The sequence below is a fragment of the Anser cygnoides genome, chromosome 6 (assembly GCF_040182565.1).
Source record: "Anser cygnoides isolate HZ-2024a breed goose chromosome 6, Taihu_goose_T2T_genome, whole genome shotgun sequence".
NCBI classification, from domain to species: Eukaryota; Metazoa; Chordata; class Aves; order Anseriformes; family Anatidae; genus Anser; species Anser cygnoides.
This window is the reverse complement of record NC_089878.1, coordinates 41,196,529-41,268,617: the sequence shown is the minus strand read 5'-3', so window position 1 is coordinate 41,268,617 and position 72,089 is coordinate 41,196,529. Positions and strand designations below refer to the sequence as shown.

Below are 72,089 nucleotides of genomic sequence, written 5' to 3'. Positions count from 1 at the left end.
GGAGGAGGACGAGGCCTGTCTCCAGGCCACTTCCATGGGGCGAGGTGCTGCCGTGTGCACCTGGCTGGCTCGTGGCGAGGCTGGAGCAGCAGGGCCGTGTGGAGCCCAGGCCTAATTGTCTGTTTTCGGGGAGTTAGCGTTATTGGCAGCTGCCATTCCTGCACCCGGCCTGCTGTCACCGGCACGGCCGACCCGCCTGCGCTAATTGCGGTGGCCTTTTCATCACGCAAGCTCGCCCGGCTAACCACAAAGAGCTGTCTCGCCGTTAGCGCTCGGTGGGCCGGGCGGCGCGGGTGTGATTGGGCTGTCACATCGCCGCGGCCCGCTCGTGGCCGGCGCGGTTAGCGGAGACCCCGTGCGCCTGGCTTTGCCCCCGCACCCCGTAACCTGGCCGCCCCCCTCGTTTCCGAGGGCGCCGCGGCCTTGCGAAGTTGAGCGGCGCAGCATGGCGGGCAGCCCCTGACAAGAGATCAATACTGTCCTCCCCGCGCGCCGGGCGGCTGGTCTGTCAGGGGGATGTGCGCCGTAATTGGATCGGGTGCGGGAGCCATCCCAGCCCGCCGTCAGCGCTGTCACAGCTGTCAGATGTCATCCCTCCCTACAGCTGTCACCGCGGGAGGGCCGGGGCGCCTCCTCCCTCCTCACCCCATGCAAATGTCCACTTAGCGGAGGAATATTGAGGGTATTAGACACTTCTCTATGCCTTTATGCAAAATAAAGATCTGTGTCATCTGCGAATTTCATGGAAATAAGTTGCAATTTATTCACTGTGAGAAAAGTGAAGTGAAGCCTGTAAAAATGAGAAATTATTCGGTTCAGGCTATTAAAAAAAAAAAGATTTTTTTTTTGAGAATAAACAAAATATGCAGATTTTCTTCTGAAGAGTAAAAACTACCAGACAAATATATTTTTATGGGAATGAAAGAGCAATTTTGAGCTAGAATGCACTTTTTTGCAAATATGTCTTCATTTCTAGACGCCCTTCCCGAGAGAGAGCAATATGATTGGAGTAAACTTTGATTTTGAAAAAAAAAAAAAATCACTGCAAAATTACTGAGGGATGTGATCTTAATATTTGTTTTTAAGACAAGCAGGTGATGAAGTTTGGGAGGCTTGCTCGTGGTGGAGCCGGGGGCTGCCGGAGGAGGCCAGGCAGACAAGGCTGCATGCACAGACCGCAGAAAGCCCCTGCGTGCGTCCTTGGCTGGAAGGGGAGAGAAGCCCCCGGCCAGGGCAGGGGCTGGCTGCTGCCTGGTGCTCGGCCGTCCGTTGTGCTGGGAAAGTTCTCAGAAGCTGTGCTGGACCAAATGCAAAACACATGCCTGGTTTTGTGTGTCCTCCCCGTCAGTACCCTAACTTGCACACGCAGGTGGCATAAAGCAGACCGCTACGGCTAACCTAAAAACATGATGCAGTGAAATAACAGAGACTGTTTGTGTGCTAGGAGTGAAACATGAGCAGTGCTGCGGGTAGGCTGGGCAACGGTCCTGTTACATCGCTGTCCCATAGAACTGATAGTGGTTCGTGATGGTAGAACAGAATCCAGATCTCACGGTGCTGTTAAAGAGAGGAATGAGCTACTATATGGCCTGTTAGGGAGTGAAAATCCAGTGCCCTACTGGTTTATGCTGCCTGGGCGTAGCCTCGGAGCTGCGGGAAGTTCTGGGGCAGCACGGAGCCAGTGCACGAGCGCTCCCACCCCCTCAAGCCCCTGCCTTGGGAAAGGCGTCAGCCAGGCTTGTGGTTACAGCCCTCACCTGCAACGCAGGAACAGTAACGAAAGAGCAAAGTAGAGAGCAGCTGTGTCCACCAGGGCAAGGGCAGGTCCTCAGGGGAACTTAATGAAGGTGGCCTGAATATTGGCTCTAGAAAGTTGAAATGCAAAATTTCCATCGATTTCCATGGCAGTAATTGTCTTGTTATTTGCACTCTTCGGACAGTTCGGGACTAAGCAGACTTTGCATCACCTTTGCTTTCTTCCAGCGTAGCACTCCTGGAGGCAAGTAGGAGATCCTGGCTGGTGGCGGGGGGAGCCCGCAGCGCTGGCAGGACGGCCCCGTGGAGCGGTTCCCTTCCTGGGGCACTTCGTCCCCACGTGCGGGTGTGCCAGCTTGTGCGCAGCTGTAGTGACAAAGGAAGTGCTTCTTTTTTTTTTTTTCCCTTCTTTTTTTTTTCCCTTCTTTTTTTTTTTTTCCTTTTAAACGTGGTTTATGGCTAATTACATCAGAGATCCAAAACAGTCCTTCTTACATTTGCATTAATAAGGTGTATCACATGATCCATACTGAAGTAGGAGTATACATCAAAGGTAGATTAAAGGTTGGTTAGGCATCAAACTATGTTCTATATGTAAATTTATAGCAATGATGTGCTGTGGAAAGATAGCTTACCCTCTATTTCTGTGCTACTAAATAAAATTAAAAATTCACAACTCTGGTTTATGGGATTTTAAATGAATTTGATCTCTCTTTTGGGCAGGGCAAATAAGTGTTTTGTGATGTATTATTTTACAAAAAAAAAAAAAAAAAAGACCATCGTTCTGGCTCATTTAATTTTGCGAGTGAATGATCTAAGATTAACTACAGACTAGTCAGTGCAGTTTAAAAGCTGAAAGCAATTTTCAGCCATAGATGGTAATGCCACATTTAGTCCACAACCGAATGACTCTAAATGACTAAGCTGCAAGGTCTTTGTATATGACCACAGGGCCTGATAAAGCCATAGGAACACAGTAAAAGCACAAAAATAGTTCCAATTTATTTGGTGCCATCACCTTAATGAGATTAATACAGACGTGTTCATGTGCCTAATTGGTGATTTTGTTTTAACTGGTAATGAAGGATTAAATCTTCAGGCAACAGGCTACTTGCAGGAAAGGGGATTTGAGAAAAAGTTTTTAATTATAAATGGCAGCTAGTGAAATATACCACTACAAAGTTAACAATGCATCTTTAATAAAATATAAATATGTCACAGTTGTCAGTTCACTGTTTGCCTGAATAGTTTTAGAGAGCATTTCTTTGGAAGAAGTGGTAAATACAGTCTTCTGTCATCGGCATCTTTTGGTAACAGCAAATGTAAAAGCCAGGCATGTAGTGTGCTCTGCTTCCAAATCTTGGCATCTGGAAAACCCACAACGCCCATGGATTCAAAGAATTTCTACAGATCCTCTTATATTCCTTAGACCTTACATTTGTGAGCAGAGTTTGGGGAGAAATCAGCGCCCAGGGCTGAATTCCTCTGTGCCCTGCCTGGCCAGGCTCCTCTGACAAACAGCCGCACCAGAGGGTGAACTTCACCCCTCCGCGGCAGCGAGCGCTGCCCTTCGGAGTCCGGTTGTGACCATTTAAATGCTAACACTATTAAATATGCTGCCAAAACACAAACACCCTGCCTAAGTCATTAGAATGTAATTATGAGGGGGCAGCTGAGCCTGTTTTGAGTTTTGACTCAGAGGAATCCTGCAAAAGAAACCAGTGCATAAAAACCCAAACCACCCACCCAAGCCTCCTCCTAGCTCTCAGGCCCACTGGTGGCCTGCTGAAAGAAAATAACTTGTTCTGTCTTTTAAAACGGCTCTTTGCAGTCATTTGATTAAAAGTTGTTTTGTTTTGTACATTTCATGGATGTATAGCGTGGATCAAATCGCGATGCTCTTTTTAAGTTGAACTTGCGATGGAGACAATGACAAAAAGGTCTTTAACATATTTGAGGTAGAGTATCCTTACATTTTTAAAGCGTTTGTTACTTCAGATAGCATTTAATTAAAGTGGCTTGCATCAAGCAAATGGTAAAAAAGCAGATTTGGGATTTGTCCTGGCAAAAGAGCAGGTGTCTCACCATGTTTTATCGCCTCTCCTCTGTTATTTGTGAGAGCAAGAGGCATTGTGTGTTTTCCACAGTTTTGTTTTACCACCGCCGGAGCTGGGGACAAAAGATCCCCCAGCCCAAACCAACCACCACACCACCAAAAAATGCCAAACCCCACCAGCGCAGTGTAGGGCAAAACAAAGCCTGCCCACGTCCTCCACCTGCTTGCAGGCTGCCCGGACTTTGACGGTACGTTACGAAGTGCTTTCAAAGGGCTCTGGGTAGCGGTAGCGCACACTGCGAGGAGCTACCTTCCCGGGGAATGAAGACAGAAATATATTTTACATTTCTTTTCAGATTGAACTTTAAGACATCTCGAGTGCTTTTGCAATAATTCAAACATCACAGCCCAAATGGCAACACGCCTTGCTCGGTTCCAGTTGCGTGGAGCCGCAGCGCGGGGCTGCGCGGGGAGGCGGTGGCACCCACGCGGGCGCCGCTCCGCGCTCTGCCTGCAGCGTGTCAAGCCATTATACCGGGGACCAGAATGTCACACCGGTCTCAATGGTTCGTCAGCTGAAGGATATGGTTAACAAATGTAAAACCAAACTTCAGAGGAGCTGCTTTTCTGTGCTAAGTGATCTGTATTCCCTCTGAATTTACTTTCCCCTAACCCCGTGAAATTAACAGTACTTTCTGACATTCGACCCCCTGACCTCACATATAATAAGAATTTAAAAAGCACCATGCATGAGTGTGTCTGTGTAATGCAAAACTGGAAAAAATGACCATGTCACAGTTTTATTATACAAAACCTTCTCAATCTCCATTGCATGCTTCATATATGAGTGCTCAGTTTAAAGTTATTATAAAGAAAAACACAGTTTTAACAGTAATAATTCACTGCTCGTGACTTTTATAGACAATAAATTGTAGCAAATACATATTGCTGAAAAAAAAAAAGCATTGTACTCCATTAATGCAGATATTTACCAAGATAAGTGTTAAAAATAGTCGGTGGGAAGAGGAGGGTGGTTGAAAGGAAGCTGCTTCTGGGGGGCTGGTTGCCAAGGGTGCAAGTGCATGCACAATGTGTAGGTCTCGGGGTTTAAGAGGCAGAAGCAGAAAAGTGTTATGTGGAAATGATTTTGCAGTTATCAGGCTCAGGGGATGACAGCATACAAGAGTAAGAACAAGGTGCTATGTGGCTTTTTCTTCACTGTGAAGTAAAGATTGGCAGCTGGAAGTAAGGCTTACAGGCAGACCTGCACACAGGACCTCTTCACCCAGGACTCATAATCACTACTCAAAGGAAAACGCATTTACCAGTAAAAAGCGGCTGTAGCCATCAGAAGTGTGCTTAAAACACCACTTAAATATCACTTTATACGCTATTACTTGCAAACTGTGGCTTGGTATTAAATTATACTTGCATAGGCTTTTGCTTAGGTGCTGATAATGCTTTTGAGGTTGCATTGGTGAAGAAGAATTTAGGCTGCTTTACAAGAGACGTGACTTGAATATCCCACGGTGCTGACAGTGACAGGGTGAAAAATTGCAGAACTGTACTTTCTTTCCCCATATAGATTGTAATTTTAATTGTCATTGTGGCCCTTCTGTTTTAATTATGGGACTTCTTTGATATATACCAGGACATCGTATTGAATGAAAATATGGTGCTATAATAGTCTCTTTATAATTAATGACCACATGTAGATCTTGGTGCATAAAAGGAAAGGAATAAATGAACAATTTATTTAACTAGGTTTTGGATTTCTTTCTGTCTTCCAGTGAATATAAAATGATCCTGGGGCTTCTGAGGCTGTTTGATGTAAGAACTGCACTGAATATCTAATAAAATTACATTGGTGTAGATTACAAAACATATTAGGTGGTTTTACTTAAAAATGGTCCCATTACAGATGGTAAATTTCTCCTATTTACTGTGTTAGCCTCCCTCGATTGTAGGTTTTGAAACAAACGATCATTTTTTAGTTCATTTGCAGAGGTGTTTAAAAAAAATTAAAACAGATTTTACTCACGAAGCCAGCAGTTTTGCAGGTGAGAGCTTGTGTGAACTGTAGGTAATATCTCCTCTGGAAGGTGATTTGTATACGTATTGCGCACTGCAAATAGCCGTTCCTCCCCCTAACTTTTGCTTTCAAAATATGATGGATTTATGTTCTATTAATTTCTGGTTGAAGAGCTCATTCTGTGTGTCCAATCCTAAGCAGGAGCAGTTGTAGGAAACACAATAAAAATATAAATGACCGGTAGCTTAGGGTTTTACATAGTCTGGGGAGGAGGAAAAAAAATTCGAAGCGTACAGAGAATGCCATGCCAACCCACAGCTAGCACTTCCAGGTTTTTACCATATAGGAAGACTCAGACTTGCAAATCCAACAGACTGATATACATTTCAGGAGAGTACAAACCTCTATGGATTTCTGAAAAGCAGACATATTTGTCCAGTGTCTGTCACTGTAAAACTAGAAAATATACCCTGACAAGCTTCTGCTAATTTTATTGTGGCGTGGAGTACTGTGCATACATCCTGCGCAGTATGACTGCAGTTCAATTGCAGAGCACGATAAAATTGGATCGGCAGAGACAGGGACTACCCTGGGGTCAGCTGCGACCATGCCACTTCGATGTGATGTCTAGTTGGGGTGATGGTGTGTAAATAAACGTGGAGAATTGCAAATCTTGTCATGGCCACGCAGAACAGCTCAAGCATTTAAAGATGGTTGCCCGCAAACCTAACTGGAAGGTGGTTGCTCTGTGTGGTGGCTGAAGAAAAACTCCATTCTTCGCCGTAGTCTTCTCCTTCTTGACATATCTGAGAGCACTGACCCAGCACTTTATTGCTGAAGGGATTAATCACTAAATTGTTTTTCATTTTAGTGGAAAGCAAAGAAACTAACTAACCGCATTCTAATATTGTTCTTTTAAAGCCGAGCTGCTCTGATGCTGAAAAATGCTCTGTATTTATTTTATCTAACTTGATTTATTTGTTTTTGTTGTTGTTGTTGTTCTTTTTTTTTTTTTTTTTATATGAGGTGAGGAATCTTTATGTCCTACTGTTTAATGAATTTAGGCACATTAAAGTTCCATGAGGTCTTTTCATTATTATGAACTTTACTAATGTTAGAAAATAAAATATTATAGAATTCACATTTTCTGATTATGCATCTAATTTTATTTAAATACTACTTACAATGATCATTAAAATATACTTAAATTTTGCTACCTTCGACCAATAAGATTTATTTTTACCAGTTTTACATTTACACATATCTGTTTTTCTGTTACTTTTCCCACATGACAATTACCTTTCATTACAAATTTATAAAATCATTTACATTTTAGCAGTTTAAATGTTTCTGCTGACATTTTGTAACTATTACCCTCTTCTAGAATGGCATATGTTCAGGCAGTTAATAAAAAATTAAATGGAATAGCACTAGACAAGGTGAAGCTTTGTATCAGAGTGTTCTGCACATTTCTGAAAATACCATCTTTGTGTTGCAAACTGTGAAGTGAGGTTAGGGCTATGCCAATATGTGTATTTGTCATAACTGTCACAGAGTCCATGAACTAGCCAATCATTCCGCTCTTAATTAGACAGTTACATTTTGCTTTTTAGAAAGCATCCTCACGTAAAATGGTGTCTGAGATTCAAGAAAGGTGCTTGGAGCAAAGGGGGCAGAGAATACCAGCATCACAACACTTTTTATCTGCAAGAAGCAGAGTTTTTAACTGCTGCGTGACTTCTAAATGAGGTATATAAATTGTGTACCATTAGAAATCCTCTCTGGCTGCACAGAGGAAATGTCGCCTGGACTTCCTGGAGAAGAAGGCAAAGAGACTGCCTGGGTGTAGGATATTTAGGTGCATGCTGCCTGTGCAGTAAAATAAATCAGAATGTCCACCGGAAAAAAAAAAATAAAGGAAAAAAAGTGTGTCGTTAGCTTACTTAGAGATTGTTAAGCATCTGAAGGCTGCACTTGGGTCATTTGTGCTGGTATTAGGCTAGAAGGGCTTGTTTGCATAAAGCCGTGGCTCTTATCAAGCACAGTTTCTCAGTCTCATAAATCTGTCCTGACTTCGTAAAGATATTTACAGCACATTCCACTAAATATGGGTTCTGCAGCCAGACTTAGGTTAAAGAAAGCAAAAATTATTAGCAGAACTAATGCTGACTGCCTGCTATATTTCTGTCTCCTTTCTTACTTTTCTTTTTTTCTCCTTACCCTATTTCAGTGGGTATTTGGGAATACACACACACATATATATGTATATATATAAACAAGACCAACCCCAAAGAAAACGCAGTTGCAATTCTTCGTGTATGACTGGATATGTTGTTTGCAGCCATATCATACACCTATGTGTGAACACTAAGTTCACAAAGACAAAGATCCTTTTTAAAAACAAACGTTGATTTACGCTGCTAGAAGGCAGGGTTTGTCTGGTAAGTGCTGGCTGTCCAGGAGGGATTATTAGTGTTTGCCACTAAATTTACCTTGGGATATGACTGTGATAAATTCCTGGCTCCTTATTTAAGCAAAGAAGCACTATATGGGATTCAGAATAAAAGAAGGCTCCAAGCAGAAATTCGGTTTCCTCCCTGGTAAGGGCACCTCTGCTTTGTTTTCCAGCACGGGAGCTGCGGCGCTGTATTAAATGCTTCCTGCAGCCCAGGGTCCCCCAGCGTGCCTGGCTCGGGGCAGATTATTCGCTGTGGGATAGCTCGAAATAAGCTGTTGATAGTCGTCAAAACCCTGACAGTTGAGCAGCAAACGCTGTCGATAGCCAGACAAAGAGTTCTTTGTGGAGTTCCCAAAGTGTAACCGAAGTGGGGGATTTTCAGCTTGTGCTCTAACAGTGGAGATTTTGTGATGCATGGCAAAACTTTAAAGAACAGAAGAGATAGAAAACAATTTGGGGTAACTTGCACGGTTCATCCTATTTTAAATCTTTATTCAATAGGCATATCCTAGAAGTTTTAACAGTCATAGCAGATTAACCTTGCCTGTGCTTTTTGAGGCTAGTCATCTGATGAATTTACATGCGGCCGGATGAAAATGCTATTTGGAGAGAGATTGAGAGTTTATTTGATTAAATCCCTTTCTCCAATACCTTGACCTCTTTCTTGTGAAATAATCAGAACTGTTTAGCAAGAATATTCTGGCATTAATAATGAATTGCTTTTGAGCAGGTTTCTCCTGCTCTGCAACATACCCACTGGCGCCTGAGCTTTTGGGGGGACGTGGGGATTGTGCCGAGTGCTCTGTGTGCAGCCAGCGCCGCTCGGAACACGCTGAACCAACACCTTTCAGTTTGCCTTTGGAAACGTGCGATCTGACCGGCAATTTGCAAGTCAGTCTATTTTCGGAGGGTGCGTTCTCGCGGCACGTGTGCCAGTAACTATTGTGTTTGGTGACCGGCTGGGGAAAATGAAGACAGAGCAGCACGGGCTGCGTCCCGTCCGGGTGCCTTGCAGGGCTGCGGGTACAGAAGGCAGCGTGCCCGCAGCATGGCAGGCGGCAGCGCTCGGCACGCGGCACCGCGAGGCGACCCAGTTTGTTGGGTTTAACTCCGCTGCTGACTCCGGCTCTGCACTTTATCCTGCGCCGTGTCTGCAGCAGTTTGAATGTGCCTTCTGCCCAAACTTCGCTCCGAGTGCGCATTATTTGAATACTAATCAGCTTTGTATTTGTTATTTTGAAAAGAGCATTTGTCACTCATGATCACAGAGTGTATTTGAAGCCAAATTGATGACTTTATAGTATTACTTGACTTTAAGGTAATGAGATCACATGCGAGTCTTAAAAGGTACGGTGCTGTTGCCTGTGTACATTTGTGCTGAGATACTTGAGCCGCACACAAGTTGTTATAATAGCTCTATAAGATACCTTCCTACATTGTCAGCCGTGATAAGGCTACACTATCTTGTCTCCCAACTAAATTAAGCTTCATTATAATTTGTTTCTTAATAACATGCACTTCACTGTAATATGTAAAATGCTTGGCTTTCACGAACACCTCTATGGAAAAGCTGTACAGTACCTCATTTGCATTTAGCAATTATATTATATTATAATATATTAAGCTGCAGAAAACCTAATCTAACATCATAATTTAAAATCATAATTTACACTACTTTACAAGGAGCATACAAGGCGGGTTACAATAACACATTGCCTTTCCATATCGGCCAATAAAATTATTTACTCATCTATTATTTAGTTTTCCAAAATGTTCTATATAAATTTTATTCATAAAATTCAGGGAGCCCTTACGGCAGAACTCCATCAGCCTGCCCCAAACCGCCCAAATATACTAACGTACTGTTTACTGAAATTTAATGACTGGTGCTCCTTTTAATAACTGTTTGGGTTGAACGTTTGAATTAAAGGGGGTGTGGTTTAGGAAAAGAAAGGTTGTTTGAGGAAGGTTTATCCAGATAGCCCATGCTGCTAAAATCTGATGAAATGAGGAAGGATCCATTTTTAAAAGACTTTATCCAGGTTGTGACACAGCATTTGATGAATCATTTAATATGCGACACGTGATGCAGAGAGTCAACAAATGGCTCCTGTTGCAGTCTTTGTTTGTAGCGCGGTTCGACTTGGTCTCAGACAAACTTCAGCAAGCATCAGATGTGAGCCCCTCCCCGCACCCCTGGTCGCTCCAGCATTTTGAACAAGCTTTTATCTGATAGGTATTACTGTTTAAATCTCACATTAGGAATCTAGTGCTAAAAGGAATATGGGCTACTCAGCAACTGATTTACCAGTTAGTGGTTTAATTCTAATAAAGCATCTGGCTTAAATTTATTACTTGGGGTACCAATGTTTTTTTATCTGCCTATATATTAAACGCGGCTACTGAGTTGGCACTGCAGATGCAAGCAAGGTGCCTGCCTCGAGTGCATCTGGTCTCCATCTCTTATATTGCAAGGAGTACTGTGCCGATCACCAGCACTGTGACATTACCTCCGTCTCGATTGCCTCTGTGAAATACCACGAGCCCCCGGGACGCTGTGCACGAGGTGGTGCTCCCAGCCCCGAGGAGAAGCTGCTGCACACATGGGTGCATCACATCACGTTGGCCACGCAGGGATTTCCTGTCACCCGTCCCGATTTCTCCATCCGAGAGGAGGGACACCAGGGATATGCCACGTGCTCTCCTGCCGCGCCGCAGGGCTTGGCAGCGGACTGGGGTCTCGCCTGGCCACCGGTCACCCACCGAGGGGGGCTCGTCCAGGCTGCCTGGCCACCAAGGGGCACGGCGTGGCTGTCAGCTCTGCTCTGAAACCAGGTCTTGGTGAAAATGCTAAGTGATGATAGACTGGAAAAAAGGGAAGAGGAAAAGCGGTTTTGCCGTTAATAGTAGAAATTAAACAAATGCTCTCATCCCTCCTTACCCAGGCCCTGCAGACCAGTGTTTTGGCGTGGATGTGTCACGTCAATGTATTAGGTGCAGAGCCCAGAAAATGCCTGAAAATGAGAGAGCCTTAAATCTAACCGTTATTTTTAATTTAAAAACAAACGAGGGCAGTGTTGGTTGGCACTGGTAAGAGATCCCCCCTCCCAGGGGTGCTGATCCACTGATGGTTTATGCTCTTTGCAGGAGTGTCTGCTCACTTCCAGTGCAGAGTTAGGGCTTTGTTATCCAGGATATGAGGGCTTATGATTAATAATAATAATCATAAAATAAAACAAAATAAAACAGTACAAGAGTTTGGGAATAAGCCGTGTGTTAGGAAAAGAGTTTTGGACACAGGTCTCACGTTCAGTAGAAGTGCCTTTGTACCTGTAAGTGCATGGTCCAGACCCAGAGCAGATGGTGGGTACTCTGCCAGTGAATGATGCCTATGGTGTCTGCTGTGCTTTACATAAACAAAAATACTTTGCATACTTTAATTAAACTGTATGCTGAATCATTTTGCGCAGTGATATTAATGCTCCAGTGTATGACATTAGTGTACATTCCTCGTTGAGAATATTAATGATGTCATTGTGCACTTGCAAGGATATTGGCAGTTTATGTGATAATTGTATAATTTTTAAAAATAGAAATTGCCCCAAATAGGTTGGGGTGCAAAAGCTCCAAGATTTATTTCGTAGCTCTGTGAGCAGCATCTTATTTGGTATGACCGTCTCCATAATCGGGGTTTCACTAAAGCATGCATCTTGAATTTTGGGTGACTGGAAGAGGTCACTGCTTCTCCAAGGAATCGCAGAAATCATGGATAGCCTGGGTTGGAAGGGACCTCAAAGGTCATCCAGCTCCAACCCCCAGCCAAATGAAACTAGTAGGTTCTGCCTTCCCAGAAGGCAGATTGTGGAGGATCCAACTACAGAGCTAACGTGGTTTAGATCTTGGTAGAAAAGACCATCATCCTTCTCTGAAGCTTTCCAAATTCGCATTCACATATTTATTTACACTTCAGCTACACAAACTGTGAAGGCAAATCGCTAACTGCAGCTCACCTTATCTTTAGCCCTTTTCTCTGACCTAACTTCTCCAGAATATTCTGGCCCTTCTTATTGTTCAAGGTGGCTGTGACAGACAATATGGGAGAAGGCCCATTGGTTCACTCTCCTCATCCTCCTGTGTACGTTATTCTTTGTACTCTGCTATTCTGATTTTGCATTTTTTTTCCTTGTCGTTCAAATACAATAATTTCTCTTTCTAGTTTTGTCACAGACTTGCCTTTCCTTGTTGGTTGTTTCCTGCTTTCCTTTACCCAAATATTGCTTTTTGAGATTTCTTCTGTGTGTCACCACACAGCCCATTCACATTCCTCTCTTTGGCCTTTCACGTGCTTTTATGCACAGCCTCTGTGCATCCTGGAAACCTGCCTTTCAATTCCCATGAACTCTTGGAGCAAGACCAAAGTTCAGTTTTATCTTCCAAAGGATGAAATGGGGACAAAGTCTGAGACTTTGCTAAATCCTAAGCCAGCTTCTTACCACCTGGCAAGAAGAAATGAGATGCAATTTTTCCACCTCACGCTTCCAAGCTTCATCTTGCACTGAATCCCAATTGCAATCTGCGGTTCGCTCTACATTCTTAGCGAAGGCAGCAAACAACATCATTTCCATAGAAAGCCTATGCTCTGTGATGTCCCAGTGAAGGCTCCAATATAAATGGTGTGTGAACACAAATCAACACCTACTTTTAAAATTTTTAATGGTTTCCACTGTTGCATGTTCAAAATCACAACTGGTGTTAAGCTTTGGCGTGTATTCTGCATTGTTGCTATATTATGATGAAGAATAAGCAATAGATTGGGAAATAAATGTGTGTAAAAATAATAAATCCAGGAATTACACGTGCAACTGATACAGAATATTAACCTTTCAAAAGCAGTGAATGCACAGAGGAAAGTCAGTGCAGTTGTTCAGTTCAGCCTGTGATACTGTGTGATAAGTTAGCCAATGAAGCCAAAGCATGAAAAGATAAGTTACAGTATCTCCTGGCGTGAATATATAATGAACATTTACCCTTGACTTCAAAAATGTTGCAAATCAGGTTGCTTTTCTCAGGCTTATGCCTATATTTTGGAGCATTGTTCCCTGAAATCAAAGGTGTCCTTTGTTCCTGTGCGTGACTCTGAACCCTGGAGCTGACTTGTAGAGTCTATAGACTGCTTCAGACTTCAGTAGGTTGACTTCCAGCCCGAGCAAAGCCCTAGGTGAAAAGTCCTTGAACTTTCTATTCATTGTCTGTCTTCTTCTTTATTACGTTTAAATTGATTGACTCTGCAATCCCATTATAAGTATAATATTTCCCAAGTTATTTAGCTGTGCTCTATTTTTGCTGGAGACCTGTAATATCTTGAGCACTCATTTCTGACAGATCTACTTCTCTGTTGAAGTTTCTTGTCTGAGGTATTTCAGGACATGTGTGTGAAGTTTTCCCTGATAAATGCCTTTGTTTTGGGAAACCTGTTTCACGCATGTACTTACAACATTATAAAAGTCAGCTAAAAATAAATAAATAAATAAATAAATATATAAAGAACGAGATAAGAGGCATCTGAGTAATCCATTGAGGTAAAAAATAACTCTCATGTCTATTTTTTTAAATCGTTGTGATCTCCAGAACAAATGTTTCCTTATATAAAGGTACGGTAACAAAACATAAAAGTGCCCCTTTTGTCTTTCCCTTGGTTCTCTGAGTATATGTTTTAATGCTGACCCTCCAGACAAGACACAGACAATAACCAGGTATGGCAGAGAAACTCTTCCCTTCTGCTGGCTGTGCGGGCATCTCTCCGTTCCTTTCTGTGCAGATCCTCACATCTTGGTGACAGCTGATGTTAACAACACAAAAATGCGCACTCAGAAGTGATTAATCACACTATGCTTTAAAAAGTGGTTGAGGTATTTTAGTTACTTTCTACAAATTCAGCTCTTGCTTGCCTCTCCGAGCTTTCAGCATCCTTCTGGCCCTCGTGCCTCTGGCATTCCCTCCATGTGGGCTGGGGAGGTGCTGCCAGGAGGAAGGGGCGGGTTCACAATCTGGTTTTGATCCCTCACAAAGGAAGGGGAGGGAAATAAATTAAACAGATATGGAATTTCCTTTTACCAGTGTACGGCGCTCTACAGCAAACTGTGGTTTTCTCTGCAGTTACTCCTTTTGATTTGGGGCCATGCTGATGGGTTTAAAGACAATACCATCCCACTTTATTTATTCACATACCTCTGAGCATAGTTAACATATGCATGATATATATTCGGGGCACACATGTAATACGTATGTGTGCACACCTGGCTGTGTAAACAGCAGCACGGGTTGTACGGGAGGGCTGCTCAATGCCCTGGTGTGCACAGAGACATCACTGACCTCTTTGAAGGATACATGCGCTACTATTTCATTTAGCATGGAAATGTACAAAAAAGTTGCTCTTTTTCTGTTGCATATCTTTGTATTTCTGCATGGATGTGTATGTTCCTATAAGTCACCACAACGTAAATACACATCTTTTGGCTATAAGACCAAACTGACGTCTTGATCATTAAAGATTGCATGACATTTTTATAGCAGCACAGGTGTTAACCTTTATGTCTTAACTCGGTGCAAATGTGGGTAATTACAGAGTAAGCGATCCCGATGCTGGCTGAGCACTTGCCCGGCTCCGTGCAGCCATTGGGAGCCAGGTGGCCAACTTCAGCTGGGGGCAAACGAGGGTTTGCTCCAGTTTGGGATCAGCCTAAATTACAGGAGGCAATAATCTCCTATGAGGACAGCCCAGATCAGTAGGGATAAGGCACTCAGCAGTGCTGTGGAGAGGAGTGGAGCTGGTGCCTGTTATCGCAGCCGTGTGCGTACCAGATCATCTTATCACCAGGCAAAGCAGATGAGATAATGCTGATTATCTTAAGTTTCCTGGTTATGTGCATAGTGTTTTTAACACCTTGCAGAGATGGAAAGGACCACGAAAGAATATATATATATATATATATATGTGTGCATAATATCTTTTACCCTTTCTTATGCAGGTACTTTGCAGGAGCTTTAAATGCCACTGCTGGAGCACAAGATTCAGATGGCACGTGGAGGGAAGAGAGAAAAATTAGGAGGATCTTCATTTCAAGCCCATTGGAAGGAGTACAGTAGAGGTAAATTAATTGCCACAACATGGCTATCTGCCCTGGATGAAATGCTGTTGGACTGTAACTTAGGGCATGTAAGCTTCTGGGGGAGCACTGTTAAGGGAATCCACGATAGCTCTTCTAGTTTGGAAGAAGGTCGGAGGATTGGGAAGTGCCACATGCACATCCCCATTTGCTCATGTAGCACTGCATTAATTGAAATGCAATTTAGAAAATTCGAAAGTACCATTTGATCAAGACCCTTTTCCCCACACAGGGTAACCTACCCTGTGACAACACACTTGACTGCTGGCATTAGTGTAATAGTTTAGGCCAATTTTAATACGATTTAAGTGATGGAAGTGTGAGGTTCTGGGCATCACCCTGGCGAGGAGTAGCCTGACAAAGACGGTGAGGAGAAGCCATGCAGGCTCTGGAGTTAACAGCCTTTCCCTACAGCGTTTAAATTGAGATGTTTTTACCCTGTGTTTTCTTTCCCATATTTTATTTTATTCTTCTCTGATAGTTTCCTCATCCATGCAGTGATCAGCCCTGATATACGATAAGGATTTTCACTTGAAGGACTGTGCATCTTTAAAATGTCTTCCCTTTATTCTTCCTAGTTCTTACACATGTAATTTCCCCTTTAATTTGACATCATTTAACGGCACATTACACGTCAATGATGTGATCTGTGAATATTTACAATGTTCGTGTCATTTTTATTTTCTAATCCAATTTAAGTAGCTCTGCTTTTTATGACATCATGAATTCTTCAGTCTTTTTAGTCTTTTTGGAACTAATTATTCCATTAGTTCCTTTGAACTAGCTTAGTGTTGTCAGTCATTTTCTTCCCTTTTGATCATAAGACCTTTGCTGCCCTCCTTTGCATGTGCTGCCGGAGCCCGAGGAGTGTGTGACCACTGCTAATAACTGTGCCGGGCTCCTCGCCCCCTCCCCCAGCCAGGCTCTGCTGCTGAACCAAAATCCTATAGAAAGTCTTCGAATGTAGTTAACTAAGTAACTTTCAACTCATTTGGACTTTTATGTCTTCACGGTAAATGTCTTCACGCGGCACTTCAGGACGCAGGGCTCGGGCTGCAGAGGACACAGCTCCCAGCTCTTTGCCTTTTTGCTTGACATCTAGGAAGAGATGTAACAAAAAACAAAGCAAATGATTTTGAGTGTAAAAGGGAAAGAAAACACGAAATGAATTTCACTTGCTACCATATGGTCCAACTCATATATTGTGACTCATGGTTTGTGCTTATTTTTAATATCTGGGCTTGATACACGGTCGGAGGAAGGTAGGCTTAACTTGTTAAACAGCCCAGGCTGCCTTAACGCTTTGCAAATCCGCTTGGCTGTCAGCATCCAACGGAGGCTGAAATGTGCCATAAACAAACTCAGACCAGCAGAGATTCCCAGTCTGCCTGCAGGACCTGCATCTCCTCGGCTGCCTTGTTTACTGGGAATGTTTAACATTTCCTCTGTAATGCTAAAGAGCTCTGTTGTCTGTTGCTGCCCTCTGTAGTGATGTAGTAGAGACCACAAGACTTCTCTTGTGCAGCAATAATTCTGTTTATTAGCAATTGCAAATGCATTATAAAATTAACTGCAAATCTGTGTTTTTCTCATTCTTTGCTTCTGTGGCTTTTGCTTTTTTAGGATTACGCGATCTTCACAGAATTATCAGATTGACAGGCCTGCGTGTCTTTTTAATTTTTATTTCCATGCAATTAGTGTTTAGAATATGACAGGATAACGCTTTAGAATGTTTTAAGTATGCATCTTAAAACCCATAAAAAAATCAAATAATTTTACACAGATCATAGAAACAGGAAAGGCATTCTTCTAGATTTCATAGCACAGCAACTGCTTTTCTAAAAGAAAAGGGCAAATTCACAGAAAATCCTATGCTCTGCTCATTGTGTCATCTCTTTGAAACTTTAGCTAGATAAAGCAACTTTTTTTTTTTATACAGCTGGATGCAAAATGCGTAGTACTTGGGGAATAAAAAGCAAATATTGACATATGTCTGTTGTCTGGCCTCTTACATCGTTAAACAGATTTCTCCTCAGGACAGTGCTCACTGATAAGCATCAGCATTACATAGTAGCAGTAAGTGCAATGTAAACTCTGATTGCTGAGGAAAGAATGTTACCCAGCAGAGTAATTACCTGGCATCCCTATATTGCCCTAATTATTTTTTTTCTCTTGGTATAAAATTAAAATACATTACATTTGAAAACAAAATAGTTTATAAAACTTTCAGTAAAATTAGGCAATGTATTGTAAACAGAAATCCTCCTATTTTAGGTGATGGAAACAGAAATCTCTCCCTGTTGTTTTAGAGAAGTTTTCAAATAGTGCTGGGTTAGTGCTGGTTGTGGACTCTAATTTTTGTATAGTGGCAAATGTTTTCGTTTTCAAAAGGCAATCTGTAAGCTTGGCAAATGTTTTCGTTTTCAAAAGGCAATCTGTAAGCTGGCCCTAGCCATCTTCTGTGTGATACAACAGGCTTGACGTGATGGAATGATTAATTCTCAAAGTCTGAAGCACGTGGGACGTGACGTTTGGAACACGTGCACTTCGTTTTAGGCTGTGTTCAATGAAACGGTATTTTAATCTGGAGATCAGAATGACTCTTCAAAGACGATCACATATTTGCACCAGCCGTGCATTAAAGTTTTTAGGTGTCTGTGATGTCTCTCTGCTTGGAGTGTCTGAGAAGGTCCTGCAGTGGTTGTGGCTGGTGCAGTTGGAGTGGGGTTCACAGGAGGTGGTTCTCCATCCATCACAGTGGACAGTCTGGACTGACATCACCGAATGAAGGCAAGAAATGGCCTTTAAAGTAAAACTAGAATAGGGGAAAATTAACCTGCGAAATGTAGAGCATCTGTTTTTCTTCTGTGTTTTTATTTCCACAAATCTTAGGTTTCTGAAAGGTTAATTTTTCTCCTGTATCTGTTTTGAAATTTCCATCCTCCTCCTCCTCCGGTTCCCCCTTCTTTTCTCTGATCTGCTCTCACCCCTTCCTTCTCAATCTTATCTCTTTTGTTCCCCTTCTGCTCACACATAAGCTTTTCCTTTTATCTTCCTAAATAAATTCTCACAGTGTCAATAATGGTCACTATTTTTTCCCCTCAAACTTCAGCTTCTGGAGAAAAAGAATAACTTTTCTGGGTACTGGGCATTTAATTTAACATTTTTTTTCTAGTTCTAACTTTAAATGATATTTTTCAGACTTTCACAGAGGTTTATAAAATGATAAAATAGTGCTGCTGCTCCTAATAGTAAGAAGGAAAAGCCCTCTTCCTGAATCCAGCCCAGTCCAATCTGAAACCTGAACAGGAGCCCCTGGACCCTGCCCAGACACCCGAAACAGGCCATACTAGCTCCATGCATTTCCATGCAATGTTTCTTCCAAGACTCATTAATTTAAGCTTTATTATCTTGGATTCAAACCTATAAATATATAACAACTACCTAAAGAGTTCTCCTTGGCAGGGAAGTGTGGACACTGATCAAGCAACCGCTGGAAGTTCTCTTTCCAGCTGCCAGTTGAGCTTCCCCTTATTTTTGTCTGTAGTACACCAGCAGCTAGAACATCTAAGCGTGCTCAGGATCTCCTTGTGGTAGGCAAACAGAATTTGTGTCCTCAAAAGTTCGTAATTAGGCAAGATATAAAATTTTTACCAAAACAATGTTCTTGCCAGACTAAAATTCAATTCTTGCTCTTAGAGTGGTGCTCAGCCAGGAGACCACACAGTCTTACAACTGACTGTGATACATCCAATACTGCTCTCCCATAAACTGAAAGAAGAAGCTATGGGTATTTAAATATGTAAGAGCAAGGCATCAAAAAATTGATCTTGACTATTATCTTCAATCTCCTGTATCATTATTTTAAAAATATTAAAAATGAAGGTCTGCATAGATCTGAAAGATAAAAATATTTTGAGAAGTAAATAGAATTAAAATCTAAAAAAACCCCACACAACCACAAAACAAACAGAAAACAATAAAGTCAGACAAATAACTTTCCATATTAAATAAGAAAAGGAAATAACAAAAGAAATGTAGTCTTTATAGCATAGCTAGGCATTAAATTTATATGCTAATAATTACGTATTTGTTAGAATGAATAGTTCAAATCAGTCTGAGCACGTAGAATGAAAAGCAGTAAAATGCATTGTGGAAAGGATTTTCTTTAATCCCACTTGCCTAGCCTATATGTATGTGTGTGTGTTTTTTCTCTCCTAGAAAGATCTCTAGGGAGGGACTGACACCCCCCACCAGGCAGAAGAGCTTCCTTTTCCTTTCAGGAGGCATCTTTTGAAATATTTCCTGTGTTTGGAAGTTTAAAGGAGAGCCACCAGATACTATTGAATTTGCTAATAAATATGGAGAACAGGGGGGATTTTTTTTTCTCCACAAAATGATCTGCAATGGGAGCTAAAAAAACAACAGCCAAACCAGACTCAAAAAAACTAACCCCAAATAAAAGACAGAACACCTTTTTTAAGCAAGTTACAAGTCAAACCCTTTATTGATGACACATTGCAAAAATAACCCCCCTTTGTTACTCTTTCGTGTGCAAACGGGAAGAAACGCATATTCTTCTTCTGAACTGAGGATATTTAGTTTGTAATCATTTAGGAGCAATGAAGTGGAACTCCATTAGGTCCATGGCTGTTCCGATGCAGCTGCACTGATGCTCAGCGTAGATGGTGCTCAGCGTAGAGGCAGGTTAAATGGAAAAAGAAATGACTGCAACTATCTTATAGAAAAGTCTATCTAGTGTAATTAACGCAGCTCTCGCATTTGTAATAATCACTATAATGGCCATAGGCAAAGCAGGCTGCTTAGTTAATTCTCTGTAAATTTTCCACGTGTTTACATTGTATGTTGAAAAAGTACCAACCAACCCGGTGTATCCAAGTGTTTCCAATGGGATGAAGGGAACTATTCCAACTTAGTTTGGAATAAGACATTTATAATTCAGGAAGTTATTTAATTCATATTCTGTGATATTCTGATGAAAACAGGATACCAGGCCATCCAGAGACAGTAAGACCTACGTGATTTCTGTTAACTTCATGGGAAAGCTTACATGCACAAAATTTCACTTATATAAATTTGGCGTTGAAGCTATCTTTTTATATATGTATATATTTCAAATATAAATAATCTCTAATATTAGAAATCAAATCCTCAGTCTACTGAGCTGCATTTAAATTATCTGAATATCGATTGTTTTGCTAGGAGAATTGCAATTCAGATTTTTCTGTTATTTTTTTTTATTTCTGTCTATATTTTGTTATTTATTGCTTGAGCCCACTGGAAAAATTAGCTGTACTGTTATTTCCCTGTGGTTACCTGAGTTACTCACGGAAAGCAGGCTTTCCCTTGGCTGCCCGTGGCTGGCTGAGGAGCGAAGCTGGGCCAGGGCCGGGCGGCGTTGCCGTGTCTGTGCTCGGCACTGCGGTGCCCGGGGTCCCTGGGGACATGGGGTGGGTGGTGGAGTGGGGTCCTGGCCCCATTGCACCCAGGCGGTGGGAGCCCCCCAGGCTGGGGTGCTGCTGGGGCAGCCCCAGGGCACGGCCAGCCCCCTCGGCATGCTTCGGGCACAAGCCTGGTGTGCAGCAGTTTGGTTGCCGGTGGTAGAGGGCACGCGTTACCTTCTGCCCTAATTAGTAAGTCCCTTCTCACCCCGTCTGCGTGGAGGGCTCAGGGTAATAAACCAGTATCGGAAGTTTTGCGTCCGATTCATTGCAGCTTTCCTCGGCTGCAAAATGCATCAAATAAACAGTTTCGACTCTCTCAGCCTCAGGAAACGCTTGAGTCTCAGAAAAGCATATAATTGAGTGTACCTGTGGTACAGGGCTGTGTCTAATCAGCCGTCTGTGTAGGTGGGTAGTGTCAAGTGCCATTCATCTGCTTCCCCTGAGATCTGTGGAAACAAGGAGGAGGGGTAGTGATAAGACAAAGATATATAACCATGTTGACCACTGAAGTACACGGTTAACAACTTAATTATCTGAGTTCAGCTATCAGTCAGAAACAAACCTGTACAATTTAGACATACTTTATAATTTGCTATAAAAATGGCATAATGATAAGGACAGTGTTGCTGGAATTAGAATCTGCATTAAGTGTGTTTAATTTAATTTTTCTAATTATATTTCTAATAGCTTAAATATGTGCACTGATAAAATGGTTAGCCACCTGCATTTAAATGCCACCTGATGCGTTTATTTTGGAACAGTAGAAGATTGATATAATTTGAGCTTCAGTTCCTCTGAAAATTCCTTTATTAATGGGTGTTAAATTATTCTTTGTGGCTGGGCTGCACATGAAGTTATAGAGCTGCTATCATTGCGGGAATCGCTCTGAAACGCTTTAAATCTGAAAACCTTCTTTTGTATTTTCTGAACTGTGGTCGGGGTCTGTTTAGTTAAGATCTAAAAGTTTCATTGTTTTTTCACAGTTCTTTGGTCTGCCTTTGCTGTGGGATACTTTCTTAATTAAAAAAGTTAAAAAGTTAAAATTTTTGCATAGTAGTATGTGGATTGAGTGTATTGACATATAAAGCATCTTCAAATGGTATGGATTTATCAAATTAATTTAATAGCCAAAAATACAACTGACTATATTGCAGTTTCAAGGAGATCTACCTGTTCTCATATGTTTGAGGTTTTCTAAATAATCCCTCATCAAGCTGAAATTGTACACTTTTGTCTAGATCTCTGTCAAAGTGAGTATTAAAAAAAAAAAAAAAAGATTGGAAAAAGTATTAAAAAACCACAGCTTTTTTCCTTTCATATGAGTAAATGGAAATTGACTCTTTGTTTAATTTTGTGTGGCCGATCCTGCGAGGGGATGTCTCCAGGCTGATTTGAAATGTGTAAGAAATTACAAATAAAATAATGATTAAAAAAGCCCACTATTTAAAAATCAAAATAGCTTAATTTCACGAATTTTACACTGAAGTTATTTCTACGGGGCTATGAATAGAGCGTAAATCCATAAAATCAATTATATTAATTGTTTATTTGTACTTCGACAATACGTTTATTTTTTTTTGAGGTTTGCTACCTAAAGATGAAGTTATTCTGTGATTGCAACCCAGGGAAAACAGGGTAGAGCAGGAGCCCTTCTGCTGGGGCAAATTAGACGCAGAGTCTGGGTGGATGGAGAATGTAGAGGATAAGAAGCTAGGCCAGGTGGAAAGCCTTTCTCGCTGCCTCTCGCTGTTCCGCTCGGGCCTTACGGCCGCACAGCTCCTCTGCGCGCCGCCCCTGGTGCTCGCGGTGCTGCGAGGGTCCCCCCGCGCCTTGCGGAGCGGGCAGGGGGCTGCCGCAGCCCTGCTTTCCTGCAGGCCCGCTGCTCCCCTGCCGTGCTGCCCGTGGAGGCGGCACGTCGTGCTGGGTGCTGGTGGCGATGGAGCGGGAAGCGCGTGGTGCCCCGTGCTGAGGGAGGTGCTGCGGCCACGCAGCGAGGGGCCACGGCACGGCCCCCGGTCTGTCCTGCAAAGTTAAATGCATATTGCTGCTTTCCCCAGAGAACATCGCCGTCTGACACATCCTCAGTAACGTGTCACCCCTGCCTTGTGCTTTCGGGGACTGGCTCCGTCGGGCCTGCTGCCTGCTGGTGCGGTCCTGCCATGCCTCCGCCTTCCTCGTGCTCCCGTGCTTGCCCCGGTGTGGGGTTTTAAAAAAACATCCAAAGACCCTCTTATTTTGATTCAAGAGCCAATGCTGGAAAAAGTCAGTGTGCAAATCTTGTCTTAAGCACTTTAAACAAGAAGAACACTGATTTTTCAAAACAAAACGCAACGAAACTCCGGGCTCCGTCTAAGCCCCTTGAAGTCCATGGGATTCCTTTTATTGACTCCGCTGAGCGCTGGATAAGGCAGCAGACGCGAACGCCACACATACAGAGGGACCCCTACTACTTGGCATATGATTGTTTTCAATTTCATGGCCCTTTGATCTCGTATGGATTCCCTTAACATTTACCTTGATATAAGAAATATTTTCAGTTGCTCGCACCAGAGGCATATTAATCCTTAAATATTTATACCTGGAGCAGGGGCGCGGGGACAAGCTCTGGGGCACGGTGGGACTGGGGCACAGCGGTGCCCGCGCTGTCGTGGCCATGCGTGGCCAGCCCCTGCTTGCTCTGCAGTAATTCGCCCCTTCGCCCACGGCTGTGTTCAGGTTTGCTGTTTTTCCCGTCTATCGACGTATTTTCTTTTCAGATCAATCCCATAGTTGGTTAAAATTGATAAACGCACTAACAAAATAATGCTTTTTTTTCCCCCCAGCACTTAGCCAATCTTAGCTATCACCGAAGCTCTTCCATAAAAGATCGTTTAGGAGCCAATCTTTTGAGTACGATGCCAGAATATAATTGGACATTATTATGCCCACACCTGTGTTTCCTGGGCTGCATGCAACACTCGCCAATGGCTCAGCATAAGAAGAAATACTCGGTTTAGATCATCTGGCAGAGAAGGACGATAAACCGTAACTGGTCTTTATTGTCTTTTTTGATGAATTCTAATGAAATGAATTAATCTCCATAGAAAAGTAGAAGTTTTTATAGCTGTAAACGTGTATCTGAAATGAGCTACAAATTTGCTGAGACTATTTTAGGGCAGGTGCTTTCTTGCACTGAGGGTTTTGTGTACAGCCCTGTTATTGTTCACTTATGTTCCACGCTTTTTTTTGGCAGCAACGCGCTCTGTTTGAAAGACTTTATTATACGACCCTTTATGCCCGTGTAATATGGCCAGCAGCGTATGTCCGAAGCACTTTTTAATGGAGCAGCTTTGAGCCATTGCCAAAATGTTGTTCCCTCCCGTGAGGTGCCGTTGCGGGCAGCACCAGGCTGGTGCCGGCCCCTGCCGGAGAGGGTGCTGGTGTTGGGTGAACACTGCCAGTTGGGGAAAAGCATGGACCGGGGGCAAAGCTTTGGGTTTATGAGGACGCACGATGTTCCCGCTGCACGCTGCTGAGGCACGAGGCGCTTCCCCTGCTGCTGGCTGAACGCTGCCGGCCCCGCACTTCCGTGACAAACACTTTTATAATGCTTCATTACAGCACGCGGCTGAGAGACAAGTGAGAGGTGTGAGTGCAAGAAAATGAAATCAGTATTTAATTACTAAATATTCTACATCTAAAATAAAAAAAAAAGCTTAAATAATTCAGTTTGATTTGGTCTAATTAGCCTGATTTCCTAGTATTTAGCCCTAATTATGTGATACATAAGCCCTAATTATGTGGTACGTATACAGTGTGCTCTCTAAAGTTAAAGATCAGAACGGATACTGACTTAAATGATAAAATATGTTAAATTATTAATTATAATTAATCTTACAAAATAGGCATAATTAGTTTAAGTACTTTAGATATTCTACTTAATAGCATTACGCATTATATGCAAGGTTTGAACATTTTACAAATACTGTCTGAAATGAAAAATGCCGGCAGGTTGTTGGGTTTAACCAAGCTCTCCCGGCAGGGGCTGGGCTGCCCGTCCCTGCCCCAAAGCGCCCGGCTCTCCCTGCCTCGGCTCTCCCTCGGGGCTGGGCTCTTCCCCTGGCAGTTTACCCCCATGGTGCCACATCGCTGACCTGCTGCATAACGTGCAGGCAGTGGGAGAGCTCCAAAGGGGTCAGATTTTGCAGGTGGTAAGATGTGCTTTTGCAACATTAGCCTCTTTGCTTGATAACCAGTAGAACTGCCCCTGATTTGAGGCTGGGAGATAAGGCGAAGCACCCTCGCGAGCAGGGCTGAACACAGCAGGAGCAGGTTTGCTCGAGGCCATTGCAGCTCCGGTCTTGCAGCTGCAGGGCAGCGCAGCCCCCAAGCAGCTCTGCTCACTGGCGGGGACCAGGCTTGCTCCTTCCAGCAGCTGCAAGAGCTGCAGTGAGATGCATTCAATCGGTGCAGGGAAAGATTGGTGAGATATTTACAGTTCTTCTACTTAAAACATGCTTTACAACTCATTTCTCCAATGTAACGTTGGCAAAATTAGGCTGAAATGGCTGTGAAAACTGCCTCTCACCAGATTTCTTTTATAGTTCTGTCTCCTGGTTAGGTCAGAAGTTCGTGAGGTCAGCTTTCCTTGGCCGTTGTGGTGAATATGCAGCAATGTGCAGTAGTGAAAAAAGAATAGATTCCAAAATCCCTTGAAAAGGTGTTTTTCATTTCAAGATTTGTGGAGAAAAGGGGTAGGAAGACATTCAAGGATATTTTCATAAACTGATTCACTCAGTATTAAAACCTATGCCAATGATTTACAACAGTTTCACTGCGTTCCGGCACGAAGCCAAAGTATTAATGTACATAATGAAAGATAGTAATGAGTTCACCTTGAAAACAGTCACGTTATCAATACTACAAAGGCTCTCTATTTCTTATTTTTAAATTCCCTGCTGTAAAAAGTAGACCAAAATAAGCTTGAAAACATTGCTTGAAGATTTTCTTGTTGGGTTTTGATGACAGTTAGAGAATGAAAGCACACCATAATCCATTACTACTTACATTCTTTTACGGCGAATTTTACAAATAGTTTTTTGCTTTTTTGCTTTATATGAGTACTTGTGTATGTGTTCCGGTACAATATGAAATGCATATGCATTGTATCAAAGTGCATGTGCACTGCAAAGTGTGTGTGCATGCACTAAATAATCATCCACAGCATCATATCTTCATCTTGGGTGGGCAGGCAAAGTGGAACACAGACACAAGCCAGGCTTGTAATTGTGAAGATGTACTGTGAAATATAGGGGATTTGATTTGCCATACTTTTTTTTTTTTTCCTATATAACAGCAAACCACATAAAATCACAGTGAAGAAGACTTGAAGAGTGGAAACTAAGTATAGTAACGTTGTATGCGTATATGTTAGAAATCTCTTTAAATAGTTCAAACTATTTATACCGACGCAATGTTTGAGGAATTGGAAGTGCCAAGAGCATGAAACTGAGTGCGGAGAAGATAAAATGTAAGAGAAGTAACCTGGGGTGTGGTTTATAATTAATGTGGTCAAATATACCAGGCCAAGGAACAGCAGAGAGTGGTATGAGAACATCGTGGTGGTAATAGCCAAGCCTTCTGCAGGTGGGGTGCAGGTGGAAGGGTCCCAGCAGGGGTTGGGAGCTGCAGGGCAGCCACCAGCCTGGCCCAGGGCAGCGAGACCTAGGGAGGGCCAGCTGCTGGGAAAACGTCTTCTGCACCTCCTGGGTTGCTAAAGCCATGCGACGTTGCTCATAGCAGGCTGGGCTCCTCCGGCTGCCTTAAATCGGCTGTTGAACATAACTACACCACGCCACGTGTGACTTACACCTGATTTTGTGTTTGCTGTTTCTCATGTCATTCCATGAAGGGCTGATCCTGGAAAGTTACATCACTAGGAGCCAGTAAGAAATTTGCCACGTGAAAGGCAATTTGGAGGAGGGGTACGGCCCGTGGCATCCCCGCAGGCTGCCGGCCAGGGTCTCATTTCGATTGGGGCTGTAGTTCCTGCCCTGCTCCATTAAAATACAGACGGTACGAGCTACGTTTCCAAGAAGTCAGCGTCATGTGCATTCCTTTAGCACCTGTCTTTTCAATGGGATTTAGACCCCTGACTTACTAATGCACTTTCATCCTGCATTATTTCCTGTGTGAGCCAAACCTTATTTTTCTGAAGATGACTTTTTTTCAGGGGGTTTCCCCGCCGTGTGGAGTCCTGCCTGAAGCCTGCTCGTGCCGAGGGGCAGCACCCGCTGCGCTGTGCCGGGGTGGTGGGGGGACAGCTCCGGGCACAGAGTGCCAGGCACCGTGGGCTCTCCTCACTTCTGCTCCATCTAACGAAGGAACCACTTGCAGATACAGTATTAAAGGTATCACATTTAAGGCAAAATGCTTCAAACGTGTGACTAGATGGTTAGTATTGCTTTGGACTCTTTGAAGGGGATTTCAAGAGACAGATAATTGGCTTCAGGTTTCCTCTGCCATGAAAAAAACTTTCAGAAGGAGGGGTCCAACCTACAGTTTTAGTTCAGTGAGATTTTTAAAATCTGTTTAATGACCATCTCTGCTCAAAATCCCTTCCAATATTTGCAACAGAGAGATGAATGTGTTCAGACTGGTGGGCTGGCCGTCCTCCCTTGGCTAATGCTAGCAAAGTGTTTTCCTTTAATTTTCTCTGGCTGTCTTTTAGTGTCTTTCAGTCTCTGAAGTCTCTGCTTCTTTTCAGCCATTACTTTTTATCCTTTTTTTTTTTTTTTTTTTTTTTGTGGTGGTACTGGGGATTGTGAGATAGGTTGTGTGAGATGCAATGCAAGGATGCGGAGGAGACCCTGGGATGTACCTTGTAAGTGTGGGGCTGCAGGCAATCAGCAGATAAAAGGCCTCAAGGACAGCGGTGGGTGATGCTGGTCAGCAGCAAAGCCAGTGTTTGTGGTGTGGGCTTTGCAGCATTTCCTAACTTGAAGTGTTTGAAGTTCCTGAAGAGCAAAAACAAACAAAAAACAAACAAACAAACAAAACCAACAACAACAAAAATCAGATTTTCACCTGAGATACGGGTAGGTTTCTAGATTCTCAGGTTGAGGTCTGAGCTGTGCAAGTGAAGGATGGCAGAGATAACCACTAGTGCTGCGCTGTTTTTTCAGAATCTTGTGTTTCAAAATGTATCTCACAACTTAAGTGGGTTCCCACTCATGCTGCTTTGTCAGACTTTTCCGTGCTTACAGCAGTACTCATTGGAATATATTTGACAAGCCAGTCAAACAGGACATGATTTTCAGAGAGATGGCTCCTGTCTGCAGAATCCAGGCAGCAGGAGATGGGACAAGTCTGAGAAGCAGTGACCAAGACCTTCGTCTGTCCAGAACAAAGTGGAAGGAGGAAGCTGTTGTGTGCTGAGTGGGGAAGGGTGAAGTGCTGCAAAGCAGGGTCAGGTTGTGAGACCCTTGGCTTGGGATGCTTTGGCCCAGAAAAGACGGTCTTGTTCATGAGATTTGACTCCCCTTGTGTGGATCTCTCTTGCGTGATCCACCTCGATGTGGGCCAGAGGATGCCCACGCAGGTGCAGGGACCTCCGCCTCCCCGCCAGCCAGGTGCCCAGGCCATCTGGTGCCTTAGCAGGTCACCAAATCCAACATATTCCCATATGGTATCCTTCTGGGGGCTGCCTTCTCAGACCCACGCAAACCGTTAGCCCCTTCTCCTTCGATTTCGCCAGCATCCTCCTATTTCTGCTCCACGCCGCGTTCGCTGTCTTCTCACCCCGTAGCAATTTATGCATTTGAATAATGGAAGGGACACCTTAAATTATGTTGTCTGCAGATATTACTGGGGAGCAGAGGATTTGCCATGCTGGATCAGAGTGCTGGTCCATCTCGCGGGGCTTCTGCCCTGCAGCAGCTGCCGGTGACCGGGGTGGGGGCCTCGCCTCGCTCCCCACCGCCGCGCCCCACCTGCGCCTCCGGAGCCGTCGCGCTGCACGGGGGATCTGTTCCAAACGCATGCAGAGAGCACCCCAGGCCCTTAAGCAGGGTACCTATACCTTCCTTATGGCCTATTTATCGACACAAAATATCTTTTCTGCCTTAATCGAGCTCAGATTAGGATTTTCAGATCATCAGATGTTGATTATTTGCAAAGAGTTTCTTACGACCTTCCCTTTTTTCCCCATGTATACATTAATTTAATCGTTTGTTTTAACTAAGCCTGATTTTTCAGGTCATCCTTTTACAGCATGAACCATGTTTTCAAGTAGATATGAAGTAAACGTGACAAAGTGATATGGTCCTTTAAATCTGCCTGAATTTTACTGGGAATACTGGTGAGTGAGCCTGCAAAGGCTGAGAGGTCTGAATGTTTCTGCACACTTGGGTGCACAAAAGGGCTTATTGCAATGTTACACTTTAGATCTTTTCTGAATTTTCTCATTGCTATTTTGGTCTCTTTTCATCACCCTTTGCATAACTAAGTCTTTCTCTCCTCTGTCAAACCCATCTCTCCTTACACGTCAGCCCCTCCCAGTGCAGACTGGTCCAACACCGACACAGAGCCCCGCTCGTAGCTGGCTGAGATCGTGGCCCATCGCTTCTGTTCTCTGCCCGTGCAACAGACAGGCAGAGTATACCTTGCTGAGCCAGGTGTGGGAATGAAGTAGTGTAGAAGTGTAGCTTTTTCCTTGGAAAAAAAAAAAAAGGATTTGTTCTGCTGAAGGCTGGCAAGTGATCAGGGGGTTTCCTTACCAGGGTTGGGATGGGCAGGGGCTCCCGTGGCTGGTGCTGGGTCTCTCTTTGTTTTCCCTGGAAGCAGATGGCACCATGCAGAGGGAATCAGTATGGCACAGAGCGTGGGACTCTGGCTAAGACTATGTGTAAACACGAGCATAAGCTGTGCTTCACTGGCGCATTAATCCATGAAGATATTGAAGTTGTTACCTGCGGCACGTCTCCCAGCACACCACAGAGGTCTAACTGCAAACTGGTCGCTCTCTACTCTGCAGGGCTGGTGCAAAGTTTCTCAGCCAGTGGTTGCCTACAGCAGGGATTGAGCTTGGCTCACTTGGCTTTGTGCTGGGGCTTGTGCTGCCATTGCTGCAGGGAGCAAACATCCCTCTCAGCATGGTGCGTTCTCAGGACACAGTGGGAGATAAGGGAGCGAGAGCCTGTCCCTGACCCGTTGCCTCCTATGCTCGCGTGGGTCTCCGTGTCTGTGTGGGGGCCAGGGCAGCTGCCCGCTGGGGACGTGCTCTGAAGAGGTCTGGAGCATCTGCGAAATTTTTTTCTCTAGAAAAAATATGCTAGACCATTTTTTGACATAGGGTGGCATAACATATACAGAGCTGCAGAGGTACAAGTCATGCAAGCATTAAATGAGGGCACTAAGGGATTCACATAGATTCAAAATGATAGATCCCATCCTCTCTTGTCTGTCCACCTTGCCATTTACATACATTTGTTATTTTCTTCTATCTGCAGCAGATGCAAGACAATATGAGATAAGCAGAAATATTAACTACGTTAGATGTTGCATGTGGTCGCCCTGCTCTACTCCAGTAAAGCCGGTTACCATTCCAGCAGGATCAAGGTGACTATATACAGTAAAAATATGACTTGAGATTTACAGGAGAAACAGCATAAGCCAGTGTTTATACTGCTTTCTTATCACAGACAGCTTCAGGAGCCTTTGGCTGCAATTTTAAGGGATTATCAAGGAGGAATTGTATGAAAATGGGGACTGCGTGCCAAAGTTCATGGCTCGTCATCAGTGTCCAGACTAGAAACCCCCAAACTGCAGAGACTGCAGGTGGGGCCAGCTTTGGGTTGTCTGCGAGCTGATCTTGATGTCGCGGTGCATTCCTCAATGGCAGAGACACGTTCACTAATTAGAGTTACAATGGAATTTTGTTTAACAATTTTGTGTTTCCAGTCTCTGACTTATTTATTTAAGGGAAATTCTCTCTCTCCGTGACAACTGCATGTGATTATTCAAATCCATCTAAAACTTAGGTGAATAAATATTAGTTAGAGTGGTTATTCCACAAATCAGATGTAAAACCAAGCATCTGACCTAATGCCAGATTTAAAAATAGCTGGGCTTGAAGCAGGAGGCATGGCAACCAGAAGTTTAGGTCTGTTTTAAAAGACAGAAGTAAATGCTGCTGACCTGCACTTCCAGCATAGTGGAGCGCATCGTTCTACCAGCACTGAACAGGACAGACTTATTTTCATAAATATTTTTCATGCCACTCTGGTAGCCGTGGGTAGTAGCATGTGATCGGCTCTTTGTTCTCACCCAGTGGGCGGCAGGTTCCCATCTTCCATGTGTTTAGGTACTCTTTAATCTATTGTTTGTTTTATGAAATGGCTGAATACAACAAAGATTTTTTGTTTTATTGAAACTGCATGAGAAAAATTATTTAAACTAACACACAAAGGAATTTATAAATCTTAGTTTAATTTTTTTATTCTGCATTACAATACAGAAAAAAAATCTGTCCTTCTGTCTGACTAATGTTAGTTTGATGATTATACTAATATTAACTGCTTTACTTGAGTAAGCAAAGAAAAAGTAAAATACCGGTCAGACCAGCTGCTAATTCACAGAGTGTTGTACTATGGTTATTAAAAATACCCAAAAGATGTACCTTTGTGGTTCAGTCTTTTGAATTAGAAGCAGAATATTAATTTAGGCCTGAAGCATGATTAAACATTGTAAGGCCCCTTAAGAATTTTCACCAAATTTTCTTGGATTTCTCTTTATTGGGTCTTCCTCGACTGTGTTTAGCTCTGTAATTGCTTTGCTCCTTTGTTGATAGGTTAAAGCACAATGTGATTTTCTCCATGTCGTAATATTTAAGAGGACGGTTCAATGTTCCGCATGTATGATGCGCAGCTGAGGCACACGGAGACATGATGGGGGGAGTGGGCTCTCACTGCTTCCCTTTTTCCCCTTCCCTTTCTCTTGTTCTCATCACTTGTGAAACCGTGCAGAAGGAAGTCACAAGATCTGTCTGTGTGGGTGGGCAACAGCCCAGAAAACACAACAAACATCTGTATAAAAGAGAAAAGGACCAGAACCCGCACCAGCGCTTGGTGCTGAGGGAACAAAATCCACCCCCAAAGGCATTTCAGTGCTTCTGCAGTGAGCCCTGGCACAGCCTGAACCCCGGGCCCTTTGCTGGGGGCTGCGGGGCTGCAGGCGCTCCTCCGCACTGACCTCCATGCTCAGCACCTTTAAATCTAAGGTGCTGAATGATAATGAATGGTAATAATGCCAAAGTTCATTTGTACTTTTTTTTTTTTTTTCCTCCCCCAAAAAAGATGTGTTTGGAGGTTTACTGAAAATTTAGGAGGAATTTTCTGGAGCAGAGTTGCAGGAAATTCCAGTCACAGATAAGAAAAGAGGTAAAGAGTCCAACTCCTTCCCTACTCTCTCCTCTTTCAGGGAATAAATTCAAAACATTTCATTTTTTCAATTTTCTTTTTGTGAATCAAGAGTTAAAATGTAATTGTTAAAATCCATTACTTGAAGAGAAGAGAAGGGAAGGGAAGAGAAGAGAAGAGCACAAATTCAGAGCCCAAGTTCATCGATTTGGCATGAAGGATTTTAAAAAGATTCCAGGGCATGAACTGGATGTCACGAGTAGAACAAAACCAACTAATCCGGGGGCTGGTGCTGAGGTGGGTAAGCCTCCCTGCTGCAGTGGCAGTGGGAGAAGCAGCCTCAGGATTGCTTATGAGATTGCAAGGAAAGGGAGCTTCCTCTGAGGGTGAGCTACGCGCTGTTTCAAGCTGGGAAGAGATGGATGAGAAATGAAGTGGCAAGAGCTGAGGCTGGTGGTGCTGGTCACAAAGCATATGAGTGATGTCAGGAGAAACATTGTGGCCTTGTGCACTTAAGGATTTCAGGTGAAAGTTTGGCTAGAAATTATTTCACAAAGTGCATGTGTGAAATGGGCTACAGATTTTTCTTAAGAGAAAAAACATAATCCTAAAAGGGTGAGGTATGATAGTTTAAAATTTTGATGAGATTTTAAATGTCTGTATTCTCTTAGCGTTACGGTGGAGGCCTCATTAACAATAATGACAGAAATGCGTGTGTATCACTGTGATCTAGAATTGGTTTGAAAATCCTAATATTTGGCTGTGTTTAGATAATTTTTATATAGCACCTCTAAAACTCTAGTATGTCAGCAAAGCTGTCAACATAGTTTTGAAGTACCATTAAATAGAGATATTCAGACATTCTGATATCATTACTCATGAAGGTAATAATCATCTTCTGCATGCATTGATAAAGATCTCCATCTCCTCACAGTTCTTAAAGAGCAACACTATTTGCTAAAAATACCAGAACTTCCATTTTACACAGTGCAAAATTAGAGAGATCTACTAAAAAGGACAGTGCTACATCTGAGAGGTGCCCCAAAGCCACCTTCAAGAGAAGTGTGGTTACAACAGTTAGCAAAAATCTGAGATACATTTTATGTATATGCTCAACCTCCCTTGGCAGGGGGGTTGGACAAGAGATCCCTTCCAACCTTAATCATTCTGTGATTCTGTGATCTCCAGTGAAAGCTGGTAAGAACAGCAGATCTAAGCTGAAAGGAAAGTAATGTTGAATATTGAGGGATTACTTTGATCAGTATAGAGAACGAGCTAGCAATTCATTAGCAAATAATGATTTATGAAGATAGCAATCACCCAAAAAATGTGTCTTGAGGCACAGCATCCAATAATCCTGTATTTAAGTGCTTTAGGAGGGAGGGGGGAAAGAAAGAGGAGATTATTAATTATTAGTAAAAGAAACTTATAATCAAAAGAAATTTGACGTGAGTCAGGATACTGAAGTTTCCAACCAGGTAACGGGTTCTGCGCGGAGCAGCGTCTCGTTGCAGTAAGTGCTATGGTGGTGTCTCAGAGCATCAAGGTAAAAGGTCATTGAAGCTCAAAGCATAAATTGTCTAAACCATTAGTCAGAGCTTCTGTAACTTCTTCTGGAAGGGCAAGAGGAGCAGGTATGATCTATGAACCAGGAGCATGGTCAGAAAAAAGAACTGGGTGCCGTTTGTGATTGCTGTCCTGCAATCAAATTAACTTAGTTCTTTACAGTGAAATTAACTTTCTTCTTTAGTTGGAAGCAAAAACCTGAATTTCAGTGTAAGCGAAGGAGGTGGGCTCAAATCATTATAAAAAGTGATTGTAATTTCTGAAATACAAAAAAAAAAAGAAAAAAGAAAAAAGACAGGAAACCCCAAAAATATGTTGTCCTGGTCTATCTAGCACAGACCAACTAGTGCATTAATTAGTAATTACAGTAGTGCAGACACTTGATTTTCTGATCTAACAGTGAAATTAAAATCCTGCAGCTCCTGGAATATACTGGCTGTTAGCTGGGATTTGAGATCAGTTTCCTTTCAAACTTTATCTGGCTATGATTCTTGCATGTTTTGAGTCACAGTTAAGTCATGCAATACAAAAACCAACAAAACCAACCAAACAAACAAAAACACAACCAAATCTTTTATAATCATGCTAATATATTCTTAGTATGTTCAAATCAAGTGAGCAATTTTATAACTATTTCTAAGTTTCCTAAGACTTGGCAAGTTGTTTGTTTAAAGTGTAATGAATTGCATTTTTTTATTTAGTGCAATACATGTAAATGTGTACCTCCGGCATAACACTTGATTAGCTCATTTAACTGCGTTAGCTTGTTCTCCCGAGGGCTGTCCTGCTACTCTGGAAGCGTTTCCTGAAAGCACAGATCTTCACATTCACTAAATGAGAAACCTTTGAAATACACTCACAGATTCATTTTGCATGAAGAATCCACATTTAGGAAATAACAGTTTCAAAATTTCCAGAATAATATATATATCAGTTTTGTACATTGCTGATATTAATATATTTCCCTTTTAGTAAATGCACACGAAATGTATACTCATAAGCTATGCAGGCAGTCCCCATATACACTATTCTAACATTTTAAAAAGTCAAAATAACAAATTGTGCATTGGGTTAGATAATCCCTTCCAATAACACACAGATTTTATCTTCACAAAGAATTTCTGTGATTTGAAGAATTTTCTTTCTCTCTATTGTGCATATATTAATTTGTCATTATAGGAAGGAAACATTTTGCTCCCATCGATAGCTTACATACAACTTTACTTTAGAGCAATCATGCCTTAAATAAACTCAAACTAGTTGAAATAAAAACAGAAAATGATGCTTTGAAGTTCTCAGTATGGTTTGAACCCAGCATTTTTGTAGAAAATTTAAAATACGAATTTTACATTGCCACATCACTGGAAATCAACTCTCGCCAGCTTTGCCAGCGTTGCTCCTTCCGCTCCCTTTGCTGGCTGCTCCGCTGGAGGCAGCAGGGATCGAGGCCTCCGTTCCCAAGCCAGGTGCGGCCGTGGAGCAGTGGTGAGGCCGTGGTGCAGACGGCTGTTGACACAAAAAAACACGATGTGAAAATAATCCTGGTGTGCTAAGGCACATGTGGCAGAAATGAATGGATCGTGTCATCCTCCACTCTCATTCATTTTTTAATTCTAACCACATATGCCTCGTTTGTATGTTCTGTACAGTTGCTGTGCATTTCATTCATGAATAAGAGTTTACTTGAAACTAGAAGTTTTCCCGAGCAAGCAGAGAACAGAAAAATGCACCAAGTGGAAACCCACAGCGAGTCATGTACTCGCTCAGGAAGACAAATCGTTTTCCGTTTCTTCGTGTGATTTTTTCACTACTGCACGTGTAATTCTGGCTAGTGCTGGTTAATCAGGCCTGTGTTAACTAGGTAATATTTCCAGTGACTCCTGTCACATTTCGGGTAAGGTTCCTGCGTTTTGCAGGAGGTGTTGCTGCCATGGGAGATGCTTGCTTCTCCATTATTGGAGATGCTAACGCGTTAATGACGAATGTTATGAATAACAATGCCGCTCGTATGGACTCGCTCTGGAAACTCACTATCATCCTCTTCTTTATACATTATCATTTTTCCATATGGGAAGTGGAAAATCATTTTGAGTGTGTAGAAGCAGATAAGTATGCCGGTCCTAGGCATTTTCCTGAGCTTGTTTACCGAACGCTTGGGCTCAAATCGCTAGATCTAATTGACTGGTAACAGTGTGCAGCATCAGTATGATTATTTTTGGAGTTATCTGCGCCGGGGCTGCCGCGGCGAGGAGCGGGTGCTATAGATGGATGGTGACGTCTCTGCCACTTCAATTACGGCCGGCACCAGGCTTAGCGTGCGTGGCTGCTGCTGCACCCAGTCCATCCCCAGCACCCTGGGGAGAGGAGCGGGGCCGCACCATGGTCCCCCTGGGGGCGACTTCCCGAGAGTGGGCGCAACCCAGGGAAACCCAGGATCTTGGGTTGTGTCACAGAGGTGGGGATAAAGAAGTTAAAAAAAAAAAAAAAAAAAAGAAAAGCCCCTGAAAAGCATATAACTGATTCTGTTTTCTTTATTTTTTTTGGCTGACACTGCCCTGGTGACAACACCTATGGGATGCTTTGGGGCAATCTAAGCTCATAGAAACATATAAAGCCTTGTCAAATTCTAGGCACCCCCTGTTTCTCGTCTTTCAAAGCAGTTTTACTTTTTAGTGCGGAAAAAGTGGAGAACTGTGACCTATTGTACCACCTATAAATGAAAAGTAGGTACTAAATATTTTATTTTTCCCCACTGGTCTATTTATTCTTCTGCCTTGCTTTTCAATCTTCATGTAAAGTTTGTGCATGTGCGTGTGTACTTTCTCTCCATGAGCGCGTACAGTATCTGTAACCATGGGCTGGATTTAATAATTCAAAGTAATAAGAAACCTTGCCAGTATGGAAATGGGCTTGTCATTGGCTGTATCTGCTAGCTAGATAGCATGAAAAAATCTCATTTTTGGAAAAATAATCAAAGATTATCAGCTGCACCCAGGAATTTTTGGAGTCTCACAGAGAATAGTTACCTTCTCTGCCCACATGCGTTGAAACTTCCCCATCAACACACAAATATAATGCTTATATTAAACATATATCTGAATATTTTTGTTATAATCCTGTTACTTATCTAACTTTTTTTTTTCTTTTTCCCCCCAAGATTCTGGCAAAAGATTGAGGCGTTTGAAACCAATGCTGTAGTATAAAGTGCAGGGTAAAAGGGAGAAGCCCCAGAGCATTCACGTGTGGCGCTGGTGTGATGCTGTGCTGTGCTGGGCCACCAGCCCTCGTGGGGCGGAATCCCAGAGCAAGTGTCTCCGCGGGGACATCTCGCCCTGCCAGGAGCTTCCCCACGCACGGCGGGAGCCTGCCCGTAGCTGCCACCACCTGCCCGTGTTCCCCTGGCTTCGGAGATCACCTGGGTGCTCGCCTCCGCTTTTTGTCAGGTAGAAGTGTGTTTAAGCACACGCTCGATGTTGAACACATCCAAGTGCTTTGTTAAGGTGTGAGCCGCTGGCCAGGCTCGGTGAAAGAAATACCGCTCATCTACAGCGTTAGCTTTGGTCTTTCATCTCTTGCTCTCTTTGTGATGTACAAGAATATATTTTTAATTTTACTACCAGAATGAAGTAGAATTCTAGGAATATCACTGAAATTACAGGACAGAGACACATCAAATAAATATGCGTATATATGTGTACTATAGGCACTAGATGCAGATCCCTGCACTTCACAAAGAAAAAAAAAAAAGATATCCTTAGCAGAGAGTAATGCACTTCATTTTGAAATACTGTGGCCATGATATTTTGGAGAAAAAAAATAAAACAGTTAAAAAATTCTGAATCTAATTAAGGTACTCAAAATCTAGTCTCTTTGACCTTTGTAATCCCTTCATAAATATATATATATATAATTTTTTTTTGGACCTCTTATATAAATATAGATATAGAGCATCGTGATTGGAATTCCCAGGGGAGATTTTTGTGGAACTTCAGAGCAAATGTGGCTGACACTTGTTCTTTGTTGCCCTTGGGCTACTGTTTTGATCATTGACTGAATGGATTTATTCTTGTCAGCAGAATGAATTTTTCACTCTTGTCGTAAGTAAATTTTACAATCCTTTCTCATGTGTAAATGAAGTACAAGTATATTCAGGTGCTCTCTGTTTCAACCAACTTTGGAAATGTAAAGAAAAGAGTGCCAGTGTATAGAAGAGATGAGAGCTGAAATCTGAAACCCTCTTTTATTTAGCAATTCCAGGAAGCGCACTGCAATTCAGAGGCCTGATTTGTTTTTAGCGTGGATAGTAGGCACATGAAACACGAAAAGCAATGGTGAAATAATTGGTACAAAGATGGAGAAGCTTAATTTTGATGAAGCAATTAGTAGTTGTTTCCTGATTGCTCTTACTACTGTGAAGAGGAGGTGAAGAAGATCGTGTCACCTCTTTCAATTCTGAACCGCTTCATAGCTCTCAAGACCTTTTGCCCTGGTATTGGACAGCAGTGAAAGTTGCTTTGAATTTTTTTTAGAAAGTGTATTGCAACCATGGATTCTCAAGAAGGTTAAACATAAATTAGTCATAAAGCTAACAAAAGAGAGAGGAAAAAATGAATCTATACAATTTCCATCCAAATTTCTGTTTTCAAACTGTTAGTGTTTAATTAGGAAAAAAAAAAAAAAGAAACCCAACAAAACAAAACCCAAGAATAGATAAATTCTTTTGCTTCTTAAAATAATAATAATAATAAAAAACCTTTTGGAAAACTTTGCCATTTATAACCTCAAACATTAATGTGCAACGAGCTATGTAATGCTGCAGATCTGAGCAGTGTTTAAGACAACAAAGTGCTATTTGATAGTCTAGCCTTTCTGTGGAACAGCTCTTCTTCCTGCCTTTGATGTGTGGATGGTTTATTTAATCAATTATTAATCAAAGTTATAGCATTCTTCTTATATATTTAGGTAAAAACTAAAAGATGCCTTTTCTCGCTTTCTTGTTTAAATAAAAGTTTAAATAGAATGCGGAAATACTCGCTTTTGAAAAAAAAATACACATATTGGAGAGCTTCCAGTTTGACGCGTTTGAGCAGTATATTGTGTGTTTAGGAAAAAGGAGGAAAAAAATACACATTTCTGAGCTCCGTAGCTTAGCCAAAGCCACCAGAGCAGTTCAGCTAACCTGCCTTTATATAACAAAAAGCAGTACAAATAATTTGATTAGTGTTTTCCTTGCACAGGTGCTGAACCTGACACGGAGCCGGCGCTGCGGAGCGGGGTGGGCAGCCGGACACTGTGCATGGAGCATCTTGAGCAGTTGGTAACATTTGGCAGCTTAACATAGAAAAAATGACTGCTAGGGAAATCTCAACTGCCGCTAATTAGCAGCAATGAACTGTGGGTAAGGACAGTACATTTTAATGTGAGAAGAATTTTACAATAACCACCACACTGAAAGAAATAGAACGAAATGCTCCCTAGCTGACCCTTGTGGCAATCTAAGCTGCATATTGCAATAATCCTGTAAATTACTATGCTTTTTTATACAGTAACTTGGAGTTAATTAGTAATTTAACATTCCTCTACGCTATTAAATGTCTTTCTTGCATTATATTATGTTGTTTCATGGTCTTACCTTAACACTAATGGGGTTTAGTTATATTTTCTCAAAACAGTAACAGTAAAATAAAACCGAGCTGGAAAATTAATTAGCTCCCTTTTACCTCTGATTTACCTGTCGGTAACAATTACGCGGCCGTGCCAGGCGGCGCAGGGCCGCGTGGACGCCTTCGGGGCACGGCGGGGCGGGGGGAGGCAGGGGTGTAGATGGGGGACTGGGGGGCTTGGGGTGCTCGGGGCTGGGCAGGAGGTGACCCCGCAGCTGCCGTGGGTGCCTGGGGTGCCCGGGGGTGCCGGCGGTGGCCGGTGCCGGAGCGGCAGGGAGGTGTCCCCGGGGTGCACCTGCTCGGCGAGGCCAGAGCCCTGTGCCATTTCTTCCCTCTCCTGCCTCTTCCTCACGGCTGCAGAGATGCGCGGGCTAATTAGAGTAACCAGCTACGGCGGAGCATGCGATCTGCGGGAAAGTTTCGGATGTAATTATGTGGGGCATCAGGTGAAGGAGTCTCTTCTAGATTAATCCAGCGCAAATTAAAAGTTGGAGTGCTTATTTCTCTCCCTTCTTGCTCAACAGTCATCTTTTCAGCGGCAATATTTGCTTCACTTTAAAGCCATCGGCGCATTCGGGGTGATTAAACCAGGTTTCTTGCTGGCTGTTTACAGAACCCAAGCGCTGGAAGCGAGAGGAGGCGGAGGGGGTGTCTTCGCCTCACCTCCAGGGATCAATGCGGGCGCCACAATGGAACAATTTGGTGGAAGCGGCTCCGCCAGGAAGGGAGAGCAAAAGGCGCGCTTGGGAAGGGCTGAATTCAACACAAAACGCTTCCAGAAGACTTTGTCTCTAGGGGCTCCTGCTAAAAGCAGAGCCGCTACCATTTAAAACCCCATTCTTTGCAGCTGGATTTGAGCAGCCATAAAAAATTCATCCGTGCTTTAAGAGATTTCTGCTTTTCTGTCCTCTCCATTGTTAGACAAATTGAAGTGTGCACTCTGAAGGAGTGTGGCAGTGAACTGAGAATTTATTTACTCATTCGATTCTAATATTGAGAGAATCTGCTCTCCCCGTTCAAAGGGTAGAGCAACAATGCGAGTGACATCGGGTCAGCGGCACTTCACAGCTACCTGTGAGATAGAATTGTTCTCCTGGCAGATAGGAAGTGACTGAAACCTCTTTTTCTCATCAATGTCTATTATGATTGATGGCTCTATGGTCACACTGAATATGCCCTTTTTAAATAATTCACAATGTCATCATCATAGTACTAGTTTATAACTAGCCTGTTATTTTTACCTTTGTTCATTCACTAACAGGAGATTCGATAAATTAAGCACTATGGATTTTGGTAGCATTAGAACTGATTGAAGCCTTCCTTTTTCTTTCTGTTGTCTTTTTTTTTTCTTCCTTTTTTTTTTTTTTCCTTTCTTTTTAAGGCAAAGCCTTCTTGCACACAGTAGCAAAGATTTTTAAAAAGCCGCAACCTTCAGCTATGATAATTCCTTAAAAACAACTAACTAAATCGATATATTCTTGTTGATGACATTAATTAAAATAAACAAACTAACGAAATAAAGGAGCTGCCATAACTTAGCTTGGATTCCAGTTCATCTATCATTCAGGATGCAACAAGAATATGTTCTAGACATCACAAACGAACATTGTGAGTTCAGGATGAGAACTGGTCATTAACTGATGTTGAATGTTATTCTTTGAGTGCACTGGAAATAGTACAAATAGAAGGTGCTCAGTTTGGACAGCAGAATGATTTTATTCTAATAATGTGTCTAATTAGTGCCTAATGGATAAAATATTTAATAGTGTATCTTGCAAATCAGGTTTTATTTGTTTGACTTGGAAATTGGGGCTTAGTGAGTTGTGTTAGAGGGTAGTTGAGTATTTATCGTCTCACTGTTAACTTTAGAAATGCTGATGACAATTAGCAGATGTTAGGAATAATCAGATGGGTTTCTTTGTCAAGTCTTCGTAGTTAGAAGACTTTATGCAATTTTTACATTGCTGGAATTATTTTCTGTTAAGCAGCTGTAAGTAAATGTCTCCTGTTTTCCAAATCCCCTTGTCTCCCCCCGCCTCAGGGCCTGCTGCAGAGCCTGGCGCCCGTTCCGCAGGGTGCCCTGCAAGGCAGATGTGCGCGGCCAGCGGCAGCGGAGTGCGGGGGAGAGAAGAAGGTGACAGGCAGCTCTTCTGGCTGATGGGTGCCGGAAGGCCGCTGTTCGTGGCCACACAAAGGACGAAGCTGCCCTTGGAGGAGGATGGGTTCCAGCACTTCAGCAGGGCTGAAATGGTATCTGAGCATGTGAGTGCTCCTCACCGCGCCTTGCTGGGCCGTACATGAGGTCTTCTGATTCCTGAGACTTTTCACTGTAGCGTCCTGATGTTCCTGAGGCCATGAATACCATTTGTTTTCTACATGTATGTAGCTAAGGTTCCTGCACCTTGTAAGCCACGGTTTGGCACCTACTGGCTCTTCAAATCTACTGAAAATATACGTCCAAAATCTTTCAGAGTTTTTTTTTCCTTTTTTTTTTTTTTTTTCCCAGTGAGAAGCCAGCTGCCTCTACAAAGATTTAGATTTCAGAGATGTTCAAAGATGATACCTCACGGGAGCAGAGATGATGCTGTAGCCCTGCAACTCCCTGTAGGACCCCATGGTAGTAATTAATAAGAAGTCAAGTTCTCAACTAGCTGTGACAAATTGGAAAGCTGCGAATTTGGAGATAAGAGCGGAGGGTCACAGTTTATTTGTAACTGGGTTATCTAATCATAATAAGCACTTACAGCAAAAAGCATCATAAAAGAAAATAGTACGGTACAAGAACCTTAGAGTAATTGGGTTTTCCCACACAAATAAGATCCACGTAGCAAAAGAATTTTCCTTTGAAGAAGCTGCTATAAATTTTGGGTCTACAGTTTCCATTAGCCCCTCATTATTACTAGTCCATTGCAAAATAGATAAAATGCATAAAACATCACCAACATTTGATATCATAATCCTATTTGGTTATATTTCCTAACGTTCCTCAATGTGACTATAAAAAAACAACAAAATCACAAGAGGGATAATACAATATTCAGTCTCTTTCATGAAAATTTAATGATGAGGTTCTTGGTACTTTTTATCATTTTTTTTTAATTTTTCAGTGTTTGGAGATTGATTCCCCTTTCCTTCCTCCCCCACCACCACCCCCAAAAACAAAAAACAAAAACAAAAAACGAAAAAAGACCATAAGCTTAGAGAGTTAAGCATAAAAAAAGCATTCACGTGGATTTTAGTCTTCAGAGCAGAGGAAATTCTGCCTTCTGTTTGGAGGTGAAGGTGTGAATTAAGGAATAACAGGTGCAACGGGGAAAATAGTAGTTTATTTTCCGGGGGCAGAAAACTGAAAGGTGATGTGCTGCCTCTGCCACAGGTCTGCAAAGCTGCTATCAGCTCTACAATATTGCTAGTGTTTTGGACATAGGACTCGGCCCTTGTTTAATTTGAGTTCTCACAGGATTTGGAAGCTGGGCATCGCTACCACGTTTTCTCCAGCTGCACGCAGTACCCGCGTCAGGAAGGGGGCTCCGTCCTGGCAGGACCCGAGCTTTGAGAGCGCCGCTGAGCAAGGCAGGTCCGTCTGTCCCAGCAGGTCACCCAGGGACCCTCCATTCATGTGCTGGAAGAGGCTGCCGTATCAAACTCTTCTGGTGCAGGTACAGCTACGTCACTTGTGATTTTACTGTCACACGTGTGGGACGAGCACTGACTGATGGGTGGCGTGTCCTGCTGTGCACAGCCAGCCCCAGAGGCGCTCTCCTCCTGGGGAGCCACGGCCTGCTCGGGGCGACCTGCTCCTGCTGCACCAGCTGCCGGGGAAAATTAGACTGAATTTACAGAAGGATCAAGATTTTTATTGTATTGTATTGTATTATTTTATAGTAGGGTACATTAATTTAATTTAATTTAATTTAATTTAATTTTATTATTTTATTTTATTATTTTATTTTATTTTATTTTATTTTATTTTATTTTATTTTATTTTATTTTATTTTATTTTATTTTATTTTATTTTATTATTTTTTTTTTTAGTTTAGTTTAGTTTAGTTTGTTGTTTTCTGTTATTTTATGTATTTATACACTTGTGAGGCTGCCTGCCAGGGTGCTGGGGCTCAGCGGTGGCTCTGCCCAGGAGTGCTGCCGTGGAGCAGCCGTGCCAGGGCGACCAGTGGTGCTTTCAGCAGGAACCAGCCCTTCCTGCCAGCTCCCTCCTGCGCTGGTGCAAGAGGACAGAAGGCTTCAGACATCAGCCTAAGCAGGGAAGAGGTCTTTCAATGGCACGTCTGAGCCACGTAGGTAAGAAAGCCTGGAGAGCTCCCTGCGGTATTTCAAGGCACTGCACAAAACTGCTGAACTGTGGTGAAGAGGATGGGGAACGTGTGGCTTTTATGGGCGAGGTTTCCGAGCTAACCCTGGGCTGAACTGGGAACCGTTGGCAGAGGTGGCCGCCGAACCCCTCTGCACCCCTTGGCTTGGTGAGGCTGGAAACCAACAGGTATTTTAGGCAATCGGTTTGAGTACGTGGCCTAATGTGTGGCTCTACTGGAGCACCTCTGGACCAGCATGGCACAGTGCCGCTCGCAGCCGTGCAATGACAACATTTGCGCTGTTATTCCAGCCCTTCTCCACTCCTTTTTCACCCACTGCTCAGCCAGGCCCGAACAGCAGACGACTCCCAGTTCAGCTGCGATCGTCCTTGTTAGAAACACAGCTCAAGGGCTGACACCTCGCCTCGGACACGGACGCCAGCCAGAGGTCTCGGAGGCCATCTGCAGTGTCAGTAGTGTTTCACCTTCTGCTCTTGTCAGAAGCCACTCGGCAGCTGTCCGAGCGCAGTGGTGATGCTGCAACTCTGCCATGTGGCGGTCCGTTTGTGCAGAGCTGGGAGTGGAAGTTCGCTTTGCCCACAGTGAGGTATGCGCACTCCAGAAAAACTTGGCCAGCGTGCCCTGAGGAGGGATTTATCCATAAGAAGGAGCTCTGGATAATGAAGTCTAAACAAACACCGTCTTAGTAATAGAGTTTTTGTTTGTCCAAGGCAGCGGCAAATCTTCTGTCCCCCCAGCGCGCGGTGGTGGCACCTCCAGACCGCGGCCGTCGGGCACCGCTGCCCGTGTGGGGCGGGCAGCTCCGGCTGTGCCGCGGGGATGCTCGGCGCCATCCAGGGCTGCCCGGCTCCTCCTGGTGCCACGCCACCGGGGCAGGAGGGACAGCGCACCCCGTCCACGAGAAATGCTCCCACTGCAGGGCCGCGTTGGGAAAGTATCTGTTAGGTGGGGCTGCGGCATCTGAATCGTAGTCTTTAGTTTATGAAAATTATAATTATTTTGATTTTTGTCCACAGACAGCTTGAAATGTTGCAAAACTCTGCAGGTGCTCTCTGTTATAACAAAACCCCAGAACAGATGGTGCAAGGTACCAGGCCAGCTCAAGGGATTAAACACAAGGCTTTTGAAATTTAAAATTAAAGCTGGGTGATCTTGGGAAAATGTGCCTGCCAAACAAGCGTGCTTAAAAAATAAAAGTTCTCCGAGTTCTCCATACAGGCTGATTTAAATTCAAATGAGACAAAAATTGGGCACTTTAAAAGTGCTTAGGAGAGGATTAAAAACCTCCGATCAAGAAAAAACGGGAAGTATACGCAGTAGTTGTTGCTGCAGCAGGATTTTCTCTGCCCGAAAGCACGTTTTCTCTTCATTTCCCCGTAGCGCTCCAGCGGATGGCCGGGTGGGTGCTCTGCCAACCTTTCCTCTCCGTTGTCCATCGCTCCAGCGGCAGGGGCCGCGGGTGCTGGCAGCAGGACTTGTCCCAGCCCCGGGGGGGACTCGCCCAGGAGTTTTGGGGAGGGGGGAGCAGAGCACTGCTGCCCGAGCACGGTCCCCCCGTGCAGGAGCGGGGGGCTCGCGGTGTCCCCGCGCGGGTGGCACGGGGCAGGGGGCTCGCAGCGCCACGCTCCAGATGTCACCTTTGTTCCGGCCGCATTGTTTCCCCGCACGGAGCAATTCCAATTTCTCATTGGCACGGGACGCTGTTTTCTGCATATTTTTTAAAATCGCTCTTAATCGCGAGCCTAGTGGGGGCATTTAGGTTCACAAAGAAGAAAAATCCTACTGGGTGAGAAAGCGGCAATCTCCCCAGCTTTGATGGCCTTGTTGGCCGGAGTCTGGGCCTCCAGCAAACAGCCTGCTACAGCTCTATTTAAAACAGAAAGGGCTGGCAAATACGGGAACGCCGGACGGTGTTTGCTAAAGCCTTTGTTAATGTGTTAGAACCTATTAATCACAACTTTTATATTCATATGCAAAATGTGCCCGGAGGACAATTTAATCATTTATTGCGAGCACTTTATATGTTTACGTTGCTTCCCCTCCCTCGGAAGCGCTGTGCTCATTAGCGGCGGGACGCGCGGAGCCCGGCCCCGCGGCCGGGAAGGGCAGAGAAGGGCACGGCGAGGGACGGGTGCGGGAAGTTGGAGCCCAGGCTGTGTTGTGGTACGGGTTTGAAAGCTGGCGTGATTAGTCATTGAAAGAGCCTCTCTTATTTTCCTTTCCGATCCCTGTCTCGTCTTGTCATATTAAAGGTTTTTAAGGACTTTAATTAGGTATACCGGTTAGGGAGACGACAGAGAGCAGCCCTTTCCACGCCCAGACACTTGATGGAGGATGATCACTTTGGCAGGTACAGGCTGGCAAGCTGAACCGATGTAAATTAACCAGGAAAGGTTAAATTAGAGTAAAATGAGGATTGCAGACAAATCTATGAAGCAAAGTTAATCCTGTCTGCTGCGCTGCATCCCGCCATGCAGCGGCTCGGGATGAGGAGTCGGTTACACGCGGGTCGTCGATAATTGTTTCCTTAAAAACAAATTCTGGTACAGGAGGCTGAGTTAAGGCTCTGAGCTCACCCCGAAGGGCAGTGTGCCTCCTGTCTAAAACTGTGTTTTTAAAGCTGCCCAGCGCTTTGTAAAGGAAGTACAGCAAAGCTAATGCCCGGTTGTAAGGCCCACCCTCACACCCGTGCATCCTCCTCCTTCTTCTTGCAGGACGCCAAATCGGCCCAAGCCGCATCTCCTGATCCACGGGTCCAGATTCACCTCTCCTGCTGCCAAGGCCTGGGGCTGGGGCAGCCCAGCACCCCCGGCTCTGCCAGCCCCGGCCGTGAGCACCCACATGCAGCTGCCACCCAAACGCCCTGCGTGCCAGCACCCAGAGGCTTGGAAAGTCCCAGTTCAGGTCTGTTTTCCATGGGGAAGACTGGAAAATGTGGCAGACTGATAACAAGGATCAATGTTGACATATTAACATTATTATGCAATATATGGCAAGACAGTATTACCTCTGTGTTTTTCCATATTGCTGTTTTTAGCTGTAAACAAACAGGGATTGATTGTATCCTTTTTCTGAATTAAAAATAACCATTTCTGTGTTTTATCAGGACACCTATTTGTTTTGGTATTCAATTACAGGGTTCATTAAATAAAGATTCCTATAGCTATATTTCATCTTTTCTTTGGAATATGATATTGTGGTATGTGTTTTGTTCACGGCACATGATGCAAAAGCTAAGAGGCTGTCTCGTTGCCTGCAGCAGAGGAACACCGTTTGCTGCCTGGAACGGGTGGGATGCTGCCATAAAAACTGCTCCCAAACTGAGAGCTTCCACATCCCTGGTAAAGCCACGGCAACGTCACCTCAATGAGGTGTGCTGGAAAATGGATTGAGGTTCCACAGAACCATGTTACACAGCTATAATAGCTGGTAAAATGTTTTTAATTTGTTTGACAGTCATTAATCTACCCCTTTGTTACAGTCTTTGGTATTGAAGTATTTTTTCAAGGACTTTGTGGTTGCTATAGATATTTTATTCCATAATAAGGATTATATGGCATGTAATCCTATGAAAAGATACAGTAATTAATTTGAAAATTGCTGAGGAGTCGATAAGTATTTAAAGCCTTAATTATGTGTAACCTTGTTTTCTCATCCAGCCATCAGGCCGTGCCTTTGAGGGGCTGGGTGCATCGCCACCGAGCGCGCCTCGCAGCTCCGCTGGGCACGCATCGCCTCGCCACCCAGCACGGGTCACATCGCCACCCAGCACGGATCACATCGCCACCCAGCACGCATCGCCTCGCCACCCAGCACGGGTCACATCGCCACCCAGCACGGATCACATCGCCACCCAGCATGCATCGCCTCGCCACCCAGCACGGATCGCCTCGCCACCCAGCACGGATCACATCGCCACCCAGCACAGATCACATCTCCACCCAGCACGGGTCACATCGCCACCCAGCACGGATCACATCGCCGCCCAGCACGGACCGCCTCGCCACCCAGCACGGACCACATCGCCACCCAGCACAGATCACATCGCCACCCAGCACGGATCACATCGCCGCCCAGCACACCGCGCGTTGCCACTGAGCGCTCAGAACACTGCTGCTGAGCACGCAGGCCCCCAGCCCTGCCGAGCTGCCCCAGGCAGCACCCAGGCACTGCGCAGAGCTGGCGGGCGCAGGGAACTCGCTCTTTAAAGCTCCGGAGAAATGCAGTGCATTTATCAGCTGTGAGTGGATATCATTGTGTTTATAACAGAGTGGAGGCACCATGCAATTTTGCTCTTGAAATTGGTTTATATAGATGACTGGTTGCTGTGAAGTGTGTGTCAGAGTTGCATGCAGCGGTTATGAAGTAGTACAATTGTCATCGCTTCTTACATGGTTGTTGAGAAGAGCTTGAGAGCCCGGCTCAGTCAGCTGTTGAATAGATAACCCAACACAGTTAACGTGGCATACATTGTAAAGAATTACATGCCTGCTACAATGAGCTCTGGGCCTTTGGTCTAGATAATAATCCTGGTGGGTGTACCACGTGTAGTGGCTGTCTGATCGCTCAGATATGACTGACGAAACATAAAGAAAAATGTCAGTCGACTAAAAGAAAAATGCTGCTGTAAGTTTGTTTAAGGTTCATGTAAACGGCTGTGCTTTTTTATTTAACCCCGAGTCTACCGAAGACTTGGCTGTCAAGCTAAATGTGTCTCCATGTGCAAGCTGCGGATGAAACTCCATTTTAGGTTACCCCAGGATTTGTCAGCTGCGATAAAGGCTTTGGCCATCTCTCCCCATCGTGGTGGCCCTGTCTTCTTATTTCACGGCGAGCAAAGTCCTCGTGTCAGCTTACATTTACGACGTGTGAGCCTAACACCACTAAAAAGGGTGAGTGTTCGCGACTTTTTAAGTGCCATGGCATAACTCATTTCACTGAATTGAAGCAAGCCAGAATAATCAAGCTGGCAATATGGACTGGAGAATCAGTAATTAACACTGCTAGCAAATTAAATAAATAAATAAATAAAGGGACAGATTTGCTGTGTAAAGCTTACACCGCTGCTTGCTGTTCAGAAGGAGGTCTAACACTGGAAGGACAAACGTAGAGCAGCGGCAGTGCTTGTGTCGTGGCAGAACATGGGGCTGCTCTGGGGCCATTTTACGAAGAGGAGCTTCTGCCACACCTAAACCCTGCACACCTCTTTGCTTTCCTTTTTTTTTCTTCTCCCCCTTTTTTTTTTTTTTTTCTTTTGGGTAACAGTCAGATAGACATGCTGTATTTATGATATCAATAACACTTCCATGACACAGCAGGACACTTATTTTGCATTTTTATTTAAATTTTTTATTTGCATTTTTATTTAAAAATCGGAGTCAAGCATCAATCTGCAAAAAACATACATATATATACCAAAGAGAATATATAAGGTTTGAGAAAACTATATATTGCATGCCCCTACAGAACTGAGTAGAAGAGGAGAAGCCTGTCTGGCACAGCCCCTGATCTTTACATCCACGGTGGCTATGCGAGCCATGCATTTTGACCAGTTTACTTGGCAGCCTTTTGCTTGCATTCTTTAAACACCATCCATTGCCACCAGCACCCAGGGCAGCACTGCTGTCGCTCAGCGCAGCTAACGGAGCGGGGTCGGTACCTGCCCGCTCTGTGGCCGAGCGCTGTGTCCTGCTGGCACCAGCCTTAGCTGGGCTGCAAAGTAATTGGAAATCTTTTCGTGCTGCAAACAGCCGGCGTGTGCTGGGAAAGAGAGAGAAAGGGTGTAGACATCCCTTGGGAAAACTCAGCATTTTCGTTGTGTGGCTCAGAAGGGCCTGGACCTTGGTCTGAGGTCAGTGGCATCAGCAGAGAGCAGACAAAAGGACAGGTCTTAGACACCGTGGGTTTATTTCTTTCACCTCAAGTTCCTCCACAGAATTTAGTCCTCAAAGCTCTCCAGTTGTGTCTGGTATGATCAGTGCTCCTGTCCCCAGAGCTGCCGCATGCTCTGGGAGGTTTTCGTTTTCAGCTCATCAAAATCCGAGTGCGATGCCTCCTGCATGGCGATAGCCTCCGTCTGCTGGGCACACGCGGCGTTGCTTTCCAGATGCCTGTCCTGTGCTAATTCCAACCTGGATGCCACCAGAACTCTACAAACCAAGAGGATGCAAAAGTGTGGGTGCCAGTTCTTCCTGTGTCCTTCCATCCCGCGTCTTTGTTGCTGGGACGGGGCCAGTCATAATTCTGCCACTTCCACTGCTCTTTTCTTTCCTCCACCCCCTGATACTTTTTATTTTCTCTTTCCAAGGAAGTCTCTTTAAAGAAATCATCTTTTGGGAATTACATCAGAAAATACCTAATAATAGACCTGCCAATCCACTTTTTTTTTTTTTTTTTGTAAAAACATTATGCTTGAAGTAGTCTGACAGTGTCCACTTATTTGGCACAGGGAAGGGCTCAAAACTCATCCCAGGAGGTCAAAAACATTCTCAAGGAAAAAAAAAATCTCAACAGCCTCTACATTACATTCTAGACTAACAGATAAAGAAATTAGTAGTGTTAAATAATAGAAAGATAACAACAGAATATGTCATTTTAGAGCTAAGGAATATATATTCACAAAGGTGTAGGAGCTTTTTGCTTTCATGCAGTGGATACCCATTCTTTAAACAGCCAAGCTGGGGGCTTTCTAGTTGAGATTCTCGGAGTTGCCCTCTGGAGGCACCTGTCTGTTCCTCTGAATAGTTTAACTGAAATCAATAGCAGTAGGAGGCAGTTCAGCGTAAGACCGAAAAACGTGTTCCCTTCCTATTATTTCTTAGTAATCTAATGATATCCTATTTTTTAAAGTTATGTTAGAGGATTCCATGTTTATGGACATGCAACATATGTTTGTGCATTTCAATATGAAATCCCCTTTGATGAATCACATACAAATTTCAGACTCTAACGACACAATGTGTGCAGCATGAAATGCAGCAATTTTTCCAGTTTCTATAGCTGCATTTTACTTATGCTACTAAAATTTTGTCTTCCGCTCAGAAACCTGCCACAAAGCCATTAACACAGACTAGAAAACACTATTTTAGATGAAGTCCTTAAACTGTTTGTTGATTTTCTCCAACACAGATGGCTTTGCTGCCGTGCCTGCACCGGGAGAGCCTGGATACAACCGCGAGCCAGCGGCGGCCGAGGTGCTGGTGCAGTAAAGGTTATGCTCCCCAGGAGTGGGTGGGAGCAGGCACGAGGTTTGCTTTGCAGAGTACACAGCCTTGTTTGATGTTCGGGGCTCCTCCGCCATCCTCCTGTACAGCCATCCTCATGGGCCGGGTGGTTCAGTAAGGTGAGGCTGGGGAAAAACTAAAAGAGGAGTATTTTCGCAGAAATTTGTAGAATACGTGTATATAAGTGTCTACAGACATATATATTTAAGAGAGCTGCCTGCTCTGTTTTCTCTGAGGGAGGGACCGCCAGAGTGTGTGCGCACCTCGGAGGGGGCAGCTGGCTCGGCAGGGCAGAGCAGCAGCGTGTGGTGGGGCCCTGCATGGTGACACGCATGCTGTCGCCTCCTTCCCGCTTCCCCTCTCCCATCAGCAGCTCCTTTTCCCATCTGTCTGCTCAGAACAGTGGAACCCCATCGGTAAGCATGGCCAGACGGAGCTCTCCAGCTGCCCCACACGGGTAGGGCGCTGGCAGCAGCAGGTCCTGGAGCTGCCTGGCTCCCCAGCAGATGCAGCCCCCCAGCAGATGCAGGTCCCCACTTCTTGCCCATCCCTCTCTGAGGAGGTAAACCAGTTATGTGTGAGCTGAAACCACGTGAGCCCCCATCTGTGTGCCCAGGACCCCCATGGGGCACCCAGGGCATCGCTTGGACCAGGAATGACTGTTGGGACCGGGAAGCCCCATTTTGCTCCGTATGCAACGGCAGTGCTCTACACTCCCCTTTGCTATTTTAACCTCAGTGTTACGAGCACACCAAATACGTGCATTACGTGGCCAAACAGAGCCCCAGGCAGGTGGGACCATGGTGTTCCCACCCCTCCTGCTCCTCCAGCAGGCAGGGGCGCAGCGAGGGGCGGCTCTGTCTCGGGCATACGCACCCTGGACCCCCATGTGAAGCCTCCAGCCATGGGGTGCCCGGCAGTGCCTGCCCCGGACGCTGTTGTTAAAGCATCCCCAGAGCGTTTGCCCCATGAGCAGGGTGAAGGCAGCTGATCTGCTGCGGGCTGAGCAGGAGCAGCTCCGAGGAAAACAGACTGGTACGGTGGTACAGGATGCGCACAGAGAAAGGACTTCAAACACCGTTGTGGCTCTGAGAGCTGGGAGACTGTCGAGGTTTTGTGCTGCTATATTTTTTCAGTTTAAATGTTTTGGGGGCTTGATTTTTCCTGGTAAGTAGCTTTATTTTAATAACTGTTACCAGCTCTGTTTGCATCCTTTAGCCATAAATCCCCACAGTGATTATGTTTCTTTGCTAATGGAAATAAAAGGTGAGAGAACTAAAAATAATAATAAAAATACTTCAGGTCTCTACACTTGAATTCAATTAATGCCTCCATCTTAGTCTAGCAAACACTTGAGAGAGACACAATAAGAGGAAATATAGATATAAGTGCCTAAACAAAGTGGTCAACAGCTGCACAGCCGTATAAATCACTGCCTCTTCATCACTTTTATTTTCTCCAGTCACTTTAACCGCACCCCCCTTAAATCCACGCCGGGAGTGCTGAAGCCCCACGCGGGGCACTGCCCTGCTGCGGCAGCAGGCGGAGGTGCCGGCGCAGGACCCGGGCTGCCGGCCCCGCTGTGCTTTAGGTGTGCGAAGGAAACCTCTGCACATACACCAGTTTTTAAGTGTAAGTCCCTGGGGACGAGTTAGAAAAATGCTTCGGGGCTTTTAAAAACAGCATTTTGCTGGAGTGGAGCTCGGCTGGTACCGCCGGCTGTATTTGCTTACTTGTGGAGGAGGCAGCGGGTGGAGCCGTACGCCCTAGCTAGTTTTCCTCCAGATTCCTCGACATCCTCATGCACTCCCCATTGCTTCTTGTTAAATGCAATTTTAGCCAGTCTGTTTTCCTTTTAATGGCCATTATCTTTTAGACAAACTAAACCCCAAAGAAGGCCATCTTCCCTTAAGGGCTAATTATATTGGCTTTTAATTATTCTATCTCCTATTTTCCTAGAGCACCAGAGAAAACAGGCTCTGAAGGAGGCAAGAGTTGTCACCGTGACATCGTGCGACATCCAGGGGCTTGTCGCGGTGCAAGGCAGCCAGCACTGCCCATCAGCATGGCCTCAGGCCCCAGGACAAAAGACCCCCGTCTCTGCCCGTCCTCGCTGTTTCACTGGGCAGAAGTATTTGTGGAAATAGCACTGCTTTGCTGTTCAACGCGGTGCTTAAAACAAACTGGTCTTCCTAATTTCACACCCGCTGACGTGATGTGCAGAAGGTGCCTGGCAGCTCCCGTCTGCAAAACAAAGAAGAGCAGGAAACGTGAGCAGCCTCCACTTTCAAAGTACATGGGCAGCTGTCTCTAGAAAACATGTTTTACTTGGAATAGTCAGAAAACACACATGAGCACAAATGCATGCATTTTTGCTTGCAGCTGAAGAACACCCAGTGCCCCAGCAGAGCTGCTCAGGCCAGGGGAAGAGCTGAGCTCCCCTGGTCCTGCAGACATTGGGCTCAGGCAGCCTGAAAGATTCATATCAGTATTTCAATTTCAAGATCTCTATGAAATGTTTTAGCAAAAATGCCACTGCCTTATCAACTGGAATAATTTCCTGAATTTTTTTTTTTTAAGGAAAATTCATTTTGGTGGTGAGGCACACGTTTATTCCGGAAGAAATCATCAAGGGGGTTGCTAAAAATAGATTTGAAATTACGGCGGAGAATAAAGTGATGCCACCCGTTTCCCTCCCCTTTGAGCCAAGCAGGAGTGCAGGAGGAGGGCCGGGCGCGTGGCCCCCCCGTGCCCCTTCCACGCAGGACTCCGGGCATGCGTGGGGCCGGGCGGCGCACGCACACGCACCTGGGAGCTGCACGCAGCGAGCGCGTTTGTACGTGTCTGTGTCAAGCACAGGCTCGGGTTTCCTGAGATAAATGCATGTTTGCAGATGGCAAGAAAAATGCCTAAATGTCACTGAAATATTCCTTACCTGCTACTAACAATTATTATTTTTAGTATGATCATTATACAGTAGGGTGTTTTCTCCTGGAAAGACCAGTGAAACTGAAATATTTATCTCCTGTAGGAAAAAAAAAAAAAAGTCAATACCTTCTGAGGTTTGTTTTGTTGCTGATATTTTTTCCCCATCTTATTCTTAACTCCTATATTGTTGATTTAAGTATCCTCTGGAATCGGTAAGTGTAAAAACGTTTTGAAAAATTAAAGTCCTTACGCTCTTGTACCCATTCGTTACTACTGAGGTGTTAAAATAATTTATTCCATTATATTAACGATTGTTTGATGCATCAAAAGATAATTTGCCATGTAATTTTGTTAAACCTGAAACTGTAGCGTATTTTCTTGATAATACCATTAATATATCAAGAGTAAATAAAATGTTTAGTGGTAGGCACATTAATTATCGCCTTCATCTACTGGTGTTTAAAACTAAGAAATAATTAAATGCGCTTTAATAAGATATGGTTCTGGGAAAGCAGGATCGTTTATGAATTGCTAGAGGTGCGTACAGCTGCCTTTCCCTTGAGAGGAGGAATTTATGCCGAACACCCCGCTGATTGTTCAGGAGGTAAAGAACCAATAGCTGCATGTACAGAGGTTTAATTTAAAGTGTGTTTCTCACTAGGCTGCTCACAACACTTAATTAAACTCTGCTGTTTTGGCAATGACAAATGCTGTAGTGCAAAAGGAACCAGAGTAGCAGTGACTGAGAAGCTCTCGTAATTTCTTTCATGTGCACTGGCAGCCAGATCCAGGTCAGAAAAGAAAGAAAGAGAGAAAAAAAAGAAAGAAGAAGATTTATTTAAGGTGTTTGAAGGAGGTTGCCACTTCCAAGCATCTGCTTTAATGCCCAAAGAACGCTTCCATCCCTGAGGGCTGAATCAGCCCGTGGATATGATGGCATGTGGACACGGAAAAAAAATTGCAACTGTTCCTCAGCCTTTTCATTTGAAGATGTTCCTATTCACCACACTGGGTTTTGGGTTAGAAAAGCCAAAATAAGAGGAGGCTGGCAACTGTTTTCCTTGCCCAGCCAAAGCTGCTGTTGACTGCAGGGCGGCCCGTTGGCACTGTTGGGGCACACGGTGCTTACACAGAGAAGGAAGGATGATTACAAGTGATACATCTAATCACGTTTCGGGTAGAGTGTGTCGTCCCCTATTCAGATAGCTTTTTAAATGGGCAAATTTCTTTCAAGTCAATACAAAAAAATCTATGTGTTTTTTTTTTTTTTTTTTCACATTTCTGCTGTGAAACACCAAGCTGAAATGTGAGGAAAGTGTTTCATAGATATTTTTAGATTTAACTCCTTTCTTTTAGGTATGTGTGGATATAAATGGTATTGCATGTTAAATTACATTCTCCTCTGTTTTTAATTCACTGCTCCCCTGTACACCTGTCCACACAGTTTAAGAAGGCTAATGTAAATCGGCACTAATGTATAGTCTCATTTAGCACTTGCATTAATAAAAGCAGTGAAATAGCTATCACTGATAATTACAGGTTTTTTCCCTCTCTCTCCCTCCATCTCTCTAATCATAACCCAGAGCGTTGCACGCACACATATTTTGGGAAACTGGTCCTCAATTTAACTCTGAGAGAAAAATCATTAAGATGCTTTGTAGTGAAAACCTGTACCGCAACAATAAATTAGAGTTATAGAGAATACTAGATAGGGCTTATTAGAGGTATTAGAGGTATTTAACAGACGTATTAAAGAAACAAACAACCCCCCCAAAAACAAACAAAAAAGAGGAAACAACCTGGAGCTGCTTCCTTCAGTCTGCCTGTGCGCGAGGGCAGGAGCCGGGAGGGAGCTGCGCCCAGCCTGCGACGGAGCCCCGAACGCTGCCCGAACCTGCAAAGTTGGGTCGGGGAGAAGCCTTGTCGGGATGAAATCCTGCCCAACATTCCTGCTCGCTCTCTGAGGGTCTCCCAGAGGATTAGAGGCAGTGTTTCCTGTGGGCTTGGTGCAAGCTCTGGCTAAGTGCTGGCCAGAAAAAAGGAAATGGTTTCTCACTGCCTTCGCTGGAGTCGTGAGAACGTGTCAGGTATGGTGGAGGTATTTATAAAAATACCACACAATTTAAAGCCTTTTTTTTTTTTTTTTCCTTTGAAGGGCATTTTTGATGAATTCTAATGTAAACCATTTTGTTAATTAAATTGATTTTTTTTTCTTTTTAGAAAAGACTTAAATAAAAGCTCGTGCGAGTCCCCAGGGCTGATGCTTCCCTTTGATCTGGGTGAGCTCTTCCCCGCTCTCTCCCAGCCATTTCCAGCTGCTCTCCCTCTCTGGGCCACGCTGTCCCTGCAGAGGCTCTTGGCAGCCCTCTGCCCCAAAAACCTGCCTGGAGCTGCTGGGGGCCACCCGCAGAGGCCACTCCATCCCCTTCGGCCTCCCCTTCTCGCCAGCACGCGCTCTGCCCCTCTGCTGGGGCTCCTGAGCGCTCAAGTATTAAGGTAAAACTTTATATAATACCTTTTACTGGAGATAGAGCAATTCAGCCAGGGCCTATTTACCCTCCCCATTTATTTAAAAGTCCGACAATAAAACCAGTCCATTCTGAATGGTAGATAAAATGCGGTGAAATTGATGAATGCCTTTTGGCAAGTACAGTTGAGTTTCCATGGGGTTTTATACATTATTGACACCGTCAGTGATTTCAGTGATTGTGGCTGCAGCTGGGATATTATTATTACCATGTTGCAGTACTTCTGTCGGGAGGCTATTGCGGAGGCACAGCTGGAAGCGTTAGTGGCATTTGATGTTCATGACCTGCAGTAATTGCACCATTTCATAATGGGAGCCGAGCAAATCCGCAGTGAGGAATTAAGCGGCCGCCGGCCCCGTGCCTTCGGCTGGGGTCGAGGAAGGGGCTCAGCCCCGGCTGGCACCAGCAGCACGGGGTGGGCAGCGCCGGGGGGCCCCGCGCCTCTCCCCGTGGCTGGGATTTGCAGCCCCACGTGCTTTCCTTTCCCCCAAAGCCCTGCATACCTGGTGGCGAGCATCACCGCTCATTTTGTCCCCCGGCACTGGATGTTGTCACGCCCTGGGCTGTGCAGATTGCCACTCGCCTGTCACACTGCCAGCTGGCACTTCATGGGCGAACGTTTCGGGTGCTTTCCTCATGGGTTGGTGGCGGCCGTTGCAGAAACACGGGGCAGCTTGCCCTCCTCCATGGGGACTCCTTCCCCAGCACCATCACAGAGCTCTGGGCTGCCGTGGGGCCGAGCTGCCAGCAGGCTCAAGGGGAGAGGCTGCGGCGGAGGCTCCGCACTCATTCTGCAGGCTGTCTGTCTTCTCAGCACCGCAGTGAGGTCTTACAAGAAATTCTCCCAAGGAACCCAGGTTGGGCCTGAATCAAGACTGTTTTTTAATCCTTTTCATACCTCTCATCATTTTTTTTCCAGCTCTCAAAGCTTACTAAGCAAGTAGCTTTACCATATATATACATATACATATGTATATGTACTTTGCTCACCAGTGTTTAAGTAGTTTCATGGCCTCTTCTGCTCCAATCTGAAAGCACCTCAAACCTGCACTGGTGACTTTGAAGAAATAGCTGTTTCCAGAGCTTTCAGGAGGACTGTGTGTGCCTGTACTTCTGGTACTTTGTGGTCCTGTTTGGAAGGGGATTGAAAATCGAAGCAGCTTACAGTCTTACTGGTTTTTCATTGCCGTGGTGAGAAGCCTGAGAAAAACACAGCATTTACCTGCAAAGAGAGTCTCCATCAATGCACAGGAGCTAGGCAGTTTGTTGCACAGAAGCAATACTGCCCATAAAATGTTCTCCTGCTGGAAATGCTGATTCTTCAGTCAATTTATTCTTTATTCAAGATGGATTGGCCTTTCCTTGCTTGTACACCAGTGCTGAGCAGCACAGTTGCACGCAGCGGGACTTCTCACTGCCATAACGGAGCGAAAGTGTCCTCCCAGGGATGGGGCCGGTGCTGCTGGCCACGGAGAGGAGCCTGCGAGAAGCCCTTGCAGCAGGGTGATGGATAAGTCCTGGAAAATCACTGCGTTTTCTATATGCTCATGGAACAGTTCCTAGTTGTTGGCTAGGATGAATAGCCTTTGGCTAGAAAATAATAGAGTTTGGGTATGATCAACAGAGAATCACCAGCAGTGTCCTCTGCAGAAGCCTATGGGGCTGTTTGTAAACCTCCTTGAGAGGACGTGGGGCACCACAGGCACCCTACATGCAGCCAGCCACACGTCCCAGTAAACTCGCGTTTCTGCTGTGCTTTTGCTTCCTTTGAGCCTGCCGGGAGCTTCTGGGCCCGGCGGCCCCGCTCGGGCAGCCCCCAGCCCTGGGCTCACGGAGTGTGGGGCCGCGGGCTGGGTCGCACAGCCCCAGCCGTGGCTGAGAAACCCAGTCTGGGCGTGAGCCTGGCATGGGGAATTACGCCGCCGTAGCTAAAGCTGTGGATCTAGTGTACGTACTGGCTTTGTATACATACATACTTTGCTTCCGAATCTAAATGTTTGCTCTGAATCTTTTGCCACTTTTCTCCCCTTCTTTCATTTTATCTCCCTTCCGTTGACTAGTTACAGTCTCAAGATGTTTGCCAAATATTCTGCAGTACAGCAAGAAATCCATGTTGAGAGATACCAAATTCCTGTTAGCTGTTAAGGTTGGAAGAGGTGTGTTAGGTAGCCCATCACATAAAGCTTGATAAAAATCCCTGAGTAAATGCCACAGGAACCCTCCAGGAATAGAGCCTTTAATCTTTAGATCGTCTAAAAGGAGCCTGGTGACATGACTGGGCTTATTGCAGAAAGCTAATTTCAGTGACTCTTGTGATATTGTGAAGATCCTCAAGTCCTTCGCACCGTCCTGCTCTAGGAAGCAGAAATGGGCTCTCGCTCACGATCTTTTTTTTTTTCTTTCTTCTTTTCACAATGTTAAAACATTTAAAATTACCTAAATAACCCCCCCTAGCAGACATGGCTAAGCACTTTTTTACCCTTTTGAAGTGTTGTACACAGCTGTTTTGCCTTTTTCTGGGGTGAGGGCCAGTTCAGCTAGTACTCGGGGCACTTAGGCAGTGCCATCTTGTTGCCTGCTGGAAAATGAGGCCACTTCTGCTGCTGTAACACCCCTTGGAGCTGGGCGAGGACAGGAGCACGGCTCCCTGCGGCTGCGGGCGGCCTGCCTTGCAGGAAGGCATTGTCCACGGGAAGAAACTGCAGCAGGAGAGAGCAGAGGTTGTAATGTATTAGTGTATTAATATCGGTGTTTCAGGGACGCTTTGAAGAGAAAGTAATCAGCAAAGGAAAGACTTTGGAAGTAACTTTGCTCTTGGTGAAAGCTGATGGTGCCTGCATACTCACCTCACATCGCCTTGCGGCACCTTTTCTCAGCATATTTCTGAATTCATAACAAAAGTTGACAAATCACTTCTTGTTACTGTTCCCTGAAATTATGTTTCATCAGTGGGCAAGGGGGGATTGACAGTTTAACGGCGCAGTGTGAGTCCTGGTGGGTTTGCCTGAGAGGTGTGCACATCGCCCTGCTCAGCCCGCCCTGCTCTGGTGGATGCACTGACCCCTTGGCATCTCCACGGGGAATTAGGAACGGGGGGGCTGTGTGCAGGCTACTGACTTGGGGTAAAATAGACCTTTTTTCCTGGCCAGGGCAATGCACTCTGATCCCATCCCACCACCACTTCAGGCCTGCTCAAGCAGGGAGCCCCGGGCTGGCTCGGGGGCTGCTGCTGAGAGCCGTGCCTGGGGAGGGGGAGGCAGCGCTGCTGGCACCTCGCGTCCTACAGAAACCCCCTGCTTCACAGCACAACACGAGGCTCTGTCTCTGACAGGTAAAGAAAATGAAGGCGTAAAGCTGCAGGAGGTTTAAACATTTTAGTAGCTGAACCTAAAATACCTACTGCGGTATAAAACAACGTAAAACCTGTCAGCATTTATATAGCCTGCACAGCCCATCAGCCTGAGCGCCCGAGGCCAGCGCTGTGGGCTTTCTCTGGCGCTGTGGTTTCCTTGGGGCGGAGGGGACGGCACAGAGATGCTCTGTACTGGCCCCACTTCACACCCGGATGTTTTACACCGCCTCGTGAATCTCTGCAAGTGCTGAATTCAGAATTACGGTGTTCATTTTGTATCACATGATTAACAAGGCTTTAGTAACGGCTAGCTTGCAGTTGGGAATTAAACCAGTCAAGAGAAAAGAAAGGGAAAACCGATGAATTTCTGCTGTGAATTTCACTTGAAGCCCAAATACAGTGACTGGCATCAAGGTGCGCTTGGGGTGCAGAGGTGGCAGTGGCACCTGCACACAGGTGTTTCCAGATGTAACTGAGATGGCAAAGAGTGCGCTGTTAACCTCAGCTCTTTATAGAATAAATCAGAACTTTCAGTAGCTTCCCGATTCACACCACTGCTGATACAAGGCTAGGAGAAAAAGATTAAAGTTCCTATATGTATAAGATTCTACTATTGATTTTTATGCATGTAGGCTTGGAAACTAAAAGCTAGAAAATAAAACAGAAATCATAAAACCCAGAGGTGCCATGCTGCTCGGTGGTGGCCATCACCGCGGTCGTGAGAGGCAGAGCCCTGGGGCTGCTGCTGCTCGCGCTGCAGGCGGAGGAGAGGCACCGGCTGGTGGCACGGCCTTGGTGCTACTGCGTGGGGTCCTGCAGCTGGGAAGCAGAGGCTGCAGCACCACAGCTTTCTGCTCAAACCTCCTGGTATTGCCCCATGTTAAATTAATTTGAGACAAGCTTTAAGAACCTGTCACTAACACGTGCCACAGACACATTGTTTTACTTCTGTCCAGGTAATTTTAATTGCAGCAGAGACAGCAAAGAATAGCGCTGTTAGGGAGAGTGGGAAAAATTTGGGCACAGGAGGTTCCAGTTCCAGAGCAGGCTGCAAATTAACCTGTGGCGAGGGAGGGGAGCCCAGGAAGGGGCTGTCCTGTCCTATCCTGTCTTGTCCTATCCTGTCCTGTCCTGCGCTGTCCTGTCCTGGGCTCTGTCCTCTCCTCTCCTCATGGGGTGCAGCAGCCTCAATACTTCGTCCACTTTTTAAAATTCTTTTTCACACTTTTAAATCACACACATTACAGCTGCCTGAGGCTGGCTATTAGCATGTTAAGGCTGTTGCTGTCATTTTTGTATTTCACCCAGTGCAGGTGACAAAGGGGAAGGGCTAGAAGCCTTAGCAAAAGCATAGAAAGCCAACTGTTCAACAATAAATAGCAATTAAGCGGGCAAAGCCTTCATTTTACGCTTAAAGGTAGGAGGCAGAGGGAAAGCTGCAGTTTTGAGCAAAGGAGCCTGGGCGCTGGAAGAGGAGTCAGGGCTGCAGGGAGGATGCGCAGGAGGAAATACAGGGCCACAAGGCATCTCTGCCCAAATCCACAGCCGAGCAGGACACGAGGCTCTGGGAAGAGGCTGCGGGGTGCGGGAGGCCTGAGGCACGGGGGAGAGGCCCAGGCACAGAGGCTGAGCAGCCGCTGCACCGGGGAGGGAGCTCGAGGGGCAGGAACGCACCCACTGCCCTTCTCTGCCTCCTGGGCACTGCAAGGGGCATGGTCCTACCCAGACAATGCTCATCCCAGGTTAATTAGTTTCTATGCGGGGCTAATTAGCTCAAGCTGAGTGCTGTGCTAACACACCTGTATCACTTCTACACGCGGAGGCAGTTTGTCTGGACGGAGGTCAGCGGTAATTTCTTTTCATACTCCAGATTCAATCGAAGTTCATGTCTGGGTTCACTCTGGGCCCAGGAATAAAATTCAGGACAGTTCTTATTTTATGTCAATTGGTTCTTATCTCCCTAATCTGAAACTTCAATGTTTGCCCGGCAGAAGCAGCTAGCGATTATGAAAGGACTTGTGCTTCTGCGGGAGATGATGGGAATTTTACTTTCAATTTTAGTGGAAGTAGAAGAAAGCTGTGTAACATTAATCTCATATCAAGACATAATCTAGGCACATCTAGGTGCTGAATGGATGTTTTGTGCAAAAATTGATAAACAGTAGATGGACAGAAATAGCTGAATCTTGCTTCTGCTGCTCTGACCCGCAGTGAGTGCTGTGTAATTTACTTCTTGCCATCTTTCTTCCCAAAATACCTCCCCTGTAAGGTGGTGATAAAGTGAATGTTCAAGTGGTGTAATTTGTTCTTTTTATTTATTTTTTTTAATGTGATTTGGAAATTCAAATTCAAATACCAGGAATAGCTGGTGGAAAATACACAGAGGGCAAGCTTGGCGGAATACTGACACAGCGCCAGGATCCCTGCGGACCTGCGTGGGCTGCGGCTGGGGGTCAGGGAGCCCTGCTCAGCGAATTGTCCCCAGCAGTTTTCCAAAGCCACAGAATTTAATGGACCATTTCTTCTTTGTACAAAGTGTGCAAGCTGGCGTCACTTTTCCAGAATAAAAAATAAAATAAATTATAGTACAATTGCATTTCAGAAAGATCAATTAAACTTTATATATATATATATATAGTGAGATTACTTAGATGTGAAATTTTTAAATGATATCATCCTTTTTAACAACAAAGCATACTTTATAAATATTTCCTGTAATACACATGGAAAAGATGGACCATGATTCCTTGGCTGGTGTCATGTTCAAACTAAAAGTAAATATGGAAATATTTCCATTTGGGCAAAACTAAAACCGTTTGATCCATAGTAATATAGCACTGCTCTGAAAAATTTAAATAATAATAAATATTGCTTGCTGAACAACATTTTTGAAGGTGCTGCCAGTATTCTCCTAGCAGTTAATAAAGTAGTCACAAATGATTCTGCCCACTTTTGTCCCAAAGAGGATCATATTTAATGCTCCATTTAATTTGCTCAAATGTCAGGGAACATCAAAAGGGGAAATTTATTGTATTAGTCACTGAAAGAGATATAGTAGGAGCATCATGCTATCTAAAGATGATTAATAAAAATAGCTATTGATTTTGCAAAGTCAATAAATCCAGCTGTTCAAATGATAGCGTTAGCCAGTGGAAGGGACTGGTTGAGCTTCTTTGGCACTCTGCAGATCCACCCACAGACTGTGCAGCTCTCCTGGCCCGTGGGTACGAGGAGCTGCCTCATCTCTCCCTGTCCACAGGAGCCTTTGAGCCACATGGCAAACACCGAGCAACCCATTTTGTGCACAGCGAACACGGGGGTGCCACCACCGACCTGCTGGTGAAGGTTCGGGTTGGGCTGAATGGATGTCCCGCCGACACGGGAGCAGCACAGCAATGTTTTGTCTCCCCGAACAAGCCATTGGAGGCCAAGTGCAAACAAGTAGACATACAAAGAACCAGATTCTACAATCACTGTTTTTTCTTGGGCTCTGTGTTTTCAGTGATATGCATGGAGATATTCCTGAGCCTTTCAGGCCTCGGTGCGGGAGTTCTCATTCTGGGGGCAGCCCTTGCAGGTATTTAGAGAGAACTGTCCCCTCCCTCCCGTGCTACGGGGCTCTGCAAAAACAACTCCAGGGATGGGTTTTTGTGAATTACAGCTTCTCCTGTCTGAGTAACTTTCACAGGAACAAACTCCAGGAAACCCTGGCCATATTTGCACTGTAATTCTCACAGGCGGCTAAGTCAGGCTCACTGCATTCATCTCCCAGTGGCATAAGCTTTGAACTCTGTTTAATACTTTTTAAGAAACCTAAAATAAGTCAGTATTTGGCATCAGAAAGTGGAAAACTCTGGCTGATTTCAACACTTCCTTTTCTGTTTATTTCTCAGTGAGGCCAGACGTCATCGTGCTAATTTTTCTTGGGTTAATGATGGGAAAAAAATAAGGATGCTAACTTGAGTTTTAAAAATACTTCTCTGGCTGTATCATTTCTACATTTCCTTTCTAAGCTCCCGAGCAGTTGAGTTTCATTTGCAAAAACATTCATTGCGAATTTGCAGATAACGCAGAGATCACCAGTGACAGATAATGATGAGCACAGAGTTACCTATATCTTTTGGTGGGGAAAAAGCCCTCTGTAATTTAAATACTAAAATCACCTGCAGATGAAATGCAGAATAAATTACAGGATGGGACAGATCATGGCAGCTTTGAAGATGATTTCAGGATGAAACAGCTTAATTTCCAAGATTCTGACATGATGCTGTGATCACAGTTTTAATTAGCTATTGGTAAGCATAAGCCATCGGTACCTCTCACAGACAGATGGGCTGAGCTATCCGCCACCCAAAGTGTTTCACTAGGGATGGGACATGTTCCCCAAGGAGGGGGCGCGGGGCAGCCAGCAGCATGACGAGCACGTCAGTGCAAGGCTCTTACACAGAACCGGTGGGGCTGGAAACCGCCATCCCATCCCATCCCATCCCATCCCATCCCATCCCATCCCATCCCATCCCATCCCATCCCATCCCATCCCATCCCATCCCATCCCATCCCATCCCATCCCATCCCATCCCATCCCCTCCCCTCCCATCCCATCCCATCCCATCCCATCCCATCCCATCCCATCCCATCCCATCCCATCCCATCGAGGCAGGCCCGGTGCGAGGTGAGGCCTGCTCCTGAGCCAGTTCTGCTCCTGTAGCTTGGCATTAACCTGCACGGCGAAGCCTTGTTGAACGCCCCTTTGAAAATGTGAGTATGCCCCACCTGCTGGATTTCCCTTACTTTCTGTGGCTGTCATATCTTCGTTAAGCACGACCTGGCCCACCGCTGCCCCTCACCACCAATCTCCTCCGTGCCACCCTCGCTCCCCCAGGCGCGAGCCCGCCTGCCCCGCGGCTGGCAGCTCGTCTTCAGAGCACACCCGTCAGACTCAGAGCCTCTGTGATCTCACACAGAAGTTTACGGGCTCTTTAAAACTGCCCGTTAAAGATTCGCAAATTACCCTGCTCACAGTTTGACGTTACAATGGAAGCACATCCATTCTTCTCTCATTCCAGGTGCGAGGTTTTTAAGCTCCCCTTCTTTGGGGCAGCGCGCCAACTGGCTTCTCGCTGCTGGGGCACCGAGGCAGGCAGCTGGGGGGGGGGGGACACGGGGCTGTGCAATGCCCTAGGCCACTCGTAGTAGTGCAGGGGGCTGGGGGGAGCACAGGACCACCTCCAGTGAGCCCCAGTTGCCCCTCACCCCGTCCACACTCCCACCGACCCTGTGCTGCGATGCCGAGGGCTGCCCCCACATTGGGCAGGGCCGGGGCTGCATGCACGGGGAGCAGGCAAGGGGACAGAGCCAGGGCAGGGTGCAGGTCCCCCTGCCAAGGCGAGGACAGCGGCAGGACAGAAATGTTGGTCCATTATGCCAGAGAGCAGATAATGTCCCCGGCACCAGCATTAGTCGCGGTGGGTGCTGAAGCGTGGCAGCTTCTGAAGCAGGCACCCAAGGAGACCTAATCTGGTGGTGAATGGAGACATTAGTGAACATGCTTCTTTGTAAAAGTGTTCTTATCTCAGACCTTGCATATGTACCGTGGGCTTCTGCAATGCCCATGATAAGTAGTACTCCTTGTTTCATTGAATGGCGGAGTAAATAGTCACATAAAACCCATATAATTTGCTGGCTTGTAAGTTAAAGCCCCAGGCAGTCTTATCACTTCTTTTGTCATGTCCCTTACACTTCTAGGGCAATTCCGTGTCAAATTGCTCTACATTTTGCACCCTGACCCAGCGAAAGTGGAAACCCGCAAAAAAACTTACCATCTCGTCATCTTTTCTTTCTTCTTTTACATTTTGTACCTTATGAACTGAACTATTTTTTCCATTCCAGAGAACTCAATGTCTCTCTGTAGCTGCACTGCGAGCACATCATTTCACTGGGGCTCATCTGTGTTATCAAAGTACAAAAGAAAAACATCAGTGTTTGACTAACTTTAAAAGTGAAGATATTAATTATTGAGCAGTAGAGGAGACCTTACCTTAATGCCAGTGTTCAGGCAGATACCATATTTATCTTGAAGTACCCCAGAGCAAAGAACCCGAGAGGAAGACGGTTACCTTTGCAACCATATTTATCATGTAAATAGCTCAGAAAAGGATACTGCCAGTTACATCTTTAAAATACAAAAATGCATGCATTTCACTATTTTGTAAATGCCAGAGAGATGCAGCATCCGTTAGAGTTAACGGTGCGGCACTTTTGTGTTCAGTAGCATGAATCATTAATCATGAGGCAGGCCATATTCTTGTACTGCTTCTGCTTTCATTACTTGGCCTAATTAAACAGTTCTCTGAACTGGAATCTCAGATTCCTCTGTTACAGATTATCATTAATTATGGTGAAAGTGCTCAGAGATGTTGGACTCAATTATATTCTGCTCAACTCTGGCACTGTGTGATTCATTGCACAGCCTGCTTTGCAGATGTACTCTTTTCTTATCTTGCACTCCCACTTTTGTAAATTGGGCTCTGCCAGCCAACAAACCAAGAGTTATGTGCTGTGTTTTCATTAAAAACATGTTGGAGAAGCGCACACCAATTAAGGATTCTGTATTTTGTACCGAGCAAGGAGGCGAGCGCCGGGTTTGGGAGAAATAGCTGAGGGGAGCAGCTCGGCTCCCTTGTTTTGGCCTGGGTGGAGGCTCTCCAGCACCCTTCTGTGCGGCAGGATGGGTGCCTCGCTGCACCCCGGGGTGCTGCCCCCAGCACCACGCCGTGCTGGGACCACAGGCACCGCGCCTCTCCCAGGCAGCTCCAGCTATTTAAATGCTGCCGGCTGTCCAGCAGTTAGACATTTTTATTGCGATTCCTCCGAAATGCAGCAGTGGTATATACCTGTAGTATAACACAGTTAATATTAATATATAACTAGTCTTAACACCTCATGCTTCCACCAGACATGGTTTTATTCATTAACATGAAGTAAATGCATGGTTTTGCACATTGGCATTTTAAAATCCTTTATATTCTAAATCGAACCCAAACTTTAAATGATGAGCATCAGTACTTAAAAACTAGGATCTGAAATGCATTGGTGTAGCAAAAAGTAAAAGTGTTTTTTTTTTCTATTTGCACTTTTATCAGATTCGGACTTTTGAAAATCAGTGGTTATACCGGCTGGCTGTACTTCATGAATATCTGTAAAGTGGCATTGTGGTCAATTAAGTCCTCTTGCATCGGGTAAAAATATGTTATGGTGAAGGTGATGTAATCTGACTCACGGATGAGAAATGTGAGCAGTCGTATGTCATTCCTCCCTGCAGGTACCCACGGAGGAGCTCTGGTGGGGTGACATTCCTTGCATCGCTCATAACTCAGGCTGTAATATCAAAAATAATGCTGCAATACCCACAATGATCAAGTATGCAAACACATTTGGGAGCAGCAGGGAGAAGCCATCCCTCATGCTTTTCTGCCATGAATTCTGCACTAACGCGGGAGCGCTCTGCTTTAGAGCTCAGCTGTTCATAAAGTAAAATAGATTGCCAGCAAAATTGCTTATACTGCTTATACATTGTCAACATATAAGTATTTACAGATTGCGGGTTAACATGGCTTACATGAGAGAGCCTAGGCTAGGAAAATTTTAAAATTCAGCGTGTGGAGAATTTATATTCATCATCATCATCTTTACGCTGTGCACGAGATGTATTTTTACTGATATATGATTAGCTAATTCACCTGCGGTAAGTGGATTTGTTTCTCCGTGTCAAAATACACACTGAATTTTATCCACAGGTAGATTGAAGCAGAGAGTTCTTGATTAAGTTATCAGAGAGCAGCGCAGTTTGTTCTGCGCCTTTGATTGCGGTGACAAAAGCCGCCTGACGCGCCGGTAATTGGCGGTGGGACGGGAAGGGACACGGGGCCCGTGGGATGGGAAGGGACACGGGGCCCGTGGGATGGGAAGGGACACGGGGCTCGTGGGATGGGAAGGGACACGGGGCCCGTGGGATGGGAAGGGACACGGGGCTCGTGGGATGGGAAGGGACACGGGTCCTGTGGGTTGGGAAGGGACACGGGGCCCGTGGGATGGGAAGGGACACGGGGCCTGTGGGATGGGAAGGGACACGGGTCCTGTGGGTTGGGAAGGGACACGGGGCCCGTGGGATGGGAAGGGACACGGGGCCTGTGGGATGGGAAGGGACACGGGTCCTGTGGGTTGGGAAGGGACACGGGGCCCGTGGGATGGAAGGGACACGGGGCCATGGGACGGGAAGGGACACAGGGCTCCCTCCGGGCCCCACCACCCCCAGCGGTGGGCGCAGAGCCGTGCCACGGGAGCCGGGCTGGGGCATCTCATCCTCTTCACTGCTTGCTCAGGCCACTTGATAGTGGCAGGAGCCACCCGGTGGCTCGGAGGGGGCACCCGCCCATGGCCCTCCTCCTCCTCCTCCTCCTCCTCCTTGTCTTCCTCCTCCTCCTCTACCTCCTCCTCCTCTTCTCCCTTGCTGCACCGAGCACGCGCGGTGCAAATGCAATATTGCTGGGTGTTCCCAGATGGCTGGACATCCAGGGCACGGAGGATTTCGGTAGTGTTATTAACAGCTACGTATGTTTGCATCCATAGGTCCTCGCAGAATATCCCCCTTTGTTCCGGCGTGGCAGAAGCAGCTGAATTAGAGCAAAGCCCCCAAAAGTTTTAAGTGGGAGCTTTTGGGCATCGCGGTGTGCAGACTCTCATTTTCCACAGTAGTTGTGGGTTTTAATATATATGAAAATCAGTAGTCTTGTATCTTTGCATATGTGCCTTTTGTGATATAATTTTGACAGATGGTGAGCTAGATAAATCTAGCTCCTCGCTATAGAAAACCTTGGCTTGACTTGCGCACTCTTAAAACTTGCTTTAAGCTGCTTTTGCATTTTATTTTTTAAATATAGATGTATTTTTTCCCCTAGTCTGCTTTTGTTTTTATTTTCAGTGTAGCTGCCAAGTATTTCCACCCCTGATTTCCACATACAACTTGCAACTGAGCTCTGATTTCTTCTTTTTTTTTTCCATTAGCCCTATTCAGTGCACAATGCCAGCCACTTTGCTATTCTGCATGTCTCCTTATTAAAAATAAATATGCTACCCTGTCCCTGTTTGCACCAGCTACAATTCCAACAACAATTCTGACAAATTCTTAGTATTTAAGGGTGGTGAAAAAATGCGACCAGGAAGCAGTTTCCTCTCCTGCCAGCTCCAGACAGACTGCTCATTGAAAATGTAATACACTGCTGCCATGTCACAGGTCAGCTGGCAAATGGCAATCTGAATTTTAAAAGGAATATGAATAAAATTCTGTTTTATTTTGAAAATGAACTTTGTGCCCTCCATCATGAATCCAATATATGTCTTAATCTTCTATGCTCTTGAAGCCTGCGGCTCCTGGCTGAGTCCTTTGACTCCTGAACCTAATAAGGAAATAGGTTGTTTTCTCATCCTCGTCTCATTTTTAGAGGGGCTGAAACAAACAGTCCCTATTTCAAATGTAATTGACAAAGCATAAAAACATGTGTGTTATATAATTTTAGGTTTATGACGGAGCCTGGTGCTGGGATGTTTTATTTTAAAATTTGATTAAGATGTGATACGTCTGGAAATACGCTGTCAGGATTCAAAACCAGAATTTACCGGCGGCACTGTTTCATGTTTACCTTGCAGCTGCCCACGTGAGGCTGATAAGGGGATGAAAGAGCCGGGGCCCTTCAGCCAGGACGCCGTTCATTTAACCTGGGCTTTATTTGCAGCTGGATACGGAGAGCTTTGCGTTTGCTGCAAATCTCGGTGTTTAAAATTTGCTGCAGGATGGAGGGAGGACGGCTATCACAGCTCCGTTATGACATTTGATGGCTTTTTACAGTTTTTTTGCCCGAGATGCCTGCCGTGCAGCATTATGTTTGCAGGATGTGGGTATCTATATTTACATTCACGCTGCCTTACGATGCACCGTGCTCTTTCCCATCTCCAGGGCAGTGTGGCACCACCTGCCTGCTTCTCCCTTTTGCTCAGGAAACAAAATCCCGTGGTGGCACTGCTCCCAGGGCTGCAGCGCTGGCTTGCTGTGCTCGCTGGCGGGGCAGGGACCCAGCTGCAAGGGGATCGAGGACTGGTGCCAAAGACGGGTGTTTTCTCACTTGTTAGGCTGGGGTGCACGTTGGAAAGTTTACAGTGAATTCTGCTAATTTCTCCTCAAATTCAGGAGAGAGAAATCCCCCTGACTGTTAGGCTATAAATGTGCATACAGATATGTGTATACAGGTATCTGAGGGCATATATATACATCTAAATATACATGCACGGCCCCCGTGGAAACGCCCAAGCTCTACTTGGGCAGATGCTGGTTTCTGGTATCAAAGCCAGGGGCATTACTGATTTAGGAAGTGATCCAAAGCCACCAAATAAGCTCCCAGTAACCAGTCAATGCTTTCTATCACTCCCAGGAAGTCAAACTTTCAGCATTTCCTGATTTTATCTCTTTGTGAAAAGAAATCATCGTACAGCAGGTAGCCGAACGCAGAGGCTTGCTGGTGAAGCTCAAGCATCCCAGGCGCAGGATCCCAGTTCAGCAGGGCACTTGAGCAAGAGCCTGATGTGGAGGAGGAGATGGATCCCCCCGGGAGCCCTTGCACGCCTGGAGTGCAGCATGTGCTCAAGTGCTTTGTTGATCTGAGCCTCCACGAATTTCCTGCACAGCAGCGGGGCGACGTCCCTGCCTGGCTCCAGCTCTCTCGGCCCCTTTCCAGCTCAGCAGAGCTCAGAGCTGGTCTGACCCCCCAGACAGCAGCCCGCTGACCCAAATTCTCACCCCTAGGCACCCACCCTGCATTCCTGCTGACACCAGGCACCGCCACCACCACCCGAGCTGGAACATGGAAAGAAAACTTGAGCAGGGCCCATTGCCATTGCTTTAGGAGGGTCTTTATAAACACCTGGCTGGGATATTAAATTTGGAGCAAAACCTTAAGTCAGAAGAGTACTTCTTACCCCTCACTGATCTTTGAGGGCTCCTTGATGAAGCCTGGCAGAGACAAGGTGGCACAGAGTAAATGGAAGTTTATTGCAATGCTTTAACTTCTGCTGTGTCAAGAAAATGCACCTGTGGCAAGTGGCAAGTCACCTGTCAGCATTTCCCTGCTCCTCCAGACAGGATTGGGTTTTAAAAGAGAAAGAGAGAGAGAGAAAAAAAAAAAAAAGAAATGAAAAAGAAGAAAAGAAAAAAAGGAACTTGTCCTAGGAATCTCGATGGACACGTACAGGTTTTGAGTTAGGGGTGTGGGTGGAAATGTTGGGGTAAGCCACAACAAACAGTGATACGGAGATGGCAGCGGTACCAGAGCCTACAGTCAGCCCCCAGAGATGACCGTACCTTGGGCAAAGCTATTTGATTTACAAAGGTGTATGTGGACACTGGAACATGCCACAAAACAGGTTCTTTGGGGAGGAGCAGTGAATGAAGACTTCTGGCATACAGGGGTCATTAGAAATGTACTTACAGATATATCTGTAAATCTAAACACCGTACAGCTTAAAAAGTCTCCAGGAAGATTAACCTTTTTTTCCTAAAATGATCACATTTCCAGGATGTTTGGGTGCTTAGCATGCCTAATTTCAAAAACTGGTGGACAGTCTCCCTTTGGGTAAGGGAAGGATATTTAATTCTAGCCAGGACTGTTTTTTTTGGCCAGCGGAGGTGTGACTGGTACTGCACTAAATGGATACACCTTTGTAGTTGGTGGGGGCATGGAATGGTGGCTTTTCCTTGGGTGATAAATTATCTTTAACTTTTCAGGACCTCGCACTTCCCAGTGCAACAGTTAGCACACCTGAGAAGCTGCTCGGCGTGTAACGCAGCACGTGTGCAGGTGTGAGGAACGCACGGACAGGACTGTGCCAAAAGCCACGTCAGTGGGCAGCAACAGGAAGCCACTGTGCAGCTGATGCACTGGGCAGCACACAGGGAAATAACAATAAAGCAATACATTTTTTTAATAGTATATATTTCCAAATTGGAAATTACAAAGGAAATTTTCTGAGTTAGAGATTAGCTGGGGTTTCCACCATGCCTTGGGCAAGGCAGAGTTATGGGTGTAATCTATCTAGGAGTGATGTAAAGCATGGAAACCCTG

The 72,089-nt window shown here is 44.9% G+C and overlaps 1 long non-coding RNA gene across 1 annotated transcript; it reads left to right on the top strand.

Moving 5' to 3' along the window:
- Positions 1-46,500: 46,500 nt before the first annotated feature.
- Positions 46,501-55,269, top strand: LOC125185015 (uncharacterized). Its single transcript, XR_007169827.2, has 4 exons — positions 46,501-46,792; positions 47,548-48,780; positions 51,017-51,230; positions 53,071-55,269. It is a non-coding gene; the product is annotated as an uncharacterized lncRNA (long non-coding RNA).
- The last annotated feature ends 16,820 nt before the right edge of the window (positions 55,270-72,089 follow it).